At 38.3% G+C, this 72,089-nt stretch overlaps 2 protein-coding genes across 2 annotated transcripts; one reads left to right on the top strand and one right to left on the bottom strand.

Moving 5' to 3' along the window:
* Positions 1-27,969: 27,969 nt before the first annotated feature.
* LOC129768964 (toll-like receptor Tollo) lies at positions 27,970-33,442 on the top strand. The gene has a single exon (XM_055770919.1). The coding sequence runs from the start codon at positions 28,678-28,680 to the stop codon at positions 32,623-32,625; it is 3,948 nt and encodes a 1,315-aa protein (XP_055626894.1). The 5' UTR covers positions 27,970-28,677; the 3' UTR covers positions 32,626-33,442.
* Positions 33,443-33,594: 152 nt separating this feature from the next.
* LOC129768965 (uncharacterized) lies at positions 33,595-69,734 on the bottom strand. The gene is made up of 2 exons (XM_055770920.1): positions 69,574-69,734; positions 33,595-34,448 (listed from the first exon to the last, which is right to left on the bottom strand). Exons 1-2 carry the CDS (start codon positions 69,646-69,648, stop codon positions 34,203-34,205), a joined length of 321 nt encoding a protein of 106 aa, XP_055626895.1. The 5' UTR covers positions 69,649-69,734; the 3' UTR covers positions 33,595-34,202.
* Between the last annotated feature and the right edge of the window lie 2,355 nt (positions 69,735-72,089).

Genomic DNA, 72,089 nt, shown 5'->3' with positions numbered 1-72,089 from the left:
ATGACGCCTATTGATTAAACAATATGCGTTCGACGTACATGTCAAAATCGAAACTAAGTGCCTGGTGTTCATCAAATCAAGCAAATTCGCGATTCGAGAAGTACATACACTTTAGAGATGCAAACATCAGAAGGGAACGTAAAATAGAATAATCATTTGATCATTCTACCGTTCACATATTTTGTCCTAGGCATCATACGAAATGTAAAAGGACTGTCATTAAATTTACTTGTAACGAAGAACATAATCTATCACAATGCATGAATTGACCTTATATATAATTATACAATCTTTTTACTCACAATGCAAATATATTGAATTCAATTGAATTCGGGAATTGTTTCATTCAATCAAAAATTTTATCAATACAAACAAATGATTGCTACGCTAAGGTAGTCCCACGTCAACCTTGCGGTTATATCAAAGATGTAACCCACTCATTTTTTTCATGGTAACCACTGTACATCGAAATGGTGTCATAAATAACTCTTAGTGTCTTCGGCAAAGTTATGTATTTTGATATCACCTATCACGTTTTGGAATATATTGAGTTGATATAAAGTTTCATAAAATTATTAGTTTTACAATTTTTCTGAAGACAACTCAACTATCTCGCAAATACAAAAGTTAGTTTTACTAATTTTTATTCTAACTTAGTAAGAGTTTAAGTGAAAACGTTTAATTATCTGGATCATCATTCTGAACAACTTCTCTGAAGACACCCAATCTCTAAAATGTAAGGTTAAGCGAGAAAAGATTTTTAACCGTCTTTTTTCAGAACAGCCCAACTGTGCATCCTTTAGCTTTAGAAAATAATAACTCTAAAACGAAAAAAACACATCTGTAAATTTTGGAAATTTCATGCAAAAAACCTCAGCTTTCAAGAAAAAATATAAAAAATATAGCACCGTCTAGTCCAAAGCCATGAAAACAACAAAAAACCAATACAATCGATAATTACGAAAATGAAATCATTTTTTGCGGATATAACATTTGTTCAAAGAAGACTAGCTCATTGGATTTAATTTGATATGTCAATCATCTCAATCGGTCCAGCATTTCAAAAGTTTTTCAAAATTAAAAAAAAAATCATTTTTGGAAAAAAATGCGAAAAAAAATTCAAAGTTTTCAAACAGTTTTTCATTTTTTCTCGCCATGATATTTCTCTATGAGCAGAGACGAACACAACAAAATAAAGACAGCTCAAATCGGATGATCCGTAATCATGTTTTGCGCTTGGCAACACATTTGGTAATTCATTTTTTAATAATACAATTTTCAATAAATAGCTCCTTGATATTCTAACATCTTTTTTGTGCATCATTTTTGAAAAATAAATTATGATTATTGCCCGTACAACGTACGAACTACAGGATTATTCAACAGAGTGACCATGTTGTACGACTTCCATTTATCCCGAACGCTTCTTCGGTTGAGCTCTTTTTTTCTGAACTAGTTTAATTTACCATAGGCTTTTAGTTTCGATGTTAGTTTTTCTATGCAGCAATTCCTGAAAAAATGAAATCACCCAAAAAATGCAGATTTTAAAAACTTGTATTTTTTGATAAATGAAAGATAATTGAAAAACAATGAAAGTGTGTATTCCGTTTGGGTTGGAGGAAATATGAGTTTTTCACAGCAATTGGGAATTTTTTGACTCAAGCGTAACTTTTGAAAAGGGTTGATTTAGTAAGAGAAATCTTTGATAATTTATATCTCAAAAACTATGAGTCGTACCGAAATAGTGTCTTAGAAAGAGTCATAGAGCATTGATGGTTGGATATGAAAAAAATGTACACTGAGAAAAAAAATTAGTACTCTTTTTTTATTTACAAAATACAAATTAAATTTGCAATATCCAAAATACATATTTTTTAATTTTTTTTTAATTTTTTCAAACAAAATAGAAGTCATGTAAAAAATTCAAAAAACGAGCCCAATACGGTAAAACTATTTTTGACGAACTTTGTGGAACATCGAATTTTTAGGAATTTTCGAAACTTCGAGTTTTTGTATGTTAGCAGTCATTATGACGTCAGACAAATTATGAATCCTGATGTTATTTAAAAAAAAAGTTTATTATCAATCTTCTTCTAAATGCAACCATTCTCGAGATATTTAAAAAAATATTTTTAATTTATTGTTTTTTTATAGTAAATAATCCCTTTTAATATGTTTGTCGTGTTATAACGTCATGTTCATGAAATTTTATGAATTTGCTTATAATTTCCAACAACTTTTCCGAATACATCATTATGGTTAATTTTTTGACTCAAGTGTAACTTTTGAAAAGGTAGTATCGATTTTAGTAAGAGAAATCTTTGATAATTCATATCTCAAAAAATATGAGTCGTACCGAAATAGTATGTTAGAAAGAGTTATAGAGTATTGTTGGCCTAATTTGAAAAAAAATATACACTGTGAAGAAAAATTATTTCTTTTTTTTGGCAGACTTATCTCACTTCTTAACTAGGCGAACCTAGCCAGAATTTTCACCTGCCCCCGGGCTTCTGAATGCCAAAGGGGGACTAGGCTCTGCGGAATGCACGTATCTGCATGCTCGTGCTGTTTCAGTCCTGACCGAGAAATTGTCGGACAATCGCGCAGGTGCTAAGGATGACCGACTTTTGGATGCCGGCCAATTCCTTCTCCATGTTCAACACCTTTAGCGCTTCCAGAAGTGTCTTCGGGACAATTCCAGTTCCAGAGAGAACGACTGGAACAATTCTTGGGACCCCCCTTAGCCCCCACAGTTCCTTGAGCTCCACGGCCAATGGTCGGTACTTGCAGATTTTGCGACCGTGGGTTTCCTCCAGATTCTGGTTCAGTGGAATAGCGACATCGATGATGGTGACTTTGCGGTCGCTCTTGTCGTAAACCATTATATCTGGGCGGTTGTGGTGGATCGAGAGGTCGGTCAGAACAGTGCGATCCCAGTACAACTTGAAACGGTCATTTTCCAGGACAGGTGCAGGCAGGTACCGGTAAGTTTGGTACGTTGTCTTCCAGTAGAGCACATTGGAGCGCCAGTTGTCGATGAACAATACGAGCCACGTTGTTGTGGTGCTCGGTGTAGGCTGCGTTGGCCAAAACAGGACAGCCTCCCATAATGTGCTCTATGTTTTCACCTGGTTGATGGCACATCCGGCAAATGTCATCAACGTCTTGATGCCAGACGTACCGCCTGCAGTTTCTCGTCGGCATTATCCTGTCCTGGATGGCTATCATGTCGGCTTCTACTACTGAAGAGAGTTCACCACGCGTTAGCCACAGATTAGATGCGGCCTTGTCGACGTGTGGCCTGTCCAGTTGATGGGGGTGGGCACCATGCACTGCCTTCTGCTTCCAAGCTGCAATCTTCTCCTCCACTGTCTGCAGATTGCAGTTTAGTTGGTACTCCGCTTGCGCCAAGTGCAGAGCGCTGTATCCTCTGTCAGCGGCGCAGACAGCCCGGTATAGCGCGTTTTGGTTGGCGCGTTCTGCGAAGTACTCGCGCAGTTGTCGTACCTGGGCAACACACAGTGCAGATATGTCGACTATTCCAAGTCCCCCTTCTTTGCGTGGCAGTGAAACTCTCTCCAGTGCCAATTGAGGATGGTGCATTCCGGCCTCTTTGAATGCTTTCCACATCCTCCTCTCAAGGTCCTCTAGGTCAGTTTTGCTCCATTTGACTACACCAAAACTGAAGGTCAGCAGGGGAACCGCGAATGTGTTGATCGCGCGTACCTTGTTCCCCGCGTTGAGGAAAGTCCTCAGGACACAGTTCACTCGACTCATGAACTTGTCTCGCAGCTCCGCCTTGATATCGGAGTGGCGAATCCCGGTGATCTGTCGGAATCCAAGGTATTTGCAGGATTCGCCACGAACCATGTCTTATATAAACTCGCCGTCATAGACCTCGTAGCCTCCGGATTCGGTAAGTTATCCATTCAGCAGGTGGCGGCAGCACAGCGTCACTTGTCGAGGCCGAACTCCATGCAGATGTCCCTGCTTATATCTTCGACAACCCGGATAGCTACACCTAGACGCTGACGTGAATCAGCGTAGACCTTGAGATCGTCCATGTAGAAGGTATGGGTCACTTCTTCGTTGGCGCCGTCCCCATACCTTATCTTATAGCCATGAACGTTCATATTGAGCGTCCTACTGAGGGGGTTCAGTGCCAGACAAAACCAAAGCGGGCTGAAAGAATCGCCTTGGACTAACCCCCTCTTTATCTGCAACGTTCTAGACTGCAACACATTTTCCCCATCACTAAGGTGCAGAGACGTACTCCACTGCCTCATCTCATGCTGCAGGAACCTAACGACGACGGGATCAATTTTGTAGAGCTCCAATACCCGGACGAGAAACGAGTGAGGTATGGAGTCATAAGCCTTCCTGTAATCGATATAGGCCATGCTTAGGTTCCGCTAGTTATATACCGCCTGGCCGACTATGGCTGCGTCGATGATGGCCTGGTCTTTGCAGCCATGCGTATTTTTCCTGCATCCTTTCTGCTCTTCTGCGATGATGCGATATTGTTCGCAGTGAGCAGAAACTTTGGCGGTAATGATACTGCTTAATATCTTGTACAGACTCGATAGGCACGTTATCGGTCTGTACTTTGATGGGTTCAATGTGTTGCTGTCTTTCGGGAGGAGGAATGTGACGCCACGGGTGGCGAATTCAGGGAGGTTGTGTGGGTCACGTAGCACCTTGTTGAAGCACTCAGCTATCTTTAGATGTGCGATGGTCAGCTTCTTGTGCCAAAAGTTCTGAACACCATCGGGGCCCGGTGCTGCCCAGTTCCTCAGGTACCGCGAGGCTTCGCGGACATCGTTCTCTACGCCGATGATAACTGGCATCTCTCCAATTTCACCACAACTCTCCTCTTCCCGTCTTAACCACATTTGCCCGTCGCGATGTTCTACTGGGGTCTCCCAAATACCAGCCCAGAAGTTCGTCACATCGCTAATATCTGGCAAACCTTCGCGGTAGTCGGGCTTCTCGTCACTAATGTGGTCGTAGAACGCTTTTTCGTTATCTCTGAACATCCGATTTTGTTCCTGGCGCTTTGCAGAGTCAGAGTAACGTTTCAGACGTTTAGTTGGGACGCTCAATTGCTGTACCAGTGTGTCGAGTTTTTCCGTCAGCTGGTGAGCTCCCAGCTGGCGAAGTTCAGTAGGCCGCACGATCACAGCAACTTGGCGACATAAATTCGCCGATCTGCTGCCTCTTTTATACGCCATCAGCCTTCCAATTGCGGCGCGCTTGTTTAGGATCCGTTGCTCCAATATCCTTCGCCATGGAGGCTCACGCCTTTCACGGAGATGTTGGAGCAGTCCGCCTCTTGGCCTTATACGGTATCCTAAACTTTTGGCGGTCGCCACAGCAGCACAGTAAACTTTCAGTTGCAGCTCCTCCATGTTCTCAGCATCAACCAAGTGCAGTGGAAGAACGTGTTCGTTCATGAGCTTTGCTGCACTTGTCAGCCTGCGGGAATGCTGCAACTTCGGGATCCTGGGGCGCGACAGAGGGTTCGTGTCGCGGAACTGTGAGATCGCCTCGTCGTAATGGAAGACCAGATCGCGTAGTAGTTGTTGATCTGGCTGTGGATCTTGCGGCTCAGGGGGTTGTTGTACTGTGGCCTCCACTGGTGCTGATTCGCGTGCCCCACTCGCGAATGAATTGCTCAGCCGTACTGAACTTCGTCTCGACACATCGCTTGCTCTGCTTGTTCTGGAGCTTAGTTCTCTCTGCACCTGCTGCTTGATCTCGTCGACTTGCGTTTGGGAGAGCATATTGTTGCGTACAATCGCTCTACGCCTCGCGTTCATCGCGTTTTGGTCAAGCCTCCCGACGAACTCTGGATACGCTTCCTCGAACATTGCGAGTTTTCGAGGGCGACCGCTCATGTCCGTCTCCAAAGCAGTGCAGATGTAATAGGCGCGGATCACGAATTCGTTCATTTCGTGTGTCCACATGATCCGTCGCCTAGTAGTACCCACAAGTGTGGACGACTGTCGTCTGACAGTCGCAACACGCCTCGTAGGCGCAGCGTTTCATTGGTGATGTCGATGGCTGCTGTTTCCGTGTGGCGGTAGCTCTTCGGGTTGAACCCGGCTGGTGGCCCACTCTTGCACATCGCCCTCCAGCCGCTGGCCGCTCGCTCTTACGCCCGTTCCAGGACCAGCTCCAGTTCGGGGACCCTCCTCGGGTGATCACATTCGTAGTATTCGTCTTGACCTTAGCTCCATTGTCTGGGTGTATCTCCTTTGCCCGGGAGACAGCGGGTTGGCAAGGCCTCCATGACCCGGGAGGCCCTATATTGATCCCCATTTGAGAACCACGCAGTTTTTTTTTATCCCTTTTTGTTTATTTTAGGCTCATTAGCATTTTAGCTGTAACAGAGCCGAATTTTAATCGTGTACATGTAACATGTTTATCATATCTATAATTAGCACATTACACAGTTGCCATTTTTCGGCGTTAGACTATTCCCTACTACACCATTGCATATGGTACACATTTACACAGTAGCCATTTAGGCGTAAGAGTTTTCTATTTGTTCTTCCATTATCCAGTTAGACCAGACAGCGGAGACAGTTGTTAATCATTGCTGAGTTATTTATAGAACAGCAGCCCGATGTGTCTTGCAGAGCAGAGCAGTTGAATGGACGAATCGATCTTTATTCGACCGTGGATCGATCTCCATCGCTGATGATTGTTGCGTGGACGTAGCTATTCTGTAACAACACAAAGATGGTCAATGAGGGCCCTGAGTTTTGAACTCACGATCGATCGCTTACTAAGCGAACGCGCAACCAATGTGGCTACGTAGACCCCCTAGTTCTTTTTTTTTTTATTTGCAAAATAAAATTTTAATTTGCGATATCAAAAAATATGTATTTTTTTATATTTTTTTAAATTTTTTTCATATAAAATAGAAGTCATGTAGAAAATTCAAAAAACGGGCCCAAGATGGTAAAACTATTTTTGACAAACTTTGTGGAACATCGAATTTTCAGGAATTTTCGAAACTTCGAGTTTTTGTATGTTAGCAGTCATTTTTAATCACATATTATGAATCCTGATGTTATTTAAAACAAAAAAGGTTATTATCAATCTCCTTCTAAATGCAACCATTCTCGAGATATTTAAAAAAATATTTCTAATTTATTGTTTTTTTTTATAGTAAATAATCCCTTTTAATATGTTTGTCGTGTTATACCGTGTTATACTATAAAAAAGATTTTAAATTAGAAATAGTTTTTTAAATATCTGGAGAATGGTAGAAGATTGATAATAACCTTTTGTGTTTTAAATTACATCAGACTTCATAATTTGTGGCTAAGAATGATAGCTAACATACAAAAATTCGAAGTTTCGAAAATTCCTAAAAAATCGATGTTCCACAAATTTCGTCAAAAATAGTTTTACCATCTTGGGCCCATTTTTTAAATTTTCTACATGACTTCTATTTTATATGAAAGAATTTAAAAAAATATAAAAAAATACATATTTTATGATCTCGCATATTAAAATTTTATTTTGTAAATAAAAAAAAATAACTAATTTTTTTTCTCAGTGTATATTTTTTTCAAATTAAGCCAACAATACTCTATAACTCTTTCCAACACACTATTTCGGTATATAAATTATCAAAAATGAGATATAAATTATCAAAAATTTCTCTTTCTGAAATCGATACGCCTTTTTCAAAAGTTACACTTGAGTCAAAAAATTCCCAATTGCTGTGGAAAACTCATATTTCCTCTAACCCAAACGGAATACACACTTTCATTCGGATCAAAAATACTCATGTTTTGTCATTTGTCGATTTCATTTGGAATTGCTCTATGTGACGATTTTTCTATGTGACGACCTTATGTAGTGTAACATTCATGTTTAGATATAAGTAACATCATTAGGGCCTTCACAGCCTGTTGATGAATAGACAATAAACAGAAACAGAAATTCCGTTAATGTATCAAAAATCAAATTTCGGGATTTGGATGACAAAAAAATTCACAGTAGATCTCGACGATTCATGCAATTTAAAGACATTTAGAATAAACTTTTCTTTTTTCCGATTTCATGCACTTCTTCCTTGGATTGTTTAACGGGTCTCGGAAGACGAGAAGTATTTTAGTTAGTAACTATATCTGATGCATCCATTGACACACGAACCAACTAAAAAAATTATCTAATTTTAAATCAAATTCCTACCCGATTGGCTGCCGCCACTCGTTGAAATATCAAGCCTGCCAATTATCGTAACATAAAACCAAAACAACTTAATTGAAAATACTGTACTGCACGAATATGTTGCTGCTGTCCGCCAGTTTCGGGAATTAATTAGCCCTTAAAATTGAAATCCGACACCTTATTTTCGGCGAGCTCCCGTGGATTCACCAAATTGCATCGCGACCATCACAATTATCGGCGAAACTGTTGATCATAAAATTGCTGATTGCTACTCGCTGAGCATAAAAAGGGTCATCGAATGGGGATTCTGTGCGGGGAAAGATCATTCCACGGTTCGAGCTTCCAACGGCGGTGAAATGGCTAGCCAGACAAACGATAAAATGTGACAATAAAATACCAATCCCCTGATAGCATCTTGGGAAGAGAGCGAGAGTAAAAAAAGCGATTTTCCTTCCGTCATCCCATATCTCGTACATCATTGCATCTGAAGCATTCCGATCTGTGCAGCGAACGATTGTTATACGTGTGCAGCGGATTCCCCTGTTGCTACCATCTCCGGTGTCAGCGAAGTGCTTCTGGACCAAATCCAGGCATCCCGCACAACAGATGAACCGGTGAGCGCTTTAATGTTGAGTCGCTGCACCCGAAAGATAAAATCCGGCAAGCCAACCTTGGGCAGTCCTCATCGGTGATGCGGAACGATACAGAACAAAAACCGCCGAAAATCATGAACCGATGAGATAGAATTGCACATTTGGCCGGAGAAAGCTCACATCGGCTGCAAAAACGAAGTGATTCGTCAGTAAACTAAGCCGGGGGCAGTACCGGAGGGAGTTAAAAAATAATCTTGAACAACTCCTGACTGATGGTCGTCAGTGCATTTTATCCCTGAGACAGAAAAACCTAATCCAGCAATTGTCATTGTCATCGAGGTGAATTCAGATGGGTTGCAGCAGCAATTCATTTGACAAAAGTGGTAAATCGATATTTTCGAATCAGTCGGCACCGCCCGAAGGAAAAGAAGGTTGGGCCCTCTTTTTGTTGGCACTGAAAACTTGATACTATAAACGATACTTTAACGTTGACTACCTTTGATTAAGCGTTCGGTGAATGTTTTCTTTATGCTTTATGCTGCACTTTTCGGATCAGATTCGATCTTCCACGGATTAATCGTTTTGTGAACAAAAAATATGATTATTGTTGCACATTCATCTTGTCCATAGCAGTATTGGTTAACTGAATCCACGCCAAATAAATGCCACACCCACACCAAGATAACAAATTCCCAAATTTAAATTCGTTTGAAAGTTTAATCGAACCACGCTCATCTGATAAATCTCCAAATACGCGCCAATCCAAACGCAATGTCACTCAGCCTACCGACGGATGATCCGCGTTCCGACCCGAAATCCAATTTCCCACAACAAAGCGTTTCCACCCTGGGTGGTTACAATTCAATAACAGAGCAGTAGCAGCGGCTTTTCGCTTGATTTACCGGTAATCAATTGTCAAACTCCCAAACAATGTTAAATTCTGCACGTCAAAATGATTCATACCGTTGACAAATACCCCAAACCCGGAGAGGGTCCGAGCGCAGAGGCGGGACTTCAGTGTATAAAAACAGCGAAATGTAATTTACCAACAATAGGCTTTCATTTAACCATTAAATTGGAGCTCCACCGAACGTGACCACTCAGTGCCACAGCAGATGCGTGCCCGAGCTGCAACTGCACTAGAGCAACTGCTTGCCAGCTTGCCAGCTAGGGATGGGATGGTCACACAAGGATGCGCAGCCAAATCCACAGTGACCGTAAATTTTCGCGCAATTAGCGACCGGAAAATCGTCGTCCCTGTCAAAGGATTAAATGTCCAGCTCGGTTCACGTCTGGTTTTTTTTTTTATTCTCGGTGGGTTGTATCTTGCGCGCTCCAGATTTTTCGACTAGGGTTGATGAGGACCAGCACGCGTGGTCATGTAGAAGTAAACCGAAAAACCGGAAGCGAAGTGTGTTCTTCGAGCGGATCCGGCTATGTGATAGGAGAATTGGACTATATTTGCTTGAAGCAGTGGGACGCAGAGCGCAGTGTAAACATTTCAAGACAGGTTGGTTGATTTTGAATCGCATACTGGGAAAAGTTGCCAATTTTTTAGGAATTGGATATAGGAATCGCTAGAAAAAAATCATAATATTATAATCATATAGTTTATACTGATAAACATACTAAATGCATAGTGTTTTGAAATAGTTGAAATTTAATCAAATTGATTCAAATTTTTATGATTTAACTATTATTAATAGTTAATAGTATTTCTCACGAGATGTTCGCAATTCGAAAGCGAAAAACATTGGTCATTTGAGCAACTTTGCAGACATGAAATCCAAAAATAGGAAGTGGGTTATATCTGTGGTACAACCGCAAGGGTGACGTAGGACTATCGTTGATTCAGTGATCATTCGTTTTTAGTTGCATCTGAATCATTTCTGAATGAATGAATAAATGAATATTTGGGGGACTCGAAAACGAGAGCGTTACGTTGAAGGCACAATATTCAGCAAAAGAAGCAATCACACGAAAGTTGTATAATACATGATACATTGCTTGTAGTGTGATATGATTTGTATTCCATTTCCAATAGACAAAATATCTGTTGGAAATCTCAGTCTACATAATTTTCCCAGGTCAGGTCAGGTCAGGTCAGTATGCTTTTTTGTCCGATTGAATCGAGAGAAGGTGTGGTTTACGATGGCAATTTGGAAGGCAAACTAGAGGCGAATGAACTCCCTGAGTTTGCAACTTTCAGCTACTGAGCAATAATCGCAATAAATTATATGACTTTCGCGATGCCAAACATTTTCCGTTGCGCGCGCATCCAATACTGGATACGAAAATATCCTACTGATGGGGAAGAATAATCTTCAGAAGCTTTCCTGCTAATTGCACTTGACGATAACGATAACTCCTCGATACTCGAAGCCATGCTATAACTCGATAACCACCTGTTAATTGCACTTGATTGAAAAATCACAAAACCAAATCTATTTGGTCGCAGTGTTATATGGATAGAAAACATTAAAATAAACGCTATCGCTTAATTTTTTTTTTTTCAATTCCCAGGGGAACTGGCAGATTATTTTCCAGCAACGATAACATCTTTCCGGAATCTTCTCGACGCTGGATGGCAACCCAACAAAAAAAGTTCTGCGCGTGTATGTGTTTGTGTGGCGGCTGCTCCGATGTCTCAAGTGAAACCGTTTATGGCATCAATCTCCTCCTGATGGATTCCCTTCTGGCCTAAGGTGCCCAAACAGGCTCTTGGTGACACCGTTCATCAGCGCTTTCATTATGAACGAATTCAGCTTCACCAGAACAGAGACAACATGCTCCAATCGCTGTTCAATTATAACTGAGTGGATTTCCGAGCGGCGCTCGCTTATATACCGATTGGTGATTTCAATAGCCTGTTTTGAAAGCAATTTTAAGGCTATTGAAACAAGTTTTTGGATGAAAAAGTAACAAGTATATAACGCGTAGACATTTTATCTTTCGAATGAAGTGTTTATCTTACCATTTCGGTCAGTTGTTTAAGAGCTATTAACGCTCAAAATCTCGGTCTCCGGCGTAATGCTTTCGTTTTCGAAGCTTTGATTTTACACCCCGGTATAGAAATTAAAAACGTAGTAATACGTCAAAAAAAAAATAGACTAGTCAAATAGTCAATATTTTTCCTTAAATTTTTACAAAAACTTCTAACTCAAAAACTATGAACCCTAGCCAAATTTCGATCAAGGCATAAAATGTATTTATTAAAAATTCTCAAAATATACATCGGAAGATGAGTCCTTTCACAAATAAAAAGTTGTTTCAACAACAACTTTTTCATGTTTTATTTGAAAAAAGAACTAATCCTAACTTGGTTTTAAGTATTATATGGCATTTTTGTATGGGGATTTCTGTAAAAATAATGTTTTAGCCGTAACATTTTTGGGAGTGAACTCTCGCGTTTGATATGTTCTTGGCATGTTTCTAAGTGGAAAAAAGTTTGCAGCACATGTCAATCGCGATAATTCACACACGAAAATGTTACAAGTAGAACATTAGTAGTAATTTTTCAGAGAAAACATGAGAAAGTTGTTGTTACAAAAACTCTTTTCCTGTAGCAGTGCCCTTCATTCGATGTATGGATGTAATTTTGTTCGAATGATTTTTTTTTCAAATTGTTTGATATTTTTAATGAACGATTTCCTACATTGTATTCTTGAACCAAAATTTTGGAGGACTTATAGTTTTGAAGGTAGAATTTTTCGAAAAATATTCGGAAAAACCCTCAAAATTTCAGAACAAACTCTAACCCAAAAACCAGAAGATCTGCAAAATTTTGGTCAGAGAACAATATGTAGGAAATCAAGTTTTTATTAAAAAAGCGTACAAAATATGTCTGGTGTTTGGATGTATTGTTGCTATTATTAACCCACTACTAGTTGTTTTCAAAATGACAGCCGTTTTAAAAAATAAATTGTTTATTTTTTTTTGAATACCGTTCAATTATATTCTGACTCGATTATATGAGATTCGATTTGAACAATCTTGGACTCGATTATATACAGTTTGTTTTTTTTAATATGATTTATATTACGAAAAAAATATTACCTTTCAATGTTAATGTGGAATTTAAGTGGCTTTCACATGTACAGTGGGGTCAAAATCGTGATTTGTTTTTATTTTGCTTGAATTTTCTATTGTTTATATCGATATTGCAGCGAAATTAAGATAGATAGAAGTTGGGTGTCAAAGAACAAATTGTAGAGCGGTTGGAAAGCTTCAATTTAATTGATGAAAACAATCAAGTTCAATATGAACTTTTAGGATAAAATTAACAATAACACATTAAAAATTACTAGCTTTGAAGTATTTCACTTCCAAAATGTTATTGAAATCCACAAATTTAGATGTTTCACAAATATACCCTGCACTAAATTTTCTCATCTTTCTAATGGAAGGAACAGAATCGTCTTCTGTAGCGTACTTTTTAATGCAACACCGTTTGAGGCAACAGAGTCCGACACAAACAAAAAGTTCTATAACCCTGTCATTGTTGAAATTCGAACATATGCGTAGAAGGATTTTTTTTCATCAAATATGATCCTCCTGAATGAATTCTGAATTTTTATATGAGAAAGGTATTTTATGACTTCAAGGGGATGAATCAAAAATTGAATTCATCTTTTATATTCAAAAACCCAAAAATATATGCATAAAAACGATTTAAAAAAATTCTTTTTGACTCGATTATTTACAGGATTCGATTATATACAGTGAAAATAAATCCGAAACTGTACATAATCGAGTTCGCCCTGTAGTAAAATTGAAAAATGGTAGAGGAACTGGTACAAATTCGGTATCCCGTGGGTAAATTGGTACCCACCCGGATCTCCGGCGGTAATGAGCGCACTCTGGTGAATAAAAAAAGTGTTCTAGTAATGTAGTAACAAACGTCATATGCCAAAAACCCAAAATATGTGTGTTTTTTTTTAACGAAAAACAAAACGAGTTTTATTGTTTTTGAAATCTCGAAAATTGTTCATGTGCGTCTTTTGAAAATTCATAAAAAATCGAATAGTGAGCCGATTTGAAATATTAAAGCTGATTTGGATCAAGAAATTGATGTTCTTCAACAAATTCGAACAAGTGTGTCGAGATTTTAATCACAAATTTCATAGATTTCATTCCAAAGTGGAAATTCGGTATGCGGGTAATTTGGCACCCCAATGTAAACATAGTGTTGATGATACACTATGCTAAGTATTGCATGCCCATGCAGCAAAATTAAGTTTCGCCCGATTTGGGGATTGATTCTTTTTACTTTTTTAGTTAGAAATAAATCGAGATGAAATTTGTTCACTTTTTCTTGAAAAAATTGTTTTTTTTTGTTCCTCTTTGTTTTGTAAAATTGCATGCTTTTCGTCGAAGTTGAGTTAATTTACGTAAGATAGTGTCCTTTACTTTTATTTTGTATGAAAATGTGAAAAAAATACATTTTTCAGTGATTTCTGGACGATTCTTTTAATTTGAAAAAATCAAAAATTGGGTGCCAAATTTATACCCAGGCATCTCGGGTACTCGAATTTGAGTTTTTTCACTTCTATGCTCAAAGCTCCGAGCCAAATCGAGATTTTTGAAATCGGTTTGCGGGGAAATGTCCGCAATAGATCCCTTCATAAGCTGACGTAACATGAAGAAATTCCGAGCATTGGCCAAGAGTTAAGTCCAAAAAAAAAACAAAATGGGGTACCGAATTTGTACCAGTTCCTCTATTTTTAATTGATGTATGCGATAGAGAGATGCATAAGAATATACAGGAGAACTTCGAAATAACGTACAAATAAAAAATAGTGAAAATAGTGTAAAGGAATAATTTTTTGAATATTTTTTTTCTGAAAGAACAATGAATTATCTGTATTTGATGCTAAAGCATGTTTTGTACCTTTAATCAATTCCGAAATAGAACTGGTTTTGAGATTCCGGATACTAAGTGAATCAATCTTTAATTAACAGTACGAAGGGAAACATCATGAGAAAGGCTGGCTTCGTCATCTAATTGAACTTATTCATTAATTTCATTAACAATATACTAAAGTAATATAAGCTACATTTCTAAGTTCTTTATTATGCTTTGATATAACATAAAATTCGATACAATGTAGAATTTCGAAAGTGAAATGTACGGTTTATCGAAGTTACCCTGTGTAAAGATTTATTCACATTAAATTTGGAATAAATCGGATCAGAAAAACTTTCGAGTTAAACGCATTTGAAATTTCATGTCAAGGCCGTGCTAGATTAAATACCGCATCAATAAAATGGATATAACTCGGTAACTAATAGGATTTTCGAAAAGTCCTGTCCAGAGTATATTCCTGAATTTCAAAACTTCTGAAATATGATGAATAAATAGTGATACGATTGAATTGTTCAAAATTTTCTCTGTAACATAAAGACAATTTGTTTTATTGTTTTGAGAACATAGAAACGCTAGTTTCACTTTGCTATCTCGTTTTTTTCCCAAAAATCATCCTGCCATCCCTGACAACGGAAACCGTTTACTGATATGCAACCGGTAGCTGATAGCAAACGATAACATGCTCGATTTCAGCACACAAAACATAGTCCCGTCTCTCGTGGAGCACGGTGCGTCCAGCTAAGCCCACACCGTCCGTTTTGGCAACCAGCGTCAACACGCATCATCCGGACAGTATTCCCGTAGGCCGCTGAAGAGTGCAGTGATTTGTTTTTCCTTCTTCTCACAGCTTCTGCTCCAGAGAGCACTCCATACTCGGCTATCAATATCATAAACTAAATCAATTTTACGGTAGGCTGAATTTATCCTGTTTTCTTTTCTATCGAACGTACATTCAGGCCGCTCTTTTTCTCTTCTACTCGCCCGGATTGGATTGGGAACTAGAACCGAGGAGACCTTGAATGGAGCTTCGATTTTGCGTCAATCGGAAGGATAGTTGAGTACTGTGTGCATACGGTCTGGCCTGGAATGACTGGTGTGCGATATCGGAGAAATGCAACTGCACGAGGGCTCGCCATTAAATCGACTTCAATTGCTACGGATACGGGTAATTCAAATGATGTAGAGTTTGCAGCAATCCCAATAGAATGAAACGATCGCCGGCACTAATGGTACGTAACCATGTTCGACCGACATTTCGGGCGAATTTTCAAACGTCACGTTTTTCTATCAGCAAGCGCTGAATGGTCGCATCGTTTTTTGAAAATCGGGTTACCCTTGCGTGGATTGTAAAAAAAGAGCATCTGCATGATTTAAACAACACAAAAATCCGCGTCTGCCAGATCGTTAGTCAAAATTCTACGGCACCTTCTTCCCGATTTAATCGCCTCGGGTAAATCGAATCACATCACTTTGTCCTTTTTCTCGACAAATCGACTGAAATATGCTCCCCATGGGTGGGAGGAGGTGGAAAATCAATCGTCCCATAAAATATGCAACAGAGTGCCACCATCGAAATGGGAATGTATCCGCGATGAAGACGAAGATGAAGTTGATGATGATGATGACACAAAATTCCGTCTCGGTCCAATTGTACCACAAGTAGAATATTGAATTACGTGTCTCCTTTCGGTTTCCTTCCGTTCGGGACACTGTTTTGCGAACTGATCGGAGAAGTTTTAAAAGATGTTTATCACGAGCAGTTGAGCCGTTCGTTACTATTGCCAGCGAGTTGGATTTACACCGAACAGCAAGAAAAAGTGGACACCATTACCGTTGGTTCTGAAGGATCGAACGAAAGTTATGATTCCAAAATCTTTTGATCCACAGACTTCGCCGAGGTGAACATTGTACTTCATTGCCTTATTATCGGTGTCTAGTCGCCTTTTCCCATTTCCCAAATAAAAAGAAAGTAAAGGAATAATGCCCGAGTCACTCCTTCTTTCCGTCATAGTCAATTGAAAATTGTAACAGCGCGAGAATGGCTAAGAAAAGCGACTGACTGATGCGAGGAAAGATTCAATCTCAATCTGCCGGTACTTGTGGACCCTTCGGAGAGGAGTTGAGAACGAGTGGCAGCTATTCATTTGCCTAGGGATTGCAGACGAGGAGGCACTACGTGAGCCGATAAGATCTGGGACAAATTTGTACCGACAATGGGACGGAGGACAAATACCGCTATTGAGACCCCCTGATCCGCATTTGTATCACCGGTGTGCACTCACTCGGTGCGATGGGATGTAGATGTCATTTTTCGATAAGTTTGTCTAAATTTGTTTGGCAGATAGAAGCTTTGATGGGTTTTTTTTACATTCAGGAAGTTGATTGCCTGTCATATGCGATTTGTCGGCAGAAAAAAACGCAATTCGATATTTTTAATTGTATATCCAAACCCAAAGCATCTTTTTGTGAGTGTAACAAGTGGCTTGGTTCCCCTCGAATCGGCAGATGGCAATGCAAAGTACAGGAAAATCTGTTGTTGTGCAAACCTTTTTTTACTATTTTATGATTTGCGCGATTGGTTCTAGCGATTCAAGTTCATGATCCGCTCAATCAGGCGATACTGGTTGGAAAAAAGTTTACTTTTGGAAAAGAATCAGACCTACGAATGTTGAATTTATGTTGAGTTATCGATAAATCGATAAATTTGCGTGAAAGGCCAGACCAAAGGTTCGCATGTTTATTCATAATGCAATGAATCGATTGATTTTTCATAAACTCATGCAAAGTTTCGATGTCATACATCAAAAATTTCGAAAATTTCGTGTCAAATGTATGCTATTATTGAGCTTCACTATAGAATAGACACTCTGCGCTGATATATACTCATTAATTGGATCATTTCAATGGAAGTTTAACGAAATTTTCGGTATGCTTGGCACTTGGGTTAGTTGAAAAGCTACAGTTAGTCTTCTGGAAACATACTTATCGTGGTGTTTAATTTCTGACATCATCAGAGTGCGTTCATTCCAAATACGTGTTCTCTCTCGAAACCAAGTGCAATTTGCACATAAACGGCTTTCTCGCAATGGGGTTTCGTAGCCACATTGGTCGCCCGTCTAAATCAAAAGTATAACCAGAAACGAATATTCAATTTGCAACCCGCCTTTGAATTCCGATCACGAAACCTAAATTTTTATTGTGAATATATGTCTCTATTCTCAATAAAAATCTAGATTTAGAATACGAATCAAGAATGTGAATCAACAAATTATTCATAACGCTGAGTGACGCGCCGGGAATTTCACTGCACTACTTTATTAGCGAAATCTGCTGCACACAAATAACTTTTTAAGGGAGTATTCTAGTGTAGAGACATAAATTTTGAACCTTTTTTCGAGCTCTGAAGAAATAAAACAAAGAATACCATTACTATACAATATTTCATTATTTGTTTCTTTGTCTTGTAACCGTCAGCTAACCTTTTTTTGTTGAGAGATTAAAAACCAGGTGGCTTTTGTACCACTCTCCGAAGAGAGACCACCCGTCGCTTTAAATGCCCGGCTATGGTCGGTCACGAACGGTTCAGGCCTTCAGGACTGCCGCCTTCGGACTACAGAAACCTTCGGTGTCTGGATGTACCAGAATGGTCAGCACCTTTATAGTTTTTTTTCCGAAAACCGTGAACCAAAACCGAATTCCAGCTTCCGAACGGAAAAGGGATTGTTTCGATAAAACGGAAATTTAATCAACGTGATTCTCCAACTAGAAAAACCCTATTTCGACTATTTGACTTCTTTCTATTTTCTTTACATTTTCCACACTTTCTACAATATTCTATCTCTCTTCTCTCCCTTCCCCTTTGCTTTCACTTTATCATGTGATCATGGCCATGTCACTTATACTATCGTACCTGCGCGCAGGGTTTTTCTCCCTTTATTGGTCGTTATTCGGATTTGTTCCAGGACTCGGGGACGTGCTGGCATTCGGGTAGTCTGCGATCGGTGGGTTTCTTGAAGAGCGCAGTGTGTATAGCGTACACCGCGGGATACTGCGGTTGCACCGAGTATCAGTCGGACGTTCCTGCTAGACTCCCGTCCGTTTCGTCGTGGATTCGGACTCACCCGGTATTTGGCTGAATTGGCCCACAGCAAGGCCCTAGATAAGCCGCCTGATGAACAGGCTTTCCTGTTCATAAAGGTTTTATAAAGTAAGTTAATTCAGGAGAGAAGAGTTCCCTCTAGTTTTTTTTTCACCTTGATTATCCTTAAACGTAATTGCAAACGGAACACTATAAGTTGTTTTTTTAAATTATTGAATTACTACCTAAACAATTAATAAAGAAACAATAGAACAGTTGAATCTTTGAAAACACTCAATTAAACACCGTCCTACCGAAACAAGATGATCACCAAGGCTCGTTCCGTTAACCGACCGCTCCAGAAATGAAATGGTCGAAGAACTCCAAATTCGGTTTGATCATACCTCTGAGTATGCCAAGTGGCTGTAATTAGAATTCGCCCGGATTACCCATTGTAATACAGCAGACATTTTCCGGAATTCAGAGCCCTCTGCAAGCGAGTCTGTGACCCTCGCCATACTCAAAGACCACCCTCAATTGGGAATTCCACATCTATTATGGCATGTTTTGAATTTTGATTTTTTTTTTATTCTTTTTTTCCTCAGCATATTTTTTTTCACCAAACGTTACAGTCTTCAAACAGTACAACAAGAAATGAATGGTAAAAAATCAAAAATTTAAAAAAAAATACAAGATAATAGAATTTTCGTCCTTGTTAGGGTACATTCATGGATGTTTAAACTTCAGAAATACGAAGAAAAGTTCTAGACCATAATGCACCCTTAAGTCAAAACTCTACTACTACCACACACATATCCCACTCATTTTTGATGACGCGACAAAAATTGGTTGCTTGGTTGGGATGTTTTGATGATTTGTCATTTGGCTCGATCTGTGCAGAATTGTCTTAATGAAAAAAAAACACTAGCCGACTTAAGGCCTATGACGAGAAGTAATAGACAATAAGGACCAATACTGGGGTGAACTGAGGGGAATGTGGTCACCCTAAGGAACATGCCCATTTCCTGTGTCCACATACCACTAAAATTCCCGTTCTTCGAAGAATATTGTAGCTCAACTTATTGTAGTTCAAGATAGTAAGCGGTATTTCTCATGAAACTTGAAAATAGTACATTTTTCATTATTAGAAAAAAAAGGTTGAAAAATCGAACATTTTTTTAAGTGAGGAGGTAAAGTGGTCACTCGCATATATCACGCTAGAAGGGATAGATTTATGCACGTTTTCTTAGTTCAATTTGTTTAAATCATTATTGAAATGGTAGGTACATGTATGAAATGAGCTAGGCCTATTCACCTAGAGTCGCAATTGAGATTTTCTCATACGTACAAAAACGAAGTAGGAAACGCATTACCTTTTTTTATAATGAGGCTTAGTTTTGGTTGGGGTGGCATATTTTCTTGGGTCAAAACCACAAAAGGGTGTCCTTTAAGAGCAGAAGATGATAAGGTATATCAGCTTTTGAAAACAGAACTTTATCAGCAGTAATCCTCCACTGACCACTTTGCTCCCCAAACAAAATGCGAAATATGCGAAATATTCGCTGAAATTGAACAGAATGTTCATCTCTCCTAGAATATGTGAACAGTCGTGGAAAGTATTGATTTGTCGAAAATATCAGATCAAATAAACTAAATTTCACTAGAAATTCCTTAGATTCGAAACGCACCAAACTACGGCCGAATGGCTACCGAGAGAGCGATTTTTGTTTCTATTTATATTTTGACATGCGACAGCTCCACTAAAATACAGGGTGACTCAAAAGTCGTGAAATTCTTCCTACATAAGGTGACTATCAATGCGGTGTCAATAGTCAATAGTTATACTACCAAACAAGCAGGTGACCACTTTCCCTCCCACTACCTCTAAATTATTTAAATTTACCTAAATCATAAATGACGAAAATAATGAATTCTGATGTTGCTGATTCAGTGTTCGATTTTGGAATAAATCCGACTTGGTCTTAGCTAAGCAAATTGTGGTGGAAGAAATAGTTGCTGCTGTTGATTCAATACAATAATTATCTGAGAAATGAAAAGATAAAAATTATACAGTTTTTTGAATTTTTGTAAGCATTCCTCTATTTTTTTGTAAGATGAATCGGATATTCAGCAACTATCCGTTATCCGGCCAATCCGGTCAATTTTTGCTGTCCGATCGGAGTGACCCACTATCCAGCCGGATACCGGATATAAGACTTCAAAATAAATATCAACATGTTTAAAAATGATTACAAATAAGGTTTGATTACTGACAAGTCAGATATGTTATTAAATTTCAATTTTTATTAATTCATCGCAGTATTGTATTACTACCAGTACAGTCAACCCTCCTATAGAGCGGTGAGTGCGTGCCGCGTTATATGGAAACCGCGCTATTAGAAATTCCGATTTAACTTACAAACCAGGCTAATTCGTAGCGCGTTGTATGGAAACCATCTACCGTGTTGTATGAAAACCGCGCTATAAGAAACTCAGAATGTGTACAAATCACATCATTCGTACCGAGTAGTATGGAGACCAATAAGAAATCATAAAAAAGAAATGATAACAAAAAAACCGTACTGTTTTCTACCGCTCCTCTAACCCAGCTTAGTAACCAAACGGGCACACTTTTTTCCATACGTCTGCCTTGAGCTCACCGAGTAGTTTGGTAGGTTTAACAATGACAGCTAATTTTGCAGCACATTTTGACTTGCGAAACATATCCTCTAAGCTAAGATTATCTTGAATGTTTATATAAACATATCCAGAAGTCATGCATTGGGTACACGAAAAGAACTGATGAGACGTTGTTGAACATAAACCGCGCTATAGGAGGATTGACTGTACCGTCATCCGGGGGCAAATTTCTGACGTAGGACTACGTCTTTCATTAAGGGTGCAAAATCAGCAAACAGGTCACGTTTTTATGAAATAAAGTTGACGTTAATAACTATTTTTGCTGCGAACGGATTTTAACGATTTGCATACCAATCGAATCGTAAATTTTCTAAGATTTGTTTTATATGCAATCCTAAAGTCTGTATATGGTTTAAATTGATGAAAATTGGAAGCATTCCCATTTCCTCATACATTTGTTCTCGAAAGATTCAACAAAACCACGCAAACCATTAAACCTTTTCAGGGTCCTCGGAACTTTTTAATGAAGAGTTAATTATGAAATTTCTACGTATTCGCAAATAATATCTGAAATGATAAACCAACAAATTTCAAAAAAAAAAAGGTTGCGTAGTCCTACGCCCTAAGCGGTCGTGTCTCGGATACAACCCTTCGAATTTTTCATCAGTGCGAATATGATCAAACGTACTAATGAAAACAAACTGAAATTTTTGGAGGTATTATTCAATGTAACTTAAAACTCTTTTATGTAATACGTACAACAATCATTTGTAGGTTCTTTTCTTCAGTGGTTCCCCATTTTTAGGCATGGTAAAGATACATTTTTAAACGGTTTTATTTAGCTTGCCCTGTAATCTGTTTATATGTTTGTATGTTTGCATGTTTGTAACGTGTTTGTCTGTAGCGCTGACCACATTGATAGAAATTTGACCCCCTTTCTATTGACCGATTGATCTAAAATTTGGAACACACCTTTATCTCTGTAGTCATTATAAAACTGCGTATTTCATGAACTTGAAAATTCAAGATGGCGGCCGCTACAAAATGACGGATCACATATTTTCTCAAAACCTCATCGAGCAGAACACAGTTATTTATGAAAAATACAAATCCAAGATGGCTGTTATTTATGAAAAATACAAATCCAAGATAGCTGCCACTACAAAATGGCGGACTATATATTTTCTCAAAACCTCATTAATATGGGTATCAAACAAAAGGGCTTGACTAGTAGAACACAGTTATTTATGAAAATGCATATTCAAGATGGCTGCCACTACCAAATGACGGGCTACATATTTTCTCAAATCCCGATTAATATGGGTATCAAATGAAAGGGCTTGAATAGTAGATCACAGCAGATCATGAAAAATCCAAATCCAAGATGGCCGCAATCACAAAATAGCAAATTACTTTATTGAACGGTTTTATTTAGCTTGAACTGTTTGTATGTATGTTTGTTTGTCTGTAGGGTTGTCCCAAATTAATAGAAATTTGACCAATAGGAACTGAACGAATTTATAAAACACCTTTATCTCTGCTGTCATTCGTGCGGCACGTTGGATTTCCATTATCCACAATTAGCACCTTCATCATATGCCCCACGATTTTATTTTAGTCTTATCAATGCCCTAGACTAATGAAGGAGAAGTGTGATAACTGCTAACTCATACTTGCCTAATTATTTTATAGCTTTTAGTTCAATGTTATGTTTAATCACAATTAAACCGTTTATCTTAAAAACTTTTTTTTTTACTTATTTTATTAAATACATCAAAACGATATCAATAGGCGCTGAACATATTAATGCACACTCAGTTGATTCTTTGCGAGTTGAAATAGAGATCAAATATCATTACAAGTTACAATTACTATCAAAACGAGTGAGAAAAAATAATTTCACAAAAAAAAAAAACAATACACTATGAAAGACAATTTTTTTAAGCAGACAACCAATGTTGCTGCTCAGTTTTCTCGGAAACGACTGATCCAAATTGGACGCAAGAAGTTTTATTTGGAACCGTATTTTGTTTCATTTGAGAATCCGTTGAAGTTTTATCGAAATCGGTCCACTGGTTCCGTAGATATGGCGGGATCAAATTCAGGGATCCTGGTTTCTAGAGCTCAAAACAACACAGAATCCGCTATTTGTTATCAAACTTCATAATTTGTCAATACTAGCTCATTGGTGATCTTTTCAATGGTATTTGGCCACATAAGAATAACCCGAACGGTCTCCGGATGACCTACAGCTCAAACTTTAGATTGAGATGTGAGAAAGGCAATTTTTCAACAAAACATTTCATAAAGTTTTGTGACCTTGGCACCAGCACTGGTTTTTGATAAAATTTTGGTATAGACAGAGATGCCCACCTTCCTGATTTTTCAGGATTTCCCAGACTTTTTGGCACGTTCACTGATATCCTGACATACACTAAATTTTGCCTAATTTTACTCAAATGATCCTGATTTTTCCTGATTTTTGTTTTTTTTTTACTTCATCAGAATGAAAATTTTCCGTAATGAATTTACTGGGATCTCTGCCAAAGTTTCCCGAGTTGAAAATGGTAAATGTCATTGTGGCCTACATAAAAAGTTGTCAGGTTTACTCTTTCTTTCGTTTATTATCTATCTATTCCGAAGCGATTCGAGTTATCGGAGATACATTGTTGATATTTATCAAAGCTTTAAGTTTGCGTGAAGGGAAGACACTCGATCAGATTAGTATGTCAGAAGGCAGTTTAATCGTTGTATTCTGGAATGAGGTAATTTCTTGATATTTTCGAATGCTTAAAACCCGTCTCTTACTCTTGCGTCGTCTTGACTCTTACTTAACCATCTATCTATATTATTTTTTTGTCTATGATATTTCCACAAAAACTCATTGTTGTATCTGACTTTCGTCCGAACGACTCGATTCGAGAATTGTCGAAAAAGAAATCCTTGTTTTCGTTATAATCCGTTCGAACGAGACTTTTCTCGAACAAAAAAAAAGTTGACATAATCAGATGAACTCTTCGAACATATCTATTCGAATGACAACAAGTTACTGTAAAATCAATATCAGATACAGTTTATTGTTTGATACTTTTCAAAATTTTCAAAAAAAACGTGTTTCTCTATTATGTAAAACACATATTCAATACGGAAAAGTAAAATTTCATTCATAATTTTTATTTTAAAAGTGCGTTTGTTCCACCTGAAAAATGAATTATGATTTTAAGAGGCACTAGCTGACCCGGCAAACTTCGTTCCGCTCAAAATGGATGTTTTTGTTATTAATACCTTCAAACGTTTCGTTTTCTTGCTAAGCGAATGTTCATGGGTACAATCGCAGAACTGTTCATTGATTGATCTTCTAATAGACCCTTTGAAATTTCCTTCTACTATAAGTTTACAGCTACTAGTACAGCGCGAACTCGATTATATACAGTCTCCGATTTATTTTCACTGTATATAATGTTTTAGACTCCGTTGCCTTAAACTGGCTCTACACCAAAAAGTATGCTACGTAAGCCAATTATGTTGCCTTCATTTGAAAGATGAGAAAATTTACTACAGGATTTAGTAGTGAAACATCTAAATTAGTGTATAACATTTTGGAAGTGAAACATTTAAAAGTTAGTAATTTTTAATTTGTAATTATTAATTTTATCTCAAAAAATCATATTGAACTTGATTGTTTCTATCAATCAAATTAAAGCTCTCAAACCACTCTATGATTTCTTCTTTCACGCCCAACTTTCGCTGCAATATCGACATAAACAATTCCTGGAGAAAATTCAAGCAAAATCTTCAAAAGTAAAGATTTTTACCCCACTGTATATGTAATAGCTACTTAAATTTCACCTTAACGTTCAAAAGTTACATTTTTTCTTCAAAAAAGTCATATTTGAAATATGTAAAAAAAAATTTTTTTTCAAACTGTATATGGAGTCCAAAATTGTATATAATCGGATCACAGATAATTGAGTCCGACCTATAATTCCACCAAAACTCGTCATAGTAATATCAAATTATTTCCAGACACAATTCTCGTTCAAGACTTTTCAATCACTTGCAAATAACATGTTCCTCCGTTACATGGAATACATGTTTGATACAGAAAATATAATAAAATGATTACATCTCAAGTTGGACGATTACTTCCTCGAGTTTTGCGCTTACCCCTTTGTTTGATTAGTTCTCGAGTTATTTGATAAATTTGTGTTTCATTTGTATTTGTATGTGACTATGTGGAGGTCCACTATCATTGTTTCAATGTGAATGTTTTAATGTGACTTTATTAATGATTGTTATTATTACTTTTAATTCTATTAATCTATAACTAACCTAATAAATATACTTTATACACAAAAATATTGTAAATAAATGAATTCAAAAATAAATAAACGCAACTTAATAAATATGCACACCAATAATAAACAAGTAAACAAATAAGCTTTAAACATCAAATGAAGTAAACTAACTGTTACAATATTCTTTGTAGAAAATTTGATACACTATCAAATAAGATAATTTTTCTAAACGAAAAATGTTTTATATTCCTTCATATTTTTGTCTAGAAATATATTTATTTCTTCCTAAAATGTAGAGCTTTATTTGCTTCATGCACGCATCCAATTCCAGTTTCGTATTCACAAAAAATAGTCGAATATCCGGATGCCTGAAGCAGGCCAAATATCCGTTCTCCGGTATCCAACCAAACCACCGTCGTAATCCATTCAAAATATGAACATTCCCAATATTTTGACACTATGTTGATGCTTTATTATGAAATTTGTTTATTGGGACATTTGCCTACAAATATATTTGAATAATAAGAACAATCGAATCAATCGAGACGGTGTAACGTTAATTGCATCTACCTCAGTCACGGTACTTGATCAAGTTTGGTTTTCCAATCTTCGAGCCACACCGGTAGGCCATCTATCAAACTTATGTAATTTTAAGAAATAACATCAACAGATGGAAAATTCTTCGAAGGTGGCTTGAAATCAAGTCAGCAATAAAACACGAATACCCTTAATTAACAAATAGCTGTTTTTATCCTACATCCAAACTGTTGTTTTCTAGCAAGAGAGCAACGAAACAAATTAATTATTATTGCATTGTATACTGTTTTACTGCATGCTGGGGCTAATAGCGGTCTTTCCTTCTCCTGTTCACCAGAACTAGTTCACCGACCAAAGCTATTCGATATTCAAATTCTCCATCCAACGGATCGAGAATTGCACCCAACGTACTTTTCTCCGATACGGAAACAAGAAACAAGAAAAAAAATGCCCAAAGAATGGATCATTCAATAAAAAAAAAACCGAATCTCACTTCCAATCAAGTCGTATAAATCTCATTATCATCTTCATTACCGCTAATAATCCTCCCATCTCTGGCTTTCTGTCATTCATCATAAATCGATAAAATATTCAAATATCGCAAGACAGAACGAATCGAGGAAACGAAGCCCAAACCAAACCCTCTGAACATTCTTCGCGCAGTGGTTGCTTGTAATTAAATTTCTCCGCTTTACGATCCCGAAAAATTAGCCTCCGCCGGTTACAGCAATTTTCTTCTCGGTCTCTCTCTCCTCACCGAAGGAGGAGGAGGAGGAGGAAAAAAACACAATGCGAAAAAATAATAAAATAAAATAACACAAGACCTCTTTTGTGTACTGCAGTTCTTAAGAAAGTAAACATTTCTGCCTTCTTGGCTTTCAAAACAGATTTGCTCCGTAGCACCACTACCAGATTAAATCCGGGGCCCGGGGCTCGGCAGCAAAAAAAAAACGAAGAAATTGAAACAATTTTCTTCTTCCTTCGCTTCTTCCCTCGGTCGGTCGGTCCTTGATTTTGGGAATGTAGTGCAGTTGGGTTGTTGCATTCGGTTTTCTCATCGTCGTCAGGGGAAAAACTATTCCCAGAGTACCTGAAAGTTGCAATGGTTTTTGGTCCTGCCGTTCGCCCCGATTGCATCTGTGCGTGAAGCGAATGAGAGGGAAACAGAGTGAGTGGGAGAACGAGGGAGATGGGGAAGGTGGTCTAGTGAAGGCCGAAGGAGATTGTGAAGAGGACTTGACGAGAGGACCCTTGTGTTGTTGTTGTGTGGAAAAAATGTAGGCTAGACGAGGGCTAAAGCCCGAAACAAACTCGCCTCGGTCACCAACTGAAATGTGTGTTCTCTCTGTGCATGAATGGGTCGAGAGAGAGCGGGATGCTGTAAGGATGCTGGCGAAGAGGGCGAGATGATAATAAAGCAAGAGATGGAAAATTATGAGGGTTCACCATGCAATCAGTTCCGACTACTCTTGGCCTTCGGATGAATTGGGTGAAGAGGATGCAGCGTGAGAGAGATGCGAGATAGGAATCGCGCGAGAGGGAGAGAATGCATGCAATGTGTTCATTTGACTTCCCCTCCCGGATAGCGGAGAAAATATGCTGCTGGTGAGAGAATCGCATGGGAATTCTCTCGCTGCAATGCTCGCCCGCTCTTGTATGTTTCCCCCTCCAGTCGGAATTCATTCACAGCCCATCGAGCGAGCAAGTTTTCCCAAAATTCTATCTTGCCGTCGAAAATCGGAGACCATACTTCAGTTACAACTTCGACCCTCTGCGAGACAGGACGTGAAATTGCAATCGTCCCTAATTTGTACGACTCAATGAGCTGAACATTTAGAGCTCCTCATTCCACAAAAAACAGTGACAGTATCCAAATTCTAACAAAAAAAAAAAAAAAATATTTCGAATGGAAGCTGTGCGACAGAGGAGTTTATCTCGTTAAATTTTTGTTGAGTTTCAATCTCGCTCGAGTGAAACGATTCGTGTGCGAGGAACGGTTACATCGATTCTAAACGCAATCGCAAAAGCGCGTGATATGTGCTGCATCGGGCGTATTACGCAAGCGATAAGAGTGATGCTGGGATGAGATGAGATGAAGAGATGATGCAAAACGTGTGACTTTAAAGCTGTAGCTTGGTGCAAAGAAGCAAATCGAGAAGCGGAATAGTGTGAGAAGCGAAACCATCCCGGCAGATGGGAAGTGTGATGTGTGATAAATGATTCGTCTGTTTGGTGTTTGAAGAGCTCTGTGAAGGAAGCAAATATACAAATATTGGCGAAGCAAAAGATGAATTTAAAAATGACAAACAGTGATTGTTAGAAGCAAAAGTTATAGTGTCCTCGTATATTTCCTCAATTTCCGCCAAGGCCAAATTATTTGTGTCTTCATGTGTTTACTCTAAGTGGATCTTCCCGCGATCTTTCTACTCTACGTTCCTACGACTGTGAAAACACACAGTTCAAAACTGCTCACAAATGGAGAATCTCAGGATTTTAGTTCTGCTCGCTCTGGTGGCCACAATCACTGCCCGGTCCTCCCTGATGAGCCGCATGGACATCGCACCGAAGGGATGCAAGTGGCAAAGGGTGCTCGATGAGAATGCCGAAGATGAGAACGCTATAACCACGGTGCTGTCCTGTAAGCTGAAAACGATTGGCGGCACCGATACGTTGATGCGTAATTTAAGCAGCCACCAAATCGAGCGCATCAATTCGCTCAAGCTGGAGTGTAGCGATATTCTGTTCTTCGAGAGCTCCCTCGAAGCCAACCAGCACTCCGGGGCGTTCCTTGGTTCCCTGAAGCGCCTCCGAGATCTCAAAATCGAATACTGTAAAATTAAGTACGTGCCTTCGATGGTCCTCTCGACTCTGAGGGATCTTCGCTCGTTATCCCTGCGAACCCACAACACCGATTGGTCGGCGATGAATCTAGAGTTCCACCCAGAAAGCTTCCGTGGTTTGACAGAACTCAAGCGATTGGACCTCGCTGACAACAACATTTGGAGCCTGCCAACCGACGTGTTCTGTCCGCTGTTTTCGCTGCGACAGCTCAATCTGACCAAGAATCGACTCACCGATATCTCCCAGCTCGGATTTTCCGACTGGGGCAACGGACCGACTGCGCCGGGAAAAGCCTGCAACACAGGACTGGAGATCCTGGATATCTCTCACAACGATCTGTTATCACTTCCCGATAACGGCCTCTCATCACTTAGATCGCTAAACGTGCTGTTCCTCCAAGATAACCTACTAACCGCCCTTGCCGACCGTTCGTTCGTTGGACTCGGCTCGCTAAAAGTTGTCAACATGTCCAGCAACAAGCTGGTGGCCCTGCCGCCGGAGCTTTTCCAATCACCTCGGGAGCTGCGACAAATCTATCTGCAGAACAATTCGCTCTCGGTCCTTGCACCAGGTCTCCTGGAAGGATTGGATCGTCTCGAGATTCTCGATTTGTCCCACAACGAACTCACCTCCGAGTGGATCAACCGTGACACCTTCGCCGGTCTCAAGCGGCTCGTAGTGCTCGACATCAGCCGCAACGCCCTGACCAAAATCGACCGTCACGTATTTCGAGAACTGTTCAGCCTCCAAATACTCAACCTCGAGTCCAATCTCATCGAAACAATCGCCGACAATGCATTCAGCGACTTGAAGAACCTGGTGGCCCTAACGCTGTCGACCAACAAGCTAAAGCGTATCGATGAGCACCACTTTAGCGAGCTGTACGTCCTCAACCAGCTTTACATCGAATCAAACCTCATCGAATCGATGCACCCGCGAGCGCTGGAAAATCTCACCAACCTAAACGACCTCAACCTGAACGACAACCGGCTAACGGAAATCCCGGAAGGACTGGGCAAGTTACGCTTCCTGAAATCGCTCGACCTGGGAAAGAATCGCATCGTCAGCGTGTACAACGCATCGTTCGAGGGGCTCGAGCAGTTGCTCGGCTTGCGACTGGTGGAAAACCGCATTACGAATATCTCACGGGATGCGTTTGTGACACTGTCGTCGTTGCACGTGCTCAATCTGGCCTCGAATCAGATTCGTCACATCGATCAGTCAGCGTTCAGTTCGAATCCCACCATCCGGGCGATTCGGCTGGACAACAACGAGCTGGAGGACATCAGTGGGGTGTTCACTTCGCTGCCGGCGCTGGTTTTCCTCAACGTTTCGGACAATCAGATCCGCAATTTTGACTACAGTCATCTGCCGGCTTCGCTCGAGTGGCTCGATATGCACCAGAACAATATCACCGAGTTGGGGAATTACTACGACTTGAACAACCTGCAGATCAAGATGTTGGATGTGTCGTTCAATCGGTTAGCGTCCGTTGACAACAAAAACGTTCCGGACAGCATCGAGACGCTGTTTCTGAACAACAATGTGCTGGAGGAGGTGGCGGCCGGAACGTTCCTGAACAAGAAAAACCTCCAGAAGGTGGTGCTGTACGGCAATTACATCAAGAAGATTGAGATTGGAGCGCTGGCGCTAACGCGCGTTGGCGATGACCGAGATATGCCGCAGTTTTACATCGGTGACAATCCGATCCATTGCGACTGCACGATGGAGTGGCTGCAGGGAATCAACAAACTCTCCCACCTGAGACAGCACCCGAGGGTGATGGATCTGGACATCGTGATGTGTACGATGGAACACGAACGGGGCGTTTCGATCCGTCCATTGATGGATTTGAACTCGCACGATTTTCTGTGCCAGTACGAGACGCATTGTTTCGCGACGTGCCATTGCTGTGATTTCGATGCGTGCGACTGCAAGATGACCTGCCCGGATCGGTGCAGCTGCTACCACGACCACACCTGGAAGACCAACATCGTGGATTGTGGCAACGCCGATTACACCGAAGTTCCGGAGCATATTCCCATGGATGCGACAACAATCTATCTGGATGGGAACGATCTCAAGCAGCTGGGAAGCCACCAGTTTATCGGGAAGAAGAAGTTGGAAGTGCTTTATCTGAACAATAGTAACATTGCGAATGTGCACAATAGGACCTTCAATGGGATACCAAGTTTGCGAGTGTTACATTTGGAGAATAATTTTATCGAAGAGCTGCGTGGTTTTGAGTTCGATCAGTTGACGAATTTGAATGAACTGTATTTGGACCATAATACGATTGGGTTTGTGGGTGCGAAAACGTTTGAAAACTTGAAGTTTTTGGAAGTGATAAATCTGAGTGACAATAAGATTAATGAGTTTTCGCCGTGGCAAGCCTTGGCGGCGGCCTCCGAAACCGGTTCGCTGAACAAAGTGTCGCTGGAGGGAAATCGGTGGAAGTGTGACTGTGAGTCTCTGCATAAGCTGCAGCGGTGGATTAGAGACGTTAGTGGTAACTTCGATATTAACCGGATGATTTGTGCGGACAATAGAGTGGTTGGTGATGTGATCGGTACTTGCGAGAGTAGATTGGAGTTTGATAATGAAGTGGCTCCGCCAGCGGTGCATAGAACGGTTCTGATGGGTCACGGACTGATTGGTGGTGGTTACGTACCATTGCTGGCTGCGATAGTGGTGGCTCTCATAGGAACGGCGTTGATAGTGGCGTTAGCATGTGTCTTCCGACAGGATGTGCGTCTTTGGGCCCACGCCAAGTATGGTGTTCGGTTGGTGAAGGATCCGATCATTATGGCAAGCAGTCAACCGGACGCGGATAAGCTGTATGATAGTTACGTGGTATATAGCATCCATGACAACGAATTTGTGGGGCGACTGCTGGGAGCCGAGCTGCAGCACTACGGGTACTCGGTATGTTTGCATCATCGCGACGTGAATGCGAACGCTTTCCTCTCGGATTCGCTGCAAAGTGCAGCGGATGCTTCGAAGAAGATAATTCTTGTGGTTTCGATGAACTTCCTCCAAAACGAATGGTCCCAGCCGCAGTTCCGTGTGGCGCTACAGTCGGTCATTGAAAACATCCGACCAGCCTACAGGAGGCACAAGATGGTGGTCGTTCTCACGGCTCCCGTCGAACTGGTGGCGATGGATCCGATCATGAATTTGCTCATCCGAACCTGCACGGTCGCCTGCTGGGGAGAGCGCAAGTTTTGGGACAAACTTCGGTACGCCCTCCCGGATATCAACAAGGACCGGGCGCTGAAGAAGCTCGGTGACATCAGCCGCAGTCCGAACCTCCGGTACACACCGGCTCCGACTGCGATGGATCAGTGGTGCAAGATGAGCCACCCAGGGGTGGCCGTCCCGGTGGCAGTGCCCCAGAGTACACCATCCCAAAGTACCTGCAACACAGAGGACGAATCCTCGTCGGCTTCGTCACAGCATTACGAGGCTCCGCTGAGTCAGCACTACAACATGAGCCGTTCCAGTGCCTCGCTTGGTCACGTGTACTCCACGATACCGGAGACGCCCCAAATGGGGCGCAACGGAAGAGCTTATTTCGTGTAAGATATAGTCTGTGAACGTTTAGCATATTATTTTGTTTCCTAGCTTCTCGTTTAGCATGTATTATATGTAAATTTGTACAGAACAAAGATGAAATCTCATTAGTCATGTTATGGATCGAGTCAATTCAGTTTTTTTCTGGAATGTTACACCATGTTAAACTGATTAAACACACACACTGACACAAACGAACACAAAAACAAAACGGACAGCGAAGTTCTACGCTTGCTGGAACACTTCTTATTTGCCAAATATTATTAATTGTATTATGATTCGCTCAAAGACACTACTAGGCTCGAAAAAATGAAATCGAAAATTGTAGTGATAATATACTACTATGAAACTTATTTTACCCCTTTAACAAACAAGAGTCCTTCGAGCGATTGGGGTGACAAACCCAAGATGAAAACAATTATGACTTAATAAACGTGATACTAGTTTTTATAAACAAATTACTATTATTAAAGTGAACGAAATAAATTGACTATTAATCTTAAGTGTACTCGAAGGCAGATTACAGAGCTATAGAAATAAATTTCGTATGTTTAAAACACAAATGGCAGCAAAGAAAAATGGATAAAGAAAAACGATCGAAAGCTAGACAACCTCGGTAATGTTTTCGGTCTAGACGAAAATCAAATTGCAAACAAAACCTCGAAGAGTATAGGGAGAGTATCCATCATACACACATTACTGTAAAACAAAATTATTAGTTACCGCCATTAGATGTATATGAACACAAAAATCTACCCCGAGGCCCGTGGGCTTGCAAAACAAAACATTGTATATTTGATTATAGAATAATAATTTATTACGGAAAACGAAATACAATTTTCAATTTATGAAAAACAAACTCATTCCAATATTTTCATTTCGATTTCACACTCATTAGCAGTCCCTTTCTTCGTTCTCTCCCGACGTGTGTGTGAGCTGAATTCTCCAAACCTTTCCATCATTCGGCCCGTCGTGACTTTAATTCCACCTTTTCGGTCTTTAAAAATAGACACCTTTTTTCCTTCGGCCGCCCGCCGCCACCATACACAAAAGTAAGCGACGGAATCAGGTTGACTCCATTGGTCACCGCTCCTGCCCCGCATTCCCAATGTCCACCCCAACCGCCAACCAGGAGGAAGAAATAGAAGTATTGTCGGCGTCTTGGCGTTTGGCGTATATGAGAACTCCGTCACAGGTTGTAAATTATAGTCCCCCTTCCCAAGCACCAGACGAGGGGAAAGAGGGCACATTTTGACTCCCTTCCGTCGGTCTCCTCCCGCCAAAAAAAGCATATGCGCACAGGCTGCATTCCCATCCTCCCAGAACACTGATCTTCTCCACTGGTGATGCTGCTGATGTTTCCTTTCTAAATTATAAAGATTTATTCCTTCAATCCATAGCATTCATAACCGTCTTCTCGTTTGCGTCCGGTTTTCACAATCCAAGTGTTGTTTTTTTCTCATTCTTTCTTCTGAATAATATAATTCCGCGCAGCGATTTTCATTTTATTTCGCTCCATATTTTGTGCTCCTTTGTGCCTAACCTAACACTCTCGCGGTATGTGTGTTTGTTTCTGTTTTGGTTGCTTACGGTCCGCGAAGACCGTCCCTTCGCTTCCTCCCCGCCGTCCTGATCCTGGTATTATCACAATCCAAATCCCAGCAGGTATCGGTTCCACCCGTAGACAGTTTCTCGATGATTGTCAGATGTTGAAGCGGTGCTCGCGCGCGCGTCTTGAATGCCTTCGCCCCGAATAGATTGGAATCGCGGATTGTGAAAAGCCGCTTCGGGCAGGGGTGATTCGAATTGGAGCGCTTTCGTGATTTGGTGGGCTGGAATGTGAAGAAGACCTTCGTGAGATTGCCTCAAACAGCGTGTTTTTTTAGTTTTGAATGAAGTTTTGATTAGGAACACATGGGATGTGCTGTCTCTGCACTAGAACTCAGATCGAAATTGATGCCTATTTCGTAACATTCCGATAGTTTGAACGTTTAAGTGGACGTTCGAATTCGAAGATAGAATATTACTAAAATTTTAGATTATCAGCTATAAATTTTGAGGGAATTCAATATTAGAAGAACAGAAATTTATAATTTTAAGATCAAATACGTGAATTTTGCACACCAACTAAATTGCCAGGATTTCGATTGCCATTCATAAAATTATACTATTCTTATTGTCAAAATTTTGCTTCAATTTATTCCGATATTCAACTGATTTTTTGAGCAAAATTTGAAAATGACATTCTTGACTTAATGCTTCAAAAATGATTTTTATTTAATTCAATTAAAGAGTTCAATGCCAAAAGTGTCTAAAATTAGCTTCATCTTCCGGACTCTTCCGTCTCTGAATGTAAATGTGCTATCCATCTTTGAAGTTTTGAACGATTCTCACTAATACTATTTGGGTATTTCAAGTTCGAACATAGAGAAGAGTATAACGAGACTGGTAGACCGATTGCAACTGTGTGTCTAAGCCCAACATTTTCACCTTATCTATCTTAGGATAGGTCAGTGGAGTTTACTGATTAGATTAAGACAAAACGCGCGTTCGTCCTCGTGGTGTACTTTGCAACGGTCACTCAATTGTCACCACCTATGAATGTTAGGTGCAAAATCTAAGCCTGAATCTTACTGTGGGGAAGGATAATTTTCCTCATTACGCGCTGATATCAATAGAATACTAAAAATTGCAAACTTATTCTCTGTGATACTATTCGTACCCATCTCATTCTGATGGATTGACACACATTTGCTGACTATAGCTACTTTAAAAAAGGTCATTAGAGTAAGAACAACCAGCCAAAGTTAGTTTTAATGCATGTTCTAAGGTGCAACGGTATTTCATGAATGCGAGTTCGTATAGGTTCACTTAACGACTAAGTCACAAAAGTACATGCAGTAGCTGGACAACAAAATAATACTAGGGATTTTTATCATTGTTCAAAAAGTCATAAATATTTGTAAAGTTTACTTATTTTACAGTATGTAAAAAATTTATCCACCCCTTATCAATTTTCAAATTTGCTTAAAAAATCCACCAGAATAACGCTTGAAATTAATACTCAATCCATTTATGTACAATTTATTTACAATTTATGTTTGTTTTGGCAGACTCAGTTACACAGGGTTTAAGGAGCCAAACTCTTAACTATATTTTAATACTTAACTATATTATTATACTCAAATACTTTTTTTGTGGTTATTAGGGTAGAAATCATTACTCGCTGTCGACACGAGTTTCGATTTTCTTCAAGAAAAGGAGGGGATATAAGGGAAGCATAGTGGTCACCCTAAGGAATATGCCCATTTCCAGTGTCCACATACCGCTACAATTCCCGTTTTTCTTAGAATATTATAGTTCAACATTGTTGTTCAGCATAGCATACGGCTTTTACTATAAAAATTCAAAATACAGGGAAACTTCGATATAACGTACCCTCGTTATAACGTACCCTCGATATAACGTCACTCGATATAACGTACATTTTACCTCGATATAACGTACACATTTCCAAAGTGTAAAGGAAAATTTTCTTCAATATTTTTTTTTCTGATAGAACAATAAATTATCTGTATTGTGATGCTAAAACAAGTTTTGTATCTTCAATCAATCTCGAAATACAGCTGGTTTTGTGATTCCGGATTCTAAATGAATCAAGCTTTAATTAACAGTACGAACGGAAACATCATGAGAAAGACTGGCTTTGTCTTCTGATTGAAGTTATTCATTAACTTGACTAAAACAGCAACACAATAATGTATTATAGACTACGTTTGTGAGTACTTTATTATGCTTGATATAACGTACAATTCGATACAACGTACAATTTTGAAAGTGAAATGTACGTTATATCGAAGTTTACCTGTAGTACATTTTTCATCATTAAAAAAAAGATGAAAAATCGATCTTTTTTTTTTGCTTGGAGGTAAAGTGGTATCCTAGAGGGGGCAAAGTAGTCATTTGCACATATCAAGCTAAATGTGATAGATTTATGCGTCGTTTTTCTCGTCCAAATTTGTTCAAATTATATTCGATATAGTAGGTACGTGTATGAAATAAGCTTGGCCTATTCATCTAGAGCCTCAATTTAATTTTTCTGATGCGTTGTAAGAAACACATAACGTTCCGCAAAATGAGGCTTGGTTTAGTTGGGGTGACATATTTTCCCAGAGTCAAAGCCACAAAAGGAACCTCTTCAAGAGCAGAATAGACGGCGCCAGTGGTTGTATGGTTAGCGTAACAGCCTCACAATCCGATCGGCCTGGGTTCAATCCCAGCTGGCGTCGTTGGGATTTTCTGAGGCGAAAAATCTCTGGTTACGTCTTCCTTCGGAGCGGAAGTAAAAGAAGTTGGCCCGGCTCATGAGTTGTTGAGTCTGATAGGTAGGAACAGGTGGAAGTCGCCTCCCTGATGTCGGTGATTGGCACTAAAGTGGCGGAAATAGGCCGACGAAAAATAAGCGAAGATAAAAAAAAATAAGAGCAGAATGTGATGAGGTATATTAGCTTTAATAAATAGAACATTGTAAGTCGTTGGGCACCTATGACCACTTTAACCCCAAACATCAATGTAATTTCGGTGCCTATTAAGCGCTGAGATTGAATAAAATATTTGTTCACCTCTCCTAGAATATGTGAACAGACGTCCAAACTGATTATTTGTCCAACATATCAGATTGAATAAATTAAATTTCACTAGAAATTCCTTAGATACCATGCGCACAGAACTACGGCCGATTGGCTATCGTGAGAGCAATTTCTGGTTTTATTTATATTTTGACATGTGACAGTACTACTGAAGTACAGGGTGACTCAAAAGTCATTAAATTCTTCAAACATAAGGTGACTATCAATACGGTGTCAATAGTCAATAGTTATACTATCAAACAAGCAGGTGACCACTTTGTCCCCCATGACCAATTTGCCCCCACTACCCCTAAGGAGATTGTAACAATATTAATACACACACTTATTCTTAAATCTATTCTCATATCTTTTATGCCTTTACATTTCAACTTCTATTGCCAGGGAAGCGATTGCTCGCGTAGGAATATTGTATCACAATGATGTTCATTTTCTATCATTAAAGATAAGTTTAAACTATATCCATGTGATATGAAACTATCCTGGGTCAATTTTTTCAGATCAGTTGTTTGAAATAACAGAAAAAATATGGCAAAAAAGTATATCCACTTTATTCCTGATATCCAGTTAATATTTCGTGAGCATGAATGACAGCATGACATCGTCGTTGAATCTATAGATTCGCTGTAGTTTATGGTGCGACTTTATTCCACTCAGAGTTAAAGTCAGGAGATTGAGCTGGACACTGCGAAAATTTTTTTTTTCAGTAAACCAATTTGATACCAGCTTCGAGGTATGCTTCGGACTGTTATCTTGCTGGAGTGTATACCGCCGACCAAATTTTAGTTTTTGCGAGCTTGCTGGAAGGTTTCGCTTCAATGTTCAGATAAATCTCTTTTGTCATCATTCCGTCAATATATTTGAGATCTTCGCGCCACACAATGCCATCGAGCCCCAAACCATTACTTCACCTGGACAGGAATTGATTAAAAAATAGTTAAATCACTTTAAAAATTATGATGTTGCAATAATTCACCTCCTCCGTGCTTGACATAAGGCCCAAATACACTTTATTTTAATCTCATCTGACCAAATAAACTTTTTTTTCTATATTATAATGACTTTCGACACTTTTGACTTTTGACTTTTGACGTCACTGTTACTCCCATTTTGGAACAATGTCGGGAGTGAGAATTGACCTCATAACCCTCAGCGTGAGAGGTATGGAAGTAACCAGTTTTTATTCGGCTATTACTAAATTTTCAGTGAGTAAAAAGAAACAATTAAAGTTAGTTAGTTAGTTCAATTTATTTCGCCTTTATATCCGAATGCGCGAACCATTGGCCTTCACCACGTTAGGTCGTTTTAGGACCATAATGACCCACTATTTTTCTATTGGGCGCAGTTCTGGAGTATTTGTGGGGTTCAGATCTATTGGCTCGAAATCGACATCATTCGTATCATATCACTCTAGCACGTCCTTCGTGTAGTGACATGATATCAAATCCGGCCAGAAAATCTATGGACCGTCGTGAGCCTTCAGGAGAGGACAACACTCTTCCAAATACACCTGTTTATTCATGGTGTAAAGAAATGTGTACTTCGCTTTTCGCGAGTACAAATCGCTAGCCATCACTATAATGAGGGTTAAGTACCCATCTAACGAGGATGAGATACCGAGGCGGCCACAAGGTTATCCAATGAATAAAAACAGCTAAAAAGAAACATGTACCGCAAAAATAATATTTAACCTAAGAAAACATTGTAACATTAGTGTATAAGTGTGTTGTCTACATTTGTTTGACGAAATGAATAAATAAATAAAATAAACTGAGTTGGCCGCCGACCGTAATGCACCAGGTAAACGTATGCCGTCCGGACCAAATTAAAGGATCGTCTCCTATGTTTCAAACAAAACAGGCAATCGGTGAAACACAGGTTTGCTTGCGAGAGGCCGCCGCTTCCAACGGCGTGTCATTTTTGAATGATCTCAGGGCCTTAAAGATCAATACGGAAAGACAAGAAGACTGCATGTCAATTGATTCTACACTAATTTTTAAAATGAAATTTTTGTTGTTTTTTCATGTTGTTTTGCTTAAATCTTATTTGAGAGACTTAGAATGGAAGGGGCGTAAGTAATTTAATCGATTTCTCTACATCTACACTCTTTCTTTTGGTCATAATTCAGCTGCAAACTCATTGTTGTATTTGACAATGTGGAAGATAGGTCAGATCCTCATCTATCGGATTCTATAGCAAATTCAAATTGGAACGTTCTTGCAGTTGAGTTATTAACTAAAAAAAAATTTGGAGAAGAGAAACCGATCAAATCACATACACCCCTTGTATTCTAAGCCCTTCATTTATCAACAGAAGAATCGATGAAACTCATAATCTCATAATCTTTTTTTCTCATTCGGACAAATGTCACATTCGGGTAAACGTCCATTCGGGGCATTCGGGTAAATGTCCATTCTGTTACATTCGGGTGAATGTCATTCGGGTATGTGTTACATTCGGGTAAATGTGTTTCGGGTAAACGTGTTTCGGGTGGATGGTATTTGGGTGAATGAGACACAACCACAAAAACGGCGTAGTACTTGATAAAATGTTGCTATGCATAATAGGGTGGATAAACATTTGCATGTTTTGTTCTCTTTTTTAGCAAATGACATGATTCCTTAATGCAAGGTTGTTTTTTTTATTAGAAAATCACTAAAAATTCTCATCATTCTCATTCTCATACAAACGCAAACAGCCGAATGATTATCCCAGTTTTCAAACGAAAAACAGAACATGTGCAAATTTAGAGCAGGAAAGATAAACTTTTTTTACATAAGGTGACGGGTGGCATTTGACGAGACAAATTCTCTAGTTCAACTAGGCTGTTCTCGACTTTAGAGAGCCTATGATTTCACCCGCATATTGGAAATATTTTTTCTCTACTCAGTTAGCCATTCGTCTTTGAGGCAACGCCATATTGTGCTTCCGGGGCAATTTTATTTATTGAGATCTGTATTACATCGCATCACAAAAATGAACGAAATCAAATATTAATGTTCTCCATGACTCATATTCATAATTCTCTATTACTCAATTCCTTCTATGATGGATTGAGCAGTAGAAGCAATACGACTTGATTGTGATAGTCTGTAAACGAACATTATTTCACCGAGAAAGCTACTGCTCTCGATGCCTAATAAAAAGAATAAGACAATGGATTCGAAGATCTCTTAAGATCCAAACACGCAAGTTGTACTTTGCTGGAACTTATAGCAGGATCCAGAAGCTTATTGTCTTTTTTTGTTTGTTTGAAGGTTATGAGAACATACAACAAACGGCCCTTTTCAGGGTTACTATTTAGAGTTTCAAAAGAGTTAAACTAACAGATTTCTGAACAATGAAAAGAATTACATTTAAAATAACCAAGTGGTCTGAACAATCACAGTCCTACGTCAAACTTCCGTCCGTGCCCCTAGGCTCAAACCCTTCTACTTTTTTTTTAAATAAAAGTAAGTTTGCTTTATTTGTAGTAGCGATTGTTTTCTTTTCCTTTATTGCTTCAATAAAATTGTTTTTGTAACGCTTTTCAGTTTCTTCCAAATTACAAAGCCTAATATAAACTAACTCATGAATAGATTTTAATATTGAAAACAATTTTTTACATCAAAATATTACTCTTCGGTATTTCACATATATTTTCATTGAAATTCTGGCTCAATGTTCTAAAGTAACGGGTTTTTCATTAAGCCAGTGTCGTCGAGTGAAGCATTTGCACCCGGGTCGGAAGAGTTATTTTTATCTGACCAATAACGCATATTTTGTTGTTGACAAAGCCATTTAGCTAGAAATGAGCCTCATCGCTGAAGATGATTCTTGAAGATTCACCAGAACCCAATCGGAGAAGTCTTGGCGCTTCATACGGTCAAGTGGCTTTAGTTCTTGAATCAATTTGATTTTTTCGCATAATACGCCACAATTAGGTTTGAGAGATGTCTAATCTTTGAGAATGTCGTGCAATTGACTGATTTGGGTAATTTCGGATGGATTCACTTGCGGCTGCGATATTGTAGTTGCTTCGTGCGGGAATCATTTACGAAAATCGATATCAAAAAAGTTTTTAAAACAGCCTTTCAATTTGCGATGCGAATCACTAGTCATGGAACAATTAACCATCAAAGAAAATACTTTTCGTTCAAGCAACAGTATCTTTGTATTTAAAGGTCCTACATGAACTTTGCAGGAATCAAATGTAAGTTGGGTTATAAGGCTAATTGAATTGGGTGGCAAAAATTGCGTAAGTCCACAAAATCAATAAAAAACTAAAAGAATTCGATTTCTTCCCCATATTTTTGTCCACTACATCTACACATATCAAGATAAACATTTGTTCATAAAATACTCTAAAACTTGAAAGTTTAAGCATTGATGTACATCAGGGTGCCAATGAATGTATGGGAAAAAATCGACCCTAAAATTAGCAAAATTTACCCTATACAAAATGTTCACCACATTGAAAAAACACCCTATGCCGAATTTCAGCTCAATCTGACTTATGGGAGAGTGACGCAAAGCGGCCATAGTTTGAGTTTTTTTGAAAATCGAAAAATCACCCAAGGGGGGAGTAAAGGAAATCGAGGTTTTAAAAAAAAATGTTTGATGCCAAATGTCTTAAAATTGCATGAGATCTAGTGTCATTTCGGAAAAACAAATTTTGTTAAAAATTGGCATTGTGGGTCTTTTTTTCGGATTACGAAACGAAAAGTATGGTTTTAGGTGCCAATAAAAATAGTTATCGCGATTTTTCATTCGGAACTTGCTACGAAATGTTGATTTGCACGATAATATACCCTATGCAAAATACAGGGTTTTCCATTTCGGGCTTCCGAAAGTATACAGCCCTGCGCTGACAACCGTTTGACATAGCTGTCAACCAAAGCGTCATATCGTTAGTTGAATGTCTGCCATTTTACAATATGGATCGTTTTAGCATCGCACAACGTGTTAATTTTGTTAAATTATACTATAAAAATGATGAAAAACCGGCAAATGTTTTTCGAGCATTACGGACGGATTTTGGTCGTCATGGACGGCCTACAGAGCACACAATCGCTAATGTAGTGCGTAAATTCGAACAAACTGGATCCGTAGCGGATATTGTGAAACATGTGCATCATCGTAATGTGCGTTCGGCCGAAAATATTGCTGCTGTTGCTGCCAGTGTGGAGGATGACTCGAATGTTTCGATTCCACGGCGTGCTCAGCAATTTGGCTTGTCAAACACATCATTGTGGCGAATTTTGCATTTGGACTTGCACCTACATCCATATAAAGTCCAACTGGTTCAAAAATTAGAGCGTGGTGACCATGGAATGCGTCGGGCATACGTCAATTGGAGATCGAACAACAGCAGCAAAATGCTGAATTTTCGCATCAAATTTTCTTCAGCGATGAGGCACATTTCGAGCTCGGTGGCTATGTGAACACCCAAAATTTCCGTATATGGGGCTCAGAAAATCCACACGTGATTGTTGAGAGGCCATTGCACCCGCCAAAAGTCACTGTTTGGTGCGCATTATGTTCTGGTGGAGTCATCGGGCCGTATTTCTTTGAAAATGGGGACGGCGAGACGGTAACTGTGAATGGTGAGCGCTATGGCCGCATGTTAACCGATTTTTTTTTGCCACAAATTGAAGATATGGATACGGATGACAGGACGGCGTCACGTGCCACACAACACGACCGAACATGGCCAAATTGCGAACGAAATTTGAGGGACGCATAATTTCGCGTTTTGATGATGCCAATTGGCCGTCCAGATCATGCGATTTGAACCCGCTAGACTTTTTTTGTGGGGTTATGCGAAAGACCGTGTCTATGCCAACTCTCCGCAAACTCTTGAACATTTGAAAGACAACATTCGTGAAGTTATGACCGAGATACCGCCCAATATGTGCCGAAAAGTCATCGAAAATTACCTGTTTCGGATCAAGGTGTGCGGAGAAGCCCTAGGTGGACATTTGAATGATGTTGTATTTCACACATAATGGCATAAACCAAACTTTAATTTGAAATAAAAGTTTCATCGAAATTCGAATTCTAAGTGTGTTTTATTTCAATTTACTTTCGGAATTTATAGTTGCAAAACCCTGTATTAATTCATTCGGACTTCATTTACTGGTGTCGCAGACGTTAAAATTTGAGTTTTTTTAAAACCGAAAAATCGCCTGAAATCGGGGTATTTAAAAAAGAAATTGATGCCAGATGTCTTAAAATCTTAAGCATCTTACTATGGTGTATCAAGAAATATAATTAAAAAAAAACATAAAAAATTTGTATACATGCTAAAAATAATCTTGAAATATTGAAAATCATTTTTGGGGGACTTAGAGATCCAGCACTACTTTAATTCGTGTTTAAATGTGTTTCTACGCCTATTCTAGATACGTGTGTTTTTTCAGAATTTTAACAGTGTTTTTTTATCCCATTTGTTTATTTTAGGCTCATTAGCATTCAGCTGTAACAGATCCGCATTTTAATCGTGTACATGCCACATGTTTATCATATCTATAAATAGAACATTACACAGTTGCCATTTTTTGGCGTAAGAGTATTTCTTCCGTTCTTCCATTATCCGGTAAGACCGGACAGCGGAGACAGTTGATATGATCATTGTTGAGTTATCAATAGAACAGCAGCCCGATGCTTCTTGCAGAGCAGAGCAGTTGTATGGATGAATCGATCTTATTCCGACCGTGGATCAATCTCCATCGCTGGTGTAACTACACAAAGGTGGTCGATGAGGGCCCTGAGTTTTTAACTCACGATCGATCGCTCACTAAGCGAACGCACAACCAATGTGGCTACGAAGACCCCCTTTCTCCAAAATTGTGGTGCACGGTACAAAAAAAATATATATATTTCTAATTTTTTTAGAATTATATTTGTGATTTTTTTTCAGTGAATTTCGAGAACTGCACGGTACGAAAATATCCAGATTTTTTCTAAAAATATTTGTTTTATTTCTATTTTCTTTATTCTCTAATATTTCGTTTATTTTCCCAAAATCTATAATTGTATTGTATTCATGTGTTCGTGAAAAGTGCGCCCAAACCAACGCTATGGAAAATGTTGTATAAAATCAAATTGGAAAATTAGATACTTTTGCTGAATCCTTATATGGTTCACTATAAGTGAAAAACGTAGTTCCAAGTCATACTCAATAGACTTGGAGATGAAAATTAGAAAAAATACTCGAAAATATATATACAGGTAAACTTCGATATAACGTACATTTCACTTTCAAAATTGTACGTTGTATCGAATTGTACGTTATATCGAAGCATAATAAAGTACTCACAAATGTAGTATATAATACATTATTGTGTTGCTGTTTTAGTCAAGTTAATGAATAACTTCAATCAGAAAACGAAGCCAGCCTTTCTCATGATGTTTCCCTTCGTACTGTTGATTAAAGCTTGATTCATTTAGAATCCGGACTCACAAAACCAGCTGTATTTCGGGATTGATTGAAGGTACAAAACTTGTTTTAGCATCACAATACAGATAATTCATTTTTCTATCAGAAAAAAATATTGAAAAAAAATTCCTTTACATTTTGGAAATGTGTACGTTATATCGAGGTAAAATGTACGTTATATCGAGTCACGTTATATCGACGGTACGTTATAACGAGGGTACGTTATATCGAAGTTTCCCTGTATAATAGAAAAAATAGAAAAAATATATATCTGCGTCTACTATGGTGTACCGCGAAAAATTATAAAACAATATTTATAAAAAAATATTTTTTTAAATTAAAGTATTTTTTTGGCATTTCGAATTTTTTAAATTTCTCATTTGAATGTACCTGAAAATTGAAAGTTTCGGAATTATTAAATTAAGTTTTGAGACACAGTACTGCTTTGAAATCAATTCGCACGTATTTTTTTTTATATTTATGATTTTTTTTCATAATGTATCGAGGATTGAACGTACTATTTTTGTCCTAATTTTCACTGTCTGCATTTTTTTTTATTTTCATGAATTCGATGATTAATAAAATCGTGGATTTGGTTTCATAAGACTAAACACATCAACATCTGATCTATTTATAGAACTATCCAATTTCATTAAAAAAAATCGAAAAGGCGTACACGCACATAAGAATAGTATTGAATCTCTAAATCCCCCCAATATTTTTTTCAATATTTCTAGATTTCTTTTAATACTGCAATTTTTAATTAAAACATTTTTTATAATGTTTCTCGATACATCATAGTAAGATGCACCTTCAGTATTTTTTTTTAAATTCTCATCTCCAAGCTATCGAGAAAGGCGTGCAAAAGATGAAAAGTACGTTTTTCATCATAGATCCTATGGTGAATCTCATAAGGGTTCAAAAAATAGTTAAAATTTCTTATTTGGTACCCTATAAAATATTTTCCATAGAACGCGTGATTTGGTTGGGGGCACTTTTAACTCCCAGCCAGGCCAAATACAGCATTAATTTAGTATATCTTCCGAAGAATTATTATCCTTATGATACTTATCCTACAGATAATTGTACAGCATCCTAGAAGAGCAACTCTAGAAATCACCTCTACCTTCTTTTAGATTTCATTCAAGGGATGCATCTAATCTGGGTCATTCTAATTTTAAAAAACTCGTTTAGGGTCAAGAAAGTGACTCGTAGTTCAATTAAAATGTGTCATCTCTAAGAATGTCGCATTCGATCTTCATATCCATAGGTGCTACAACCAATTGACGTCAGTTCTTTACAAATTATCATCACGAAAACACCTCATCTTCCAGCAAATTGGAGTCAGTAGCTTCACCACCACCACTAATTAGTGTTGAATTGCTTTGGCAACAGGTTTTGCGGTTTCCGAAAGTGCCCCATCGAATGGCCACCAAAACAGACAGTTTTTGTGTGTGTGTGTGTTCCGCCCGCCAACGATCCCGAGGTCTCGTTCGGGGCCTGGGTGTCAAAGCAGCAAAACCACAAACGACTTCCTCCCCGCCGAAAGCACATCAGGACTGTCTTAAAATTTGATACATTGCAATCCAACTACCAAATTTATACGCTAGGCGACCACGCGGAGAAAACTGAAACCACCAGCCCTCCCTCCCGGAGAGACAGGCACCCCATTTCCACCTGCTGTTGTGGTTCACGTTGGTCAGCACAATAGAGAAAACATGATAATTACCGGACTATTAAAACGCAAGTGCGCAGTCCGGAGCAAACGTGGTTCGCCACACAGTGACCACACAACTAACGGATTGACCTTGTGGCTGGAAATCTCACGCCCGGTTTGCCGTTTCAAACTACTTAAAAAGTTTTTTTTTTATTTTTTTTTTATTTTTATAAATCTTGATTCATTTATTCATATGGCATGGATAATCTGAAATAGCAATGATACAAAACTTATAAAATTATGAAAGATAAACAGAATTTATCCTTTCTTTGTAAACTTTAGATAAGTATTTACTGGACTTTTTTTAATGTGCTGTTTTCATACAAAAATTATATGTTTTGATTATCTTTCGTATGATAATTTCTTACACGCAGTGCTGGTTTTCACATGTAGTCGATGCCAATCACTGACAAATATCGGGAAGGCCCACAGATTTACTGTGGAACTCGCTTTCGCGAATAATCCGCATAATCGAAGTTCTACTGGATAAGATTAGTATAATCCCTTGCTGTGGTGATTAACACATTTTTTTCTGCAAGTGGAGAAAAACTTATACTAAAATTGCGTCTGAAGGAAATTTTATATTATAACTAGCTGACCCGGCAAATGTCGTTCTGCCATATAAATTGTTGTTAATAAATGTTTTGGTTGGTAAATAGAAAATAACGAATATTTCTTATGAGAGTTTGAATGTGATCGTTAAGATTCATATATAGATCTAATTGATGATTTTCACCGTAGAACCGTCGTTTTTTTTCGATTTTTTCTATTCATCTTTTATATTCTTCAAAGTATTTTATCATTCTAATTTTGGTAGAGACAAACACAATGATATTGGGTTGGGGAAAAAGAAATATCGTATATTGTCAATATATGGCAACACTTAAACATATCTTGTGTTGTACTTATCGCATCGGGTCATACTATACGGCTATTTAATGACGACAAACTGTGCTACAAGTGTCGTTTTGACAGTGTTGTGACTGTGCTTTTCAGTCTCAAGTTATAGCGCGTCAAAGATGGAGTCCACCAAGCAAGAAATTCGCCATATTTAACGTTTTTACTATCTGCGAGGTAAAACTTCAACGAAGGCGGCCGAAAAAAATCGTGTAGTTTATGAACCCGATACTGTAACGATTCGCACAGCACAGCGTTGGTTTGATCGATTTCGTTTTGGTGTAGTGGCTGTCGAAGATACACCCCGTACTGGTAGGCCAATCGTCGTGGAAACCGATAAAATCGTTGAAATCACCCAAGTACTTCCGCAAGTTCCGCACTGCTGAACCGGAACGAACTTTACCCATTTTTGAAGAAGATGGTGACTGGTGATGAAAAGTGGGTCACGTACGACAACCTGAAGCGAAAAAGTCGTGGTCGAAGCGCGGTGAGCCGGCCCAAACCATCGCCAACCCCGGATTGACGGCCAGGAAGGTTGTGCTGTGTGTTTGGTGGGATTGGAAGGGAATCATCCACTATGAGCTGCTCAACTATGGCCGTATGTGCTTAGGTGCGTGTGGTATAGGAAATCGGGGTTTTCGAAAAAAAAATTGATGCCAAATGTCTTAAAATGGCATGAAAGGTCGTGATCTAGTGTCATCTTGAAATTTTTTTTGTCAAAAATCGGCACTCTGGGATATAGTTTGTTTTTATCGGCATGCGAAACGAAAAGTATGGTTTAGGGTACCAATAAAAATAGTTATATTGATTTTTCATTTGGAACTTGCTTGATTTGCGCAATAATATACTTTATGCAAAATATTAGCTCATTTGAACTTCATTTACTGGTGTCAAAAACGTTAAAATTTGAGGTTTTTTTTTAAACGAAAAATCCCCGAAAATCGAGGTATTGAAAAAAAAATTGGATTCCAAATGTCTTAAAATTGCATTACTCGTCTAGATTGACAGTTATCTAAAAAAAGTTTTTTTTTCAAAAATCTATTTTTCAGACGGAAAAACGACCAAGTGCCAAAAAAAACATTTTTTTGACAAAAAATTTTTTCCGAGATAACTGTAAATCTCGACGAGTAATGCAATTTTAGGACATTTGGCATCCAAAATTTTTTTTCAAAACCTCGATTTTCGGGGATTTTTCGTTTTTCAAAAAAACTCAAATTTTAACGTTTGTGACACCAGTAAATGAAGTTAAAATGAGCTAGTATTTTGCATAGGGTATATTATTGTGCAAATCATCATTTCGTAGCAAGTTCCGAATGGAAAATCGAGATAACTATTTTTATTGGCACCCCTAAACCATACTTTTCGTTTCGCATGCCGAAAAAAAACTACGTCCCAGAGTGCCGATTTTTGACAAAAAAAAATTTTTGAAGTCAACGAAGTTCGGATTCCAAGGTGTTACTTCGAGAACGCGAGCACTGAGCTGTACCGTTCGTTGGAGGCCCATGTGTTCGTCGACGCAAGTGAAACGTCGTATGCAGCGGTGGTGTACTTCCGAACTACCAATGGTTATGGAACAGCGAAATGCGCTCTAGTGTCAGCCAAAACGAAGGTGGCTCCTCTTCGATATGTCTCCATTCCTCGGTTGGAGCTGATGGCCGCGGTATTGGGAACCCGGTTGCTGGTATTTGTGCGTTCTAATCATTCCATCCGAATCAACCGCGTCATCTACTGGTCGGACTCCGAAGTGACTCTGGCTTGGATCCGGTCAGAACATCGAAGATATCGCCCTTTCGTAGCCTGTCGCGTTGGAGAAATTCTTTCATCGTGAAACGTAAACGATTGGAGATACGTTCCGAGCCAACTTAACGTCTCAGATGAGGCTACCAAGTGGGTTAGTGGACCGTGCCTCTGCGCATCAGGCCGCTGGTTCAATGGCCCAACATTTCTGCAACTGCCAGAGGAGGAGTGGCCTATGCCGAAGAGATCGCTCTAAACCACTGATGAAGAATTGCGAGCATGTCATCTGCATCAAGAAGTGCTCATCCTGCGTACTCCGATAGTATACGAACGCTTCTCCAACTGGAACCGATTGCTGCACGCAACGGCATATGTAATAAGGTTTGGAACTTTTCGCAATCAGAAAGGCACAAAATGTAGCATATCGTTGACTCACGAGGAATTGAAGGCAACCGAGATATTGCTTTGGAAACTGATTCAGTCTGAGGTTTATCCAGATGAGTTGACTATTCTTACTAAAAATAAGACAGTACCGATCTGTGAACGACTGATCTTAGAGAAGTCAAGCCCTCTTCGGATGCTTACACCGATGCTTGATGATGAGGGAGTTCTCCGAGTCGACAGTCGCATTTCCGCGGCACAAGGGGTAGCGGAAGATGTGAAGTTCCCAGTGATACTACCGAGAAAACACCACGTCACCAACCTTATCATTTCATGCCATTTTAGGACATTTGGCATCAAAAATTTTCTTTCGAAAACCACGATTTCCTTTTCTCCCCCCTTGGGTGATTTTTCGATTTTCAAAAAACTCAAACTTTAACCGCTTTGCGCCACTCTCCCTTGAGTCCGATTGAGCTGATATTTTGCATAGGGTGTTTTTTCGAGGTGGTGAACATTTTTATGAGGTAACTTTTTGAAACTCGAGATGACCATTTTCATTGGCACCCTAATGAACATGGATCCGCTTTAATACGCATACACATTCAAAACTCACGTAACATTATTTGTCTTGGTGTTGCTGATGCGACATTTTCTTTCTTCTATTTTCTTCTTATTTTTTTTTCTTTCTCTTTCTCTTTTTATAATTTTTTCTTTTCCTTTTCTTTCCCTTTTCCGTTTTCTTTCTCTTTTTCTTTTTTCTTTTTCTTTTTTTCTTTTTCTTCCTGTTTTTGTTTTGCTTTTTTTCTCTTTCCTTCGCCACATTTTTTGTATTTTTAGTAGTAGTTTCAAATATGCGCGTAAAGAGCTTGAACAGTGTTATTTAACGGAAGATAAGGTTATAAGTCTTACAATGGCAGTAAATATCCAAACCGGTACCTCAGTTAGTTTTCAAAAGCCAAACATCATGCAAGAGGTGTACAGTGGTAGACATTCGTTTAGCCGCACCCTATTTTTCCTCAATATTTTTAAAAATAAGTAATTCTTTGTACAGTTTTGCTCATAGAAGACGATTGGTGTTTATTTTCATCGAATTCATTTTTAAAAAAGGTATAAATTCACTTATTGTTTTCTAAGTAATTCAAATATGTGGAATCAGGGTGAACATTCGCTTAGCCGCATCCTAAAATTTCAATAAAAGAAAATTAGTGCGGCAAATTTCGAGTCCAATCGGTAGCTAATATTTAGTATGTCCACCTCCATTTCGGATCACTTTGAAAACTCGATTTGGCATCGAGTCAGACAGCTTTTAAAATGTTGCCATATTGATTATAGCCCAACATTCCTGAATTACTGCCTTGAGACTGGAAATGTTGTCAAATTGTCATCCGTTTGCATAGACCATCTCGGCCAAGATTCTCCATAGGTTATCTATGGGATTGCAATCGACTGCCAGCAGGTCATTCAAGAAGCGGAATGTCCTTCTCGGCAAACCATCCTTCGATTGCTTGGAGACGTGGATCTATGCATAATCCTGCTGAAAAAACGACATCCTCGGTAGCGTTATTCTCATATGGCCAATCAAAACGTCAACACATTTCGGCTGGTTCGTCACTTTTTACTTCCATTTTTGGAAGAATGTCGGGAGTGAGAATTGAACTCGTGATCTCTGCGTGAGAGGTATGGATGTTACCACTACGCCAGATCGCCTCCAATCCTCCAGTAATTGAAGATACTTTTCGGAGTTCATTCGGGTGAAAATGAAACAAATGAGAAGCTTACTGTGATAGGAAACGGTTCCTCACACTGTCAAACTTCCGCCCCCAAAGTTTCGCTTCGATCGCACGGCATTTCTCCATTCTAGTTTCCGTTCCATGTATTGCCGGGCGAAAATGAAATGGTTCTGCTTATAGGTGGTGGTCAGTTTCGGCTTCCCTTGAGGTTTCTTCCACATGATGTTTGGTCATTCAAGATGCGCGCAATATGCCTCTTCGTTACTGGAACAACCGATTCTGCCTTAATGTATGAGCAGGACATCGTTTCCTGGTTGCTTCGTGTCTTATTCGACCTTTAAGACGCAAAGTAACATTGGTGTTCCCATTTGTTGGTCGTTATATCCCATATTTCTGGCACAATTTAAAGAAATTCCGTTCCACTTTCTCAGATAGACCAATTTTTGTTACGATCGAGTGATTAGAAAACTTTCGTTCACTGAATATCTTTATTATTTTCCGCCCCTCTTCCATCAATAGAATACCTTTCGCCATTCCTTTAAATTCTACGTAAATCACTAATCTGACCAACTTCTTAAGTTGCACATCTGATATTTATCTTCTAAATTGAACATTCCCAAGTATTTTTTTTTCAAAAAACACAGATAAAGGCTTGGTGATTATGCGAAAAATCGATTTTTATGCAATGCGGCTAAACGTATGTCTCGGGAAAAAACCACGTTTGAATATGTATATCCACCGATGCCGCCTTGTGTGTGTGTGATTGTGACGCACGTCCTTTCAATGAAAGTGACTTAAATATGCTATCACTACAGCAAATAAGTATTCCGATAAAAAGAACATTCCTAGTTGTTTTGTAAGTGTTTCAAGTTTTTTTTCAAGTGCGGCTAAACGAATGTCTATCACTGTATAAATACGAAACCAGATTTTTTCATTAAAAAGCTCGATCATTGTTCTCGAATGGTTAACAGTATATTATTCATTGAAATGGCTGCACATTTATCCTATCTGTCAGCAAATAATGAATGCCTCATCGAAAAATTCATAGTTTTCATACCAAACCATCGAGGAATTGAATCGCTGCTCAGCGAAGTGTGGTGAATGTGGCATTGGCATTGTCATCAAGAAAAATTACTTTGCGTTGCCTTTTCGGTTGTGTCACATTCACACGAATACCATTCTCCCGAAACACGTTTGCCCGAATGACATTCACCCGAATGAAACAAATACCCGAATGCGACATTTACCCGAATGAATCAAAAGTCCGAAAGCGACACTCACCCGAATGTAACATTTACTCGTAAGGTAAGCTAAGAGATCATTTAGAAATGAGCACGGGGAAAATGAAGCAGATAATTTTAAATGTGATGAAAATATGAGAAGAATTTAGAAGAAAAACAATGACACTTACGAATTTACGCCACCGCAGCGCAATGTTCATCATGAACCTATTATTTCGTGATGAAATCTATTCTTAGGTCAATGTCATGGAGACGAATTAATGTATTTTAATTTATTATCAATATTATTAACAAAATTTTAATTTTTTCTTTTATTTTTTTTCAAATATTTCATCAAAAGACAAACAAAACAAAAGTAAACAAAAAAAAAGTTTACCATTCGGGTAAACGTTCTATCTATATAAATGGTTTTCGAGTAACCTTGTTTTTCGTAAATGCTCTAGAATTTCGTTATGTTATAATGCTGTTCTTTTATCTTCTTCCAATGCATTATCTGCCTTTTTTTGCTTTTTTGACGTAGAACTACGTCTTTCATTAAGGGTGCCAAATTCAGAAAACAGGTCACGTTTTTATGAAATAAAGTTAACCTTAATAACTATTTTTGCGGCGAACGGATTTAGACGATTTACATACCAAACGATTTGAAGATTTGTTTGATATGCTATATGTTACAATCCCTTGATGTGTAAACGGTTTAAATTGATGAAAACTAGAAACATTTCAATTTTTCCATACATTTGTTCTGCTCATTTGTGAGCTTCCCTACCCATGCCGTCAATAACGAGCAACTCATCGGCGACCAACAAAGAGGCAAAGCAACCGTGAACAAAGAAAAGAAGGAGAAGAAGAACGAAGGGGAATATTTGTCTGGAGCATAAATATTGGATCTTGCTGAGGTAAACTTTCAGTATCGTTCTAGATACGAAGCAATGAACATCGCTTGTTCTTCCTTGTTTTGCGTCAACATATGTCTTCGTTTTGGATCGACCTGTGGACGTGACAGACTACTTACTCACTGATGTGTCTGGCATTGCAATCATTACATCAAACTGACGCCATTCCATTAAGGAGAAGAGAGATTGAGAAGAGCGCAAAGAGTATATAAGAGTGTGTGTGTAAAATAATATCCGAAGTTATTAACAAGCAATTGAAGAAAATAACAGCGTAGTTCTACGTCAACAAAATGGTTGTGTCCTGGACACAACCTCTTATAATTTTTTTTCTTTTTCAACATATTTCAATACCTGATTCCATGAATTTTATGTCGACTGCTCGAAACTGACAATAAAAACTGTATAATTTAGAGATTGCCTTATCACCGGTACGCGCTCGTCACAACCACACACGCGAACGATCTCGCGCAAAATAAACTCACGCAACAAAAAAAGCCAGAGGAGGGTTGTGTCCGAAACTCGACCGCATAGTTGATGTAGGATTCCGTTAGGCTATCTGTTAATTTTGGGTATGTTTGAAGAATTACATCGTTAAACTTGATAATGATTTGATGGCCCTGAAAACGGCCGTGTTGTTTGGTTGTTGTGTGTTGTTTGTTCACTCTATCAGTGTTTACCGAGTGATGATGACAGAAGGATGGCAAAAAGTCGTTGGATGGTGCGTAAAGATACCTAAGTGGAACGAGATATGACGAAAACCGCCCGCTGTGATCCTAGATCAGATGCCTCCTGTGATATGTGTGGATGAAATGAATGAAAAAATTGGTGAGTTTTAAGATAATTATAGATAAGATAATTGTAATTGTTAGATAATTATCAAAATGAACAAAACAAAAGAGACAGCTTAAACCAAACGACCCGTTCTCGAGCGGGAACACACTTTGGTTTTTATTTATGAAAATTGAAATAAATCGTTTCATATATCAACTCATTTTTAACACAACTGCTACTATATATAGCTTTACACTTACACTTTTGCTAAATTTTCAACAATACATGTTCGGTCATTGATATTACATTTCACGAAGCAATTCACATTAAAGTTCCAAATTAAAATTTTTTTGGCTAGAATTAATCGTATCACTTACCTTACATGCAATACAAAAATGCCATCGACTTGCATATATATATATATATTTGAAGCCATATATATATATATATATATATATATATATATATATATATATATATATATATATATATATATATATATATATATATATATATATATATATATATATATATATATATATATATATATATATATATATATATATATATATATATATATATATATATATATATATATATATATATATAAATATATATATATATATATATATATATATATATATATATATATATATATATATATATATATATATATATATATATATATATATATATATATATATATATATATCTACGTTAAGATCCCTACACATTATATATACATACTTGCATATATGTATTATGTCGATTTCCCCCAGGCAGCTTGGTTTTGATGGGTCTGTTAGGGTCCCGCCGCATGTGTCGTCAATTTCGACCAATTAGGCTAGGGGTTGAGATTTTTCAATTGTTCGACAGTTAGTTTCATGACATATATTAGTTTCTTCAATATAAAAAATTGTAATGGAGTGCCGAAATCGGTTGACGCAAAAATTTCATCAATTCATCATGAAATGACTGAGCAATAAACGTTTGAAATTGGACAATTCTCACGATTTACTCGATTTTCGATTTTCAATTTGTACCCCAATATGTCCCGAAAGACGTAATCCTACGTCAAAAATGGCGTAAAAAAATCCAGAGTGGACGAATTTGAAAGTCCATCATTCATGCTAAATTTCTAATTTTCTTAATATAAAAGTGAAACTATATCACATTTTCATAACTTTGGAAAATATAGTATGCAACGCCGCTCTTTCTCGTGTTTGCTCTACTCACGCAATATACGAGTTTTTGGATACCAGTCAATGTATAAATATTCTCAATTTAATAACGCTTAACAGAAGGAATTATGAAAACAGCAGCATTTACAGCTAAAAACTGTAAATATTATGGGTAAATGTCGCATTTGGGTGAATGTTCATTGTGACACGATCGATTTTTTCAGATATTTCCGTTGTTTTTGAAGCAGAGCGTGGTTCAATCTTTCAGTTTTCACGAACACTTCCGGTGATATCACGCTTTGCTCATTCCTCACATCAATGTTCCCACATATACACTTTTTGAACCACCCATAACAATGCGAGAGCATGCTCGCCGTATGTAACATTCTATGCGAGTCTAAATCGGATTTTTTTAGTTCTTAGCAAAAAAATCAATGATGTCCGTAGATCCGAGTTTGAAGGCAAAATTTATATTTTTCAACAACAAAATATTTTAAGGCTGCATGAAAATTTATGATATTATGAATTGGATATTGTTGATAGATGTAAAAAACATAAAAAACGACGATATGATCGATTGGATTTTTGACCTCTAACGTTAGCATAAAAAACTATTAATCTATGAATTCCGGTTTCAAATTTATACACCTGGTATATACCATATGAGAATATTAGGATATGAAATTACATAAAAGAATAAAATCTAGCAGAATCAACATCTACCACATTTCTCCATTTATTAAAATCTTCAATGATAAGCACTCCCTTGATCCATCGTTATTTCCAATAATTGAGCATAGACCTACCTGACGATATTTCACTGTCAGTATTCCACCATTGATATACAGCTGCACTCACCAATCGCAATAATTTGCCTCCAAGAGGTCACAGAGCAGCTGTGCAATCGAAATCGCGCGGCGAATGCGCATTGGCACTTAACCCGGGACATAAGTTACAACGCGGAGCAAACCAGGGTAACGAGCAATACTTGTGGAAACGAACGAGGAAATGCCCAACAATTACGTGCATAATGATGCGCCAATAAAAACCCAGCCACAGTCTCCGAAGGAAGCTGCAATCATTTGTGCGTGCACAGAGGGCATAACTGAAGAATTATGTTTTAATTCCGACATGGTGGCGAGGCAAGTGGGAAAGGCAAGTTCCCTGAATTGAAAATAAATAAGAATCCAATTAAATCATAAATTATCAATTTGTCCATAAATCTCCCCATTTTCGAGTTTATTTTCGAATCGATCGCCCGGGCTGAACACATTGATTGGACACCACATTTTTCCTCAGCATTACTAAACCGATCGCTGGGCAAGTAGCAATAAATTTTAGGGCTGCCCTTGTGTGGAATACCGAGACTCGGTTTCCCGGTTGCGGTTCAGGATTGCCGAACCGAACCTCTATCGCTGTCGTAAAAGTTCATTTGCCTCGGATTGAGTGATCAGCAGCAGTATATCTTCGAACATTTTCCATGACCAGCTCTGAAACCAACATTCGCAATTAACAAGGTCCCACGACATAGTGGCCAAAAATTATTTACGATCTGGACCTTGAGACGTTAAGGGTCTCGGTATCGGGAAGTAATTGATGGTGATACCCGGAATTCGACCTTCCCGCTAAGCAACCCATCTGTGCGGGGAGTCCAGTTTGAGAATTTCGATATTAATGACGTGCTATGGTTCGTTTGGTTCAAAAGTCCAGAACCAAGATGCACAGCAACAGGTTCGGAAGCACAGGGAACAACACACAACTCCTTGCCAGCACACAAACACGTTCTCACTTCTCGCATCTCTCAGAATGAAAAATGGACAAAGGTAAAATATTTCACTTTTATTACCTTCGAGCTGCTTACTTTCTCACCGAACCCCTGAGGACACATCGGTAGGAGAAAGAGTGGACAAGTCAATAAAACTAGAATCCCACAGTGCGCTATGGTTCGCTTCAAATTTCTATGAACATCGGACAGTTTTTTTCATTTCCTCTCGTTCTTGGCAGTAAATTTCCCCGTCGAGAGGCGGAAAGGTACTACGGTTAACCGTGTCTAAATATTTTATCGATGGCACTATTTTTCGATATGTTTCAATCGGTGACGGGAGACCCTAGTGGTGACGGGAATTTTTCACGGTATCCCGAGTCAAGAAAAAGAACAGCGCTTGACAAATTGGTGCTTGCGGAGGAGATTGCTTTCTGAGAATATCATTTGGCTTCAAAATGCATGCAGGATTGTTATTTCACGGTTTCGGGCATCTTTTTTAAGAATCACAGTGGCAGATCGAGTGAGTGTGTAACGTTGATTATTTAGCAAAAAGCGTATTTCGAGAGACCGAAGTAATATATATTTACAAAACAGAAGAATATTACATTTTATAGTTATGCGAAAGATGAAATTCCTAATAAGTATGGATGCTGATGAATACTCAGAGTAGCATAGATATTTATGGAATCACGATGACACAGCAAGAGTTAAATTTGTAATACATTGATTATGTGGAGTATGCCACGGACAGAAAAGTATTTAATCTACCAGTTTTGCTCAAGGAATCTCCAGTATCTTATAGAACTCCTTTCTCTGATGGATGTCGTTCATATCAGGGTCGAGAGGACAACACTGCCAGTTTACTCCGAATTTTTCTATGAAAAATCACACAAACAGTTCATTACGTTTTATTCACAATGTGCATTGGTAGCACCCCCTAAGATTGCAGTGAAAGGTTGTAGGTGAAGAGACACTGGTCATTTAACCCTTTGTATACTTGAAATTTCCGAATAATTCAAAATATGGTATATTCAGAAAATTGTTAGATAATATTTGGTTGGGGAAAAAGTAATCCATTATTTTTGGATGAAATTCAACACTTTCTTAACATGCTTCGAATTGTAGCGAATATGTAGCGTTTTATTTGTTGCCATTCTAAAGGTAGCTTCGTAATGTCTCTATCATAGAAGTCTTGGTCCTGATTGGTGAAAAACTCTAGCAATAGATTTCTACAATCTTATTTTGACCCCAATTTCTCATCACTCTGGAAATTTTGCAATGCGAGAAGAAGGTGGTAATCGCTTGGTGCCTAGTCCGGATGTATTAAAACATCCCAATCAAGCTCTCGAAATGGTGCGGCCTTACGTTATCCTGATGGAACACAACGCCTCTCCTGTTGGCCAAGTCTGGACGTTTCTGGTTAATCGATAGCTTCAAACGGTCCATTTGTTGACAGTAGAGATCTGAATTTAGTGTATTGTACTAAAACCAAATTTAATTAAACAAAATTAAATAATTGAAAAAAAAAACATTTAAAAAATAAAAAAAAAATAAAAAAAAATAAAAATAAATAAATATTATAAAATAAAATTAAACTGCGCTTATTTTACTGTTGCAGTATCGGCATCATAAACACCATTCACAATTTCAGCGGCCTGGCTTTTATTTTTGCCATTATAAAAGAAAAAGTGTAAGATGTTTCGAATTTTTTCTTTGTTGATCTCCATTGTTAACACCCTGTAATTCACAACTGAATGGAACAAACAAAAAAACAGCAATAGATATTTTTAGTGTGAAATGTCACCTTTACAACGAGCCTAAATTTGAAATTTTATAACCGATATTACGCGAGATATTGATCACTAAAGCCAGCTACCGAGAAAATAATGGATAACTTTTTCCCCAACCTAATCGAGCAATTCCAAATGAAATCGACAAATGACAAAACATGAGTATTTTCGATTCGATTGAAAGTTTGAATTCCGGTTGGGTTTGAGAAAATATGAGTTTTCCACAGCATTTGGGATTTTTTGACTCAAGTGTAACTTTTGAAAAGAGCGTATCGATTTTAGTAAGAAAAATCTTCGATAATTGATATCTCAAAAACTATGAGTCCTACCGAAATAATGTTATAGAGTATTGATGTACAAACGTGAAAAAATATACACTGAAAAGAAAATTAGTATTTTTTTTATTTACAAACAAAACTTTAATTTGCAGTATATAAAATATATGCAGGTCGGACTCGATTATATGTGATTCGATTATATACAATTTTGGAAACAAATTTTTTTTTATATTTCAAATATGGCTTATCTCAAGAAGAAATGTAACATTTTAGCGTTAAGTTGAGGTTTAAGTGTCTTTTACATGTACAGTGGGGTAAAAATCGTGATTTTTGATGAATTTGCTTGAATTTTCACCAGGAATTGTTTATGTCTATATTCCAGCCAAATTAAGAAAGATAGAAGTTGGGTGTCAAAGAACAATCATAGAGCGGTTAAGGAACTTCAATTTTATTGATAGAAACAATCTAGTTTAATATAAATTTTTAGGATAAAATTAATAATAACACATTAAAAATTATTAACTTTTAAGTTTTTCACTTTCAAAATGTTATGTTGTTCCACTACTATATCCTGTACTAAATTTTCTCATCTTTCAAATGAAAGCATCAGAATCGTCTTCCGTAGCGTTAGTGTAGAGCCAGTTTGAGGCAACAGAGTCCGGAACAAAAAAAGGTGTATAACTCTGTCATTGTTGAAATTCGAACATATGCGTAGGAGGATTTTTTTTTATCAAATATGATCGTCTATTAACTCCTGATATAATCTGGATAAATTTATTTTTCATGCAAGAAAGGTGTTTTCTGACTTTAAGGGGATGAATCAAAAATCAAATTCCTCTTTTATTTTAAAAAATCGAAAAATACATCCAAAAAACAAATAAAACATATTTTTTTGACTCGATTATATACAGGATTCGATTATATACAGTGAAAAGGAATCAAAAACTGTATATAATCGAGTCCGCGCTGTATTTATTTTTTTATATTTTTCATATAAGAAATTTGAAAGATGGTAAAACTATTTTTGACGAACTTTGTGGAATATCGAATTGTTATGAATTTTCGAAACATGGAATTTTTGTATGTTAAGAATCATTTTTAGCCACAAATTATGAATCCTGATATGATTTAAAATAAAAAAGCTCTTTATCAATCTCTTTCTTCTCCTTCAGCCATTCTCGAAAGATTTAAAAAAAAAAATATTTTTTTATAGTAAATATGCTATTTTAATATGTTTGCCGTTCTTGAAATTGTTCTTGAAATTTTATTAATGTGCTTATAATTTTCAACAACTTTTCCTAATACATCATTATGGTAAACATATATGTTTAGAAGTTACGAGAATGTATATAATCGAGTCCGACCTGTAATATGATCAAGCGAATTGTGATTTTGGATAGCTGCCACCTTACGTATAAAGTTTGAAAAAAACTGAAAGTGTACATAATGGCTGGTCAGGTTGATCAACGGAGTGTCCAAAACTCATATGCAAGATATTCGAAGAAAATTTCGCGATTTCATCTAAACCAAATCAAAATCGGACGATATTTTGATTTTGAGCGAGATAGCGTTGATTTATAGAGGACCGTTTCCAACTGAAGCAAGCTTTAGAATGTATTCTTTGAACAAACAATAACAGTTATTTAATTACATAAAAATTGATTATTGGTGAATGGTGGAATTGTTAGACAAAGTTAGTCGAATTTATAGTTCAAATCATTATTCTTCTAATGCATATCATCTGTCTGCTTTCCTTTCCCTAAATGAAATTCATGGATAGATAACTTTCGTACCTCAGGAACACCTAATTTCGAAGCTATGCATATGGAATACTGAAAATCCTATTTATTACCACGCCGACTTGCCAAAATAACTGAAGGTATCCTAATCGAATGTTCAGCATTAAAGCTATGTTTTATCAATACAGAAATCATTAAACTGTCCTTCTACAAGGTCGTGTATACCAGTGGTCAGATCATGAGAAAGTTATGACCAAAACAAAAGTATATGAACCTATCACTCACTGAAAAATTCCAGGAAGGCCTATAGATTTGCTATGATCCGCACCGCGGATCATCCGGTCGCAAATAATCGGGATTCCACCGAAAAAAATGCAATTATAGCAAAACACCACAGCCGAAACAAAACTAATTGCGAAATAATGAGCTAAAAAACATACGTTAAAGTGAAGTGGTTTAAACGGTTAGGAAAACGGGAAAAAAAAGGAGAGATTCAAGGTGAGCAGAAACAGTTGTCTAAGTTTCCGGAAAAATGCTTTATTTGGCAGACGATTGGCACCTGTGGAATGAAAAGCTAAAGATTCATGACAACTGGCATTGCCAACCAAAATATTGATGTGATTAAATATTAGAAAAACGAAAATCGTAGAGAAAACTCACGAATAGTATATGCGTGAGTCATACAAAGGTCAAAATAAAAACTGATGAAAGGTGTAAGGAGGACGATTCAAGTAAACTTTATTGAATCAGAAATAATAATTTCGGAACTGGCGCAAAGATCGCAACCAAGATCGAAACGTATATTTCTCCAATGATTCATCGCTCGCTCTCTACAGTCACGTCAACAAATTGATGCAATTCATACAGATTTCTCAGCTGCGTTTGATAAAATAAACCACGAAATAGCGGTCGCTAAACTCCGACGTCTCGGATTCCACGGCAACTTCTTGAACTGGTTACGTTCATACCTGACTGGCCGTGTGATGTCAGTGAAAATAGGTGACACTGTATCTTCTCCGTTTCCAGTATCATCGGGTGTTCCTCAAGTTAGTCATCTTGGCCCTTACATTTTTCTTCTGTACCTGAACGACGTTAACTTTTGCTTGGAGTGCCACAAACTCTCTTACGCCGATGACTTCCAGTTGTTTTGGCCCGTCAATTGTCTCAATGACGCAGTGTACCTGCAGCAGCAGCTTGACATTTTCGCTGAATGGTGTGATAACAATAGAATGGTTTTGAATCCTGAAAAATGTTCCATTATATCCTTCTCGAGGAAACGTTCATCTGTCGTTTATGAATATAAATTGCGCAGTGTGATTTTAAGCCGTGTAGTAGCAATCAAAGATCTAGGAGTCATCATTGACAGTAAACTCACATTCAAGGATCATATATCTTACGTCACCGCCAAAGCTTCTAGAACTCTCGGATTCATTTTTCGTGTCACGAAACAATTCAAAGACGTTTATTGCATCAAGGCACTCTATTGTGCGTTGGTTCGCTCAATTCTCGAGTATGCATGCATAACATGGTCGCCTTACTATCAAAACGGTATTCAGCGCATCGAAGCGATCCAGCGTAAATTTGTTCGTTTCGCTTTACGTAATCTGCCCTGGAATGATCCCTCAAATCTTCCTCACTACGAGAACCGCTGTAAATTAATTGGACTTGATCTACTGAGCGTACGTAGAGACGTAGCTAAGGCTACTTTTATATCGGATCTGATTCTCACGAATATCGACTGTCCCGACCTTCTTCAAACGATCAATTTCAACATTTGCTATCGAAACCTACGCTACTACACTTTTATTCGTCTCCCTCACTCCTGCACAAATTACGGGCACAACGAGCCCGTAGCGAGTATGTGTCGAGTGCTAAACCGATGTTTTTCATCGTTCGATTTTCACCTGTCTCGCTCAACTCTCAAAAAAATGTTCCTCGTAGTTCTTAGACATTAATAAAATCTTCATTTAGACTTAGATTGAAATTAGATTTAGATATCATTAGGGCACTAATGTAAAGGCCTGTTGATATAATAAATAAAATGAAAAATGAAAAATAAATGTAGACTGCCTTTTTAGAATCTATGTTGAATGTTTTTGATGGGATTGCCACAAGAGATCAGAACTTCAAGCAAGGATTCTATAAATTGCTTATAATATAGGCTAAGGTGGATTAAGCATAATTATATAAATAAATTGAACAATTGAGTAAATAATCCCATATTTTTTAAACAAGCAAATGTGTTTTATTTCTTCAAATAGTTTAGCAAAGAAAACGGGACACGTAAGCCAAAAAAAAAATATCAAAAAGTCATATTTTTTCATGACTTTGAGTGAATTAAAACGACGATAAAACCAATCAATTAAACATTCTTGATCTGCAGAACGAAGAAATGTTCAGATGATGAAAAGACTTTTCGAATGAGGTTAGGATTTTAAGAAATTTTGTCACATTCCAGATCGAAGTTCTGTGTGACATTTTTAATAGCGTTTATGGATCAAATTTCATTGAGAAAAAGCATTTCAACAGAAGCGGTACTACCAGGCAAACACAAAATATAAACAGAAAGCTTCACGAATTCCTTACATTCTAGAAACTTGTTATCCATTGCACAATGGTCCAGGAGATGCATTTAAGTGGAAATTAGCATTTAGAGCTCGACAGTTATTCTCTAGACAAAAACAGTCTTAGACAAAGTTGTTACTCATGATAGAGCGCTCGTTTTTATGTTATCAAAAATAGGGTGACCAAAATTTTCGATGAAATAAAAAAATCTAACTTTCTCATAGATAGAGGTAAACATAGTTCGACAATTTTGTAGCTCCAATTATTTGAGACATCTTTATAGAACAAAGTTTTTATCTATCTCTTGAAAAAACCGATATAGCGCCTTTTTTATATGTTACGTTAGGGTCACCATGAAAAAACTGTTTTTTTGCTCTAACTTTTATGTTTCAAATTTTACATGCAAACTGTCATCGAAAGACTTTTAGAGCTTACTAATACGAACATTTTTCGATGCAGAACTTGTCAATATCTCAACTGTACTCAAAGTTATTGATATTTCTTCCCAAAAAACATGCTCTTTTCGATTATTTTGAAAGATAGCTTTGTTCTACAAAGTTGTTTAAAATAACTGGGGCTACAATATTGTTGAACTATGTTTATCTCTATCTATAAAGATAAGAAAATTAGATTTTTCATTTCATCGATAATTTTGGTCACCCTATTTTTGATAACCACAAAATGAACATAAAACATAAAATCATATGGAACAACTTTGTCTAAGACAGTTTTTGTCTAAACAATAAATATCTCCCAAAAAATGTTTTTAGCGCCTTCTACCTGAGTTGCATTAGTGTAGCTATGAAAAAACGGTTTTTTACACTCCGACTTTTATATTTAAAATTCTATATCAAAATGGTCTTCGTACGACTTTTAGAGCTTATCAATACCAACATTTTGCGATGCAGAACATGTCAATATCTTAATCCTGCTCAAAGTTATTGATGGTTTTTTACCCAAAAACTCATGATTTCAATTTTAATTTACTCAAACACCAAAAATAACATAGTTTTAAAAATCACATGTTATATAGAGTGAAATTTTTTCTTTAAAATTCTGTCAACAAACATTTTTTATGTTTGCCCCAGGAAGAATGACAAACAAATGAAAAGAGCATGTTTTTTGGGAAGTAATATCAATAACTTTGAGTAAAGTTGAGATATTGACAAGCTCTGCATCGAAAAATGTTTGTATTAGTAAGCTCTAAAAGTCTTTCAATGACAGTTTGCATGTTAAATTTAAAATATAAAAGTTAGAGAAAAAAACAGTTTTTTTCATGGTGACCCTAATGTAACTTAGAAAAAAAGGCGCTATATCGGTTATTTCAAGAGATAGAGAAAAATTTTGTTCTACAAAGATGTCTCAAATAATTGGAGCTACAACATTGTCGAACTATGTTTACCTCTATCTATAAAGATAAGAAAGTTAGATTTTTTTATTTTATCGACAATTTTGGTCACCCTATTTTTGACAACATAAAAACGAGCGCTCTATCATGAGTAACAACTTTGTCTAAGACAGTTTTTGTCTAGAGAATAACTGTCAAGCTCTAAATGCTAATTTCCACTTAAATGCATCTCCTGGACCATTGTACATTGGTGAAAATATTTGCACACAATAATTCGCAACTGGTAGAAATTATTTGTTCCATTTTTTATCTCATTAATTTAAATTTCTGTAATATATATACGCTTCTTTGAATCTCTGACCATTCATGAATGGACTTTAACTCTTTAACCTACAACGTCGAACCACACTCCTGGTGAATAAACTATGCCAAAACCGTTTGGTCCGTGCTTATGAGAATGAAATCGTAGGGTAAGTGGTTAATATAATACTGTTTTGTTTCTCCTAGACTAGCCTTCTATTTTTTATTGTAGGCAATAACGTAAACATTTTCCATAGTTTTAAGAATATTTGCCTCCTGTATTCCACCTAAATCAACCTTCAGTTAAGGCTTTAGTGGACATTGTGATATTCCCTCAGAACCGGTTCCCTATTCTTAAACATGAATTGGTTTAAGAATGAGGAACCGGTTCTGAGCGGTGAATGTCACAATGTCGACTGAAGCCTCTTTGTCTCGCTATCGCTTATTGTTTTCGTACAAGGCGGGTATGACGAAGCCCTTATGTTCACCCGATCAAACTTTTATGCTGATTTAAGAAGGAATCTCTAGACGACATGGCATTACTACTCTCCCTCCAGCGGAAGCTATAAACAATTGAATTGAATAAAATAATTCCGTAGTCTTGTGTCAAAAACTCAGGGCCCACAATTGACCATCTTTGTGCATTATTCTAGCACGGCATTTGGTGCTATTAATTATTATACCGGTATTTGGTGCTATTAATAACACAACAATGCAACACAACTATTACACCGAAAAAGGGCGACGTTGTGGAATTTACAACACGTTATCGATAAGATAAAAATGCAAACGAACAAATTCGGCTTTGTTACAGCTGAAGTGCTAAATGTGCCTAAATGAAATGAACAGATGGGACAAAAAACAACTAAAAATAAACAACACAGAAAAAGTTTTTGGAGGATAATTTATTTCGAATAAATGTTTCTAATAAGTTTTCATACAAATTAGTGAAATGATGTAGCATTAGTCTTTTTCTCAATGTTTTGTGAATATATCCTATCTGAACCCAAAAATATTATGTTTAATATTTTCAAACAAGTACTGCCCTAGTTGAAACGGATAGAAATAAAGCTCATTTTTTTTTAAACATTTAAACTTATTAAAATAAATGTTTCACGTCCAGCTTTCGTTTTGGATCTTAATCTGGATAACAGAATCATTCAATAAAGTTGAATTAATTTAGTTCTGGAAACTTCCGACGCATATAGATACATGGATGAGTTGGATGAATACTAAACGCGTTGTGCCCCGCGTCGGTCCGTAGGGGCCGACGTTGAGCTTTTTGGTAGAAAAGCGCTGACTGACTGGGACTGACAGTTTCAAATAAGAAAATAAAAATATATACGGTTTGTTTTCAGATGTTTTACAAAATGGGGCGGCTTTCTAGTAGAATTTCTGACTATTTTCTATGTAAACAATAAGTATATATGGAAGCTGGGACCGACTCTGGGCTCTCAACGTGTTAATGGACATTTCACGAACGTAAACAATGACGCCGATCGCTACATTTAGCTGATAGAAACATTTCAGGAAATATGTTTACCGATTCGTGTTACTTTTAACTGAATTCATTTCATTATTTTTCAATAAAAAAGAGCATTGTGGAAAAACAATGTACGAATTGTTTTGTATTACAGTTCACGAAAATTTCCTTTATGAAATACGCATGTCTTTAACTTGATATTTTTGGGTGGCCTTTCCAATTGTTGTCATAATGGCATTTTTTCAATTTTTAGCATAACTTTGAACATGTTTCAAGAACAAAATTCGGAGGAATTTCCATTCGGAAATGAAGTAAGTCAATCAAAGAAACTATAGAACAAATATTGATACGGATATCCGGCCTATTCGGCCAATACTTGCCATCCGGCCGAATATCGGATATTGGAAAAAATCCACAATTTCTCCAAAACATAAATCATAACGAAATAGCTCATTAGCTAGCTATCATAGCATAGCAAAATCATTTATTCATGATCAAAAATTAGGTTTGATTTGTTTTTCATCAAATTAATATTTACGCATAACATTAATTTATGAACAGTACTCAAAATTACCCAGTGGTAAATTATGAAGAATAAATAACAAATTTTCAGAAGTTGATGCTGACAACCGATTACTCTTTGCTTCGTACACCAGACCAACTTCAGAGAATAGTCTTCGCTGTAATACTACTGCAAGGAGTCGAAAGATAAACTCTAGCGATCCTTGCCCTCGATTGACTGCTTAGATTTTAATGACCACCAGACGCAAGGATCGTGTTTACGATCGATTCTAAATGTTTTCACATTTCGTCGATTTCGTTAGCAACGGGTTTTTTTTTCCTGAACGAGATGCTAATTTTTTTCATTTGCCACTGAAACTGTCCCAAAAGGTGTGTCGTGAGTTTCGTGTATAAGGTTTGGTTCAGTTTCGTCCTTTTGTTTCATTAACAGGTCTTGAAGACGACGATGAGCTTTTACTCTCAGAATATTCGTCGCAAGATATTTTATATACCCAATAACATTGCCAGCAAGACTGTTTACGTTTCAATAACTCAATAACTAAATAGTCTGACTTGATCCTCGGGTTTCAAAGGTTGCAATTAAGTAATTCTGATCTCCTTCTAAGTAGTTGAATTCTTGTCAGAAAAAACACCCTGCTGAAGATTCTTTGCAGAAAACTTGATACTCTATTAAAGGATATCCATTCGAAACGGAAAATTTATTCACAGTTCATAATTTTTATGTAAAAATGTGTTTATTTCTTCTGAAATGTTATCTTTTATTCGCCTCATGCACACATGCAGTGTCTTCCAGTTTCTTATTGCAAATAAAAAGCCGAATATCTGGCTATCTGGCCGTGAAGCTTGCCGGATATCCGGTATCCGGTATTCGGCCATACTACTGTCCATTTCGAAAAAAAAGAGAGAAACAAAATAAAGTTGCCGTATAACTGTAAATGTTCGAAATGTCACTAATTAATCTCTGGTGAGAAGGGGCATAGGGAATAGGTTTCCAAATAAATCGTAGTACAACAGGGTATTATACAGTCATTCAGTCAAAAGCAGGACAACTCAAAATGGTCGAAAAAACGATATTGTCCCGTTCAAAACGGCATGTTTGGTCTATTTCTACAACAATATGCGGCGATTATGTAGTCAATGACATGTCACATATTCGTGTGGGTATCACCAAAACACGAAATTTAATGTTTGTAAAGTGATGATATAATTCAATACCTTTAAAATAATGTTAATATTCAATCGTTTGACATTAGATTCACTTACAGTGCGCCTAGGAATTGGTGTTTACATAAATCGGTACTCACTCAACTCCATTGAAATTGAACGCGAGATTACTAAATTGTCGAGTCGTCCATCGCTTGCAGCAAGCGAACAGAAAAAAATCGTGGATCCCCAGAATTAGCCCTTCACGTGTAGCTCTGAAACCCCGCGAGGATTCTACGACCTTCGCCAAGCTCAAGTGCAGCAGATTTTTTTCCATCGCAATCGATCCGACCGAAAGGAAATGGATGCTGCCCGCTGTGAAATAGACACAAAAAAATAACTTGTTGGGATGCTCTCAAATTAGTGTAATGGGCCAGAATGGAAGCTGGCCGGTGTCGTTAGAAGGGTGAAATGGAGCAAGAGAAGCTCATTTCTCGGACCATAAAGCTTGGCTGCATTTTTGCTACCCTTTCGAATGCGCTGCAGGTAGGGCTTATATCTCGGGCTGGATCTTCCCGGCAAAGAAATGTTATTAGCGTTATAACTTTTAAGCACCAAAATATCGCGTCTAACAAAGTTACGAACGGTGTGTGGGAGCTACCGTTTGCATGGGAGCTGATCCATAGTCGTTAGTAAAGATGCGAACTGTATTTCCAATTTTTGTGCTTGTTGTGTTTGGCGAACTGCAGCGTGACGATGTGCTGCGGGAAATGGCAGCAGCTTACTTTCTGTCGAGCGCGTACATGAATGTTTAGCTTTCTATGCGTTTTTTCAGCGCTCTGAGCCTTCTGAGCGCTCAGCTCATTTCGTCATAATTAAACATTGCATGACAGGAAAAGAAAGTGTGGGAATACAAAAAAAACTCTGTTAAACGGGGCAGCCAAGAGCGCCAAAAGAACGCGAAGATTAGCTGGAGGAATGCAATTTACGAGGTCCACTGGGATTCACAAGTCCATTGCGTGATGGTTTGTTTAGTGCGACTAACGTGACAATCAAAATTGAAGCTAATTGCGCATCTTCGAGGGCCGTTGCCTAACTTTCACTTTTATCTGTCCTTGTTATTAAAAGTTAATGTTATAACATTTGTCTGGACTTTTTTTTGGAGGTTCGAAAGAAAAAAAAATGTTTGCGATGAGATCCAGACGACATTATCGCACTCCTGTTTCAATTCATTCTCAACATACAGGAGCATTCCGAAAAGGCTACCCCCATCAATAATCCCACACCAGAGAAGCCCTTTTCCGCTACGAACCGACCGATACAATAAGCTCCGTAATGAGTAGTATTTTATTCATTTCCAATTTGCTTCATAACCAGAAGGTTCACAGCACCCAGGACACTAAATCTCACCTTCGCCTCGCTGACCATCGGTTCCCTCTTCGTTTCATAGATTTCATCGGATGGTACACAGCCGGCATATAGCATTTGTCGCCGCCATAGAAGCCGCCAGCCGACAAAAAGAAGTGCGAGGTGCGATGAATTGGCAGCAGCCGCCTTCACCACCGCTGCCATCACCAATCTGAAATTGAATAAAATAAATTCCGATAAAATAAGTCAATAAATTATTTACCACGTCTGTACACTCTTTTTTTTTTTCGCGTTCATTTGATTCCATACATCACAGGCCATTTGTGCGCGTTGAGGGATTTCGACAATTCTGCCGTTTTTATTGGTGATGTCTATCCCAATGGAGCCACAGGACTTTCGACCTTTCGCACCGGGTGGATATTTAGACTGCTTTTTGTGGTCTAAAGCCTCGGCATACACACGCGGAAAGACCGAAAAGAAAGGCGCTCAGAGGACTCCGTTCTCATTGACAGCGGACTATGCCACCCATGCTAGAGAACTGTCCGCCACCGACGACAGGACGTCAACAGAGAAAGGCAGAACGTACATAAATTAGGTGCTGATGCATTGAAATTAATTAACTAATTATTTATTCCGATGGTGTCACACGATAGTGGATCGTGATTTTCGGTAATTTCCAGTTTAATTAATCGTGCTTTATCCAACTGAGATGGGGACCGGTGGGGGATACCATGCTGCAGACGATCGGCCATTACCCCACGGGATTTTCCCCAATGATGATGGTGTAGAATAAAATCTCGACCGTTGATATGCTGTGTGCCGTTTGATTTTACTTTGTTTTCTGAAAATTCTATCGCAATTCGACAGAAATCTATAGGTTTTTTTTTTTTTAACTGAAGTGAAGGTTAACAACCCAAATAACACAATGTGATTGTAAAGGAACAGTCATGGAAGGAGTCATCAGCGGTTAAGGTGTTATATAGGTAGAAGAAAGTCCCCTTTTTCTGCGTCGCGAGTGACGTGAGATGACTTAGTTTTTCAACCTCTTTCGGTTCTATTTGATAGCCAAATCGATAACAGAAGAGGATACCACCTAAAATCTCATCTTATGACCACTATAGCCACATCAAAAAAAAAAATCTCAAATGGGGATCAACACTAGGGTAGGAGCCTAACTATTGGTCTCAAATGTTCCTATCTCACGCCTCCACGAAGATCATATGACGACATTTTTAGATCGGGCGTGAACTGGAAACACACACCTGGTCTTGGCTCCGAGAACGGGTGTCGAAAGTGGCTAAGTGAGGGGGTGCGAGCGAGTCAGAGCGCTATATCTCTCCCGGGTCACTGGAGGTTTAGGGGTGCGTCTGTTCCCAATGTTAAGGGCGGCGCCCCGAAAAGGCTCCTCTGGCAAGGTGGGACTCTAATATACCTTTCCAAAACCGCTGTCTCCCGGGCAAAGGAGATACACCCAGAAAATGGAGCTACGTTCACGAAGAATACTTAGAATGCGATCGCCCGAGGAGGGTCCCCGAACTGGAGCTGGTCCTGGAACGGGCGTAAGAGCGAGCGGCCAGCGGCTGGAGGGCGAGGTGCAAGAGCGGGCCACCAGCCGGGTTCAACCTGAAGAGCTACCGCCACACGGAAACAGCAGCCATCGACATCACCCAAGAAACGTTGCGCCTACGAGGCGTGTTGTGACTGTCAGACGACAGTCGTCCACATTCGTGGGTACCACTAGGCGCCGGATCATGTGGACACACGAAATGAACGAATTCGTGATCCGCGCCTATTACATCTGCACTGCTTTGGAGACGGACAGGAGCGGTCGCTCTCGGATGCTAACAATGTTCGAGGAAGCGTATCCCGAGTTCGTCGGGAGACTTGATCAGAACGCGATGAACGCTAGGTGTAGAGCGATAGTACGCAACAGCATGCTCCCCCAAACGCAAATCGACGAGATCAAGCAGCAGGTGCAGAGAGAAATAAGCTCCAGGAACAACAGAGCAAGCGATGTGTCGAGACGAAGTTCAGTACGGCTCAATTCATTCACGAGCTGCTGTGGCGACCGCCAAAAGTTTAGGATACCGTATAAGGCCAAAAGGCGGACTGCTCCAACATCTCCGTGAAAGGCGTGAGCCTCCATGTCGAAGAAGATTGGAGCAACGGATCCTAAACAAGCGCGCCGCAATTGGAAGACTGATGGCGTATAAAAATGGGCAGCAGATCGGCGAAACTATGTCGCCAAGTTGCTGCGGCCTAATGAACTTCGCCAGCTGGGAGCTCACTAGCTGACGGAAAAACTCGACACACTGGTACAGCAATTGAGCGTCCTAACAAAACGGCTGAAACGTTACTCTGACTCTGCAAAGCGTGAACAACAAAATCGGATGTTCAGAGATAACGAAAAGGCGTTCTACGACCACATTAGCGACGAGAAGCCCGACTACCGCGAAGGTTTGCCAGATATTAGCGATGTGACAAACTTCCTGGCTGGTATTTGGGAAACCCCAGTACAACATCGCGAAGGGCAAATGTGGTTAAGACGGGAGGAGGAG

Source organism: Toxorhynchites rutilus, chromosome 2 (genome assembly GCF_029784135.1).
Source record: "Toxorhynchites rutilus septentrionalis strain SRP chromosome 2, ASM2978413v1, whole genome shotgun sequence".
NCBI classification, from domain to species: Eukaryota; Metazoa; Arthropoda; class Insecta; order Diptera; family Culicidae; genus Toxorhynchites; species Toxorhynchites rutilus.
Note: the sequence above shows the minus strand (reverse complement) of the source record. Positions and strands in the feature narration are given on the sequence as shown.

What these genes read in the sequence shown, in the direction of transcription:
- LOC129768964 (XM_055770919.1), top strand. Translation starts at nt 28,678, where the DNA reads ATGGAGAATCTCAGGATTTTAGTTCTGCTCGCTCTGGTGGCCACAATC.
- LOC129768965 (XM_055770920.1), bottom strand. Translation starts at nt 69,648, where the DNA reads ATGCTATATGCCGGCTGTGTACCATCCGATGAAATCTATGAAACGAAG. An exon ending in CGATGGTCAGCGAGGCGAAG is followed by an intron (nt 34,449 to 69,573) that starts GTGAGATTTAGT and finishes TTCACATTCCAG; the next exon opens with CCCACCAAATCACGAAAGCG.